This window comes from Pseudophryne corroboree, chromosome 2 (assembly GCF_028390025.1).
Source record: "Pseudophryne corroboree isolate aPseCor3 chromosome 2, aPseCor3.hap2, whole genome shotgun sequence".
NCBI classification, from domain to species: domain Eukaryota; kingdom Metazoa; phylum Chordata; class Amphibia; order Anura; family Myobatrachidae; genus Pseudophryne; species Pseudophryne corroboree.
This window is the reverse complement of record NC_086445.1, coordinates 747,748,238-747,820,326: the sequence shown is the minus strand read 5'-3', so window position 1 is coordinate 747,820,326 and position 72,089 is coordinate 747,748,238. Positions and strand designations below refer to the sequence as shown.

Sequence of the window (72,089 nt, the reverse complement as noted above, 5' to 3'; positions counted from 1 at the left end):
TTTTGGAATTTACATGCCCTCTACTAACACATTGGGCATCGACCTTGGCAGACGACGATGGCATTTCATCATCTATGTCATGGCTAGTGGCAGCAGCTTCAGCACTAGAAGGAAGTGGTTCTTGATCTTTCCCTATTTTATCCACCAAATTTTTGTTCTCCATTATTTTTCCGGAGTTATATAACACAATATGCGGCACAGGAATGACTGATGGCTGATGCACAGGACACTACCACTGGTCTGATGCAGGAGAACACAGCAACACTGTAAGGGACTTGTTGTTATTATAATTTATTATTATATGGCAGCAGTGGACATATGACTGCAGAGTATACCACTGTGACTGCCTGGTCACTGGAATGACTGATGGCTGATGCACAGGACACTACCACTGGTCTGATGCAGGACAACACTGTAAGGGACTTGTTGTTGTTATTATTATTATTATACGGCAGCAGTGGACATATGGCAGTAGAGTATACCACTGTGACTGCCTGGTCACTGTAATGACTGATGGCTGATACACAGGACACTACCACTGGTCTGATGCAGGACAACACAGCAACATTGTAAGGACTTGCTCTTATTATAATTTATTATTATATGGCAGTAGTGGACATATGACTGCAGAGTATACCACTGTGACTGCCTGGACACTGGAATGACTGATGGCTGATGCACAGGACACTACCACTGGACTGATGCAGCACAATACACCACCACTGAACTGATGCAGCACAACACAGCAGCAATGGACATATGGCAGCAAGAGGACACAACTACTGTGACTGGACAAATACAGCACAAGACATGGACACTGAGAGAACGGAGACACGTCCTCTCTCTAAACTCCCCAATGCCGAAGTGAAAAAGGAGGGGACGCGCGGCTTCTTATATGGAATCCAAACCCCGCGAGAATCCGACAGCGGGATGATGACATTTTGCCTCGTTCTGGTTTCCAAGTCAGGCGGGAAAATCCAAGCTTGACTCGGATCCGGACTCGAATGGTGAAGTTCGGTAGGGTTCGGTTCTCTGAGAACCGAACCCGCTCATCTCTAATATACACATATATAAAATCTCTCTCTATACAGTATATGCATAGATATGTTATATATACACACACTATTACACACCCTTGAAACTAGTATTTTTTTAGCTAACAACTAATTGTACTGGCATAATACACAAATTGTGTTGTTATTTTTTACTATTAATTACTTTTTAAACTACTGTATTTTAGCACAGTGATTATTTTACACACTCTGGTTTGATGTATTTGTATAGAAGGAACTATACTATTTAAAACACTATTTAAGTCACCACTGTTAATTTATTTGAATTAAAACTGACACCCTATGAACTAAAGGGAGTGTCAAATCATTACTGTTGCACAATTCACATATGGGGGCATATATAATATGGTCCTAGTTTGTCTGAGGTTTTTTTAAAGCGGCAGTCATTCACAAGGCATGGTTTTGCCTTGTAAATGATTGGCTCTTTAATTAAAACCTTGGAGATCAGACAGCATCCCGCACCGCAGGCAAACTCGGACCCTATTACTCTATTACACATGCCACGTGGTTACACTTGTTAGATTTTTTTTCACAAATTTAAGTTTATATATATAACCAAATCACCCGGCACTCGCTGGTAAAAGCCTTCTTTACTTGCACGGGGTGCCCTCCATAAGAGTGTTTCTCTAATATATGTTGCGTAGTGGCGGCACTCCCTGACTTTCTTTCAAACAGAAATAAAGCATCTTGTTTGAAAGAAAGTCTGGGAGTGCCGCCACTACGCAACATATATATATATATATATATATATATATATATATATATACAAACAGAGAACCCAGCACTCACCAAAGCAAACTCACTTATCCTCAACAATTCAATAAATAAATGATGGGGGTTTAGTTGGTGGATTGGCCAATGCACGGAAGCCTGTACACTGATTCAAGGTACCCCACCTTCATACAGGTCCTACACTATCACAGAGTCTTAAAACCTGACTACCACACTGCTGCATCATCTGCCTGCTAGATGTAATGTGTACCTGCCACAGACTTTATGGCTTTTAAAGGCACACTAGTCACCTATTGCTCTGGCTCAAAGATGATTGCTAAAAAACAGCTGAGACAGGTTCAGGATAATAAAGTCCACACAGGGGTGCATGAGAAAGCTAGTGGCCACAGTTAATAAGAGCTAACCATAGATTAACCCCTTCATATACACACAGAGTAAAAACCACAGCACTCACCGCACCAGAAGCGGGGCACAGCTATGCACTTACCACTCACAGGGTGGGGTGCATGTAACACTGCACTCTCCACCACAGAAGCGGGGTACACAGCTGTACTTACCACTCACAGGGCGGGGTGCATGTAGCCCATGACCACATCGCTCTAATAAATACAAACAGAGAACCCAGCACTCACCAAAGCAAACTCACTTATCCTCAACAATTCAATAAATAAATGATGGGGGTTTAGTTGGTGGATTGGCCAATGCACGGAAGCCTGTACACCGATTCAAGGTACCCAGGTACAGTGTTACATGCACCCCACCCTGTGAGTGGTAAGTGCATAGCTGTGCCCCGCTTCTGGTGCGGTGAGTGCTGTGGTTTTTACTCTGTGTGTATATGAAGGGGTTAATCTATGGTTAGCTCTTATTAACCGTGGCCACTAGCTTTCTCATGCACCCCTGTGTGGACTTTATTATCCTGAACCTGTCTCAGCTGTTTTTTAGCAATCATCTTTGAGCCAGTGCAATAGGTGACTAGTGTGCCTTTAAAAGCCATAAAGTCTGTGGCAGGTACACATTACATCTAGCAGGCAGATGATGCAGCAGTGTGGTAGTCAGGTTTTAAGACTCTGTGATAGTGTAGGACCTGTATGAAGGTGGGGTACCTTGAATCGGTGTACAGGCTTCCGTGCATTGGCCAATCCACCAACTAAACCCCCATCATTTATTTATTGAATTGTTGAGGATAAGTGAGTTTGCTTTGGTGAGTGCTGGGTTCTCTGTTTGTATTTATTAGAGCGATGTGGCCATGGGCTACATGCACCCCGCCCTGTGAGTGGTAAGTACAGCTGTGTACCCCGCTTCTGTGGTGGAGAGTGCAGTGTTACATGCACCCCACCCTGTGAGTGGTAAGTGCATAGCTGTGCCCCGCTTCTGGTGCGGTGAGTGCTGTGGTTTTTACTCTGTGTGTATATGAAGGGGTTAATCTATGGTTAGCTCTTATTAACCGTGGCCACTAGCTTTCTCATGCACCCCTGTGTGGACTTTATTATCCTGAACCTGTCTCAGCTGTTTTTTAGCAATCATCTTTGAGCCAGTGCAATAGGTGACTAGTGTGCCTTTAAAAGCCATAAAGTCTGTGGCAGGTACACATTACATCTAGCAGGCAGATGATGCAGCAGTGTGGTAGTCAGGTTTTAAGACTCTGTGATAGTGTAGGACCTGTATGAAGGTGGGGTACCTTGAATCGGTGTACAGGCTTCCGTGCATTGGCCAATCCACCAACTAAACCCCCATCATTTATTTATTGAATTGTTGAGGATAAGTGAGTTTGCTTTGGTGAGTGCTGGGTTCTCTGTTTGTATTTATTAGAGCGATGTGGTCATGGGCTACATGCACCCCGCCCTGTGAGTGGTAAGTACAGCTGTGTACCCCGCTTCTGTGGTGGAGAGTGCAGTGTTACATGCACCCCACCCTGTGAGTGGTAAGTGCATAGCTGTGCCCCGCTTCTGGTGCGGTGAGTGCTGTGGTTTTTACTCTGTGTGTATATATATATATATATATATATATATATATATATATACACTGCTCAAAAAAATAGAGGGAACACTAAAGTAACACATCCTAGATCTGAATGAATGAAATATTCTTATTAAATACTTTGTTCTTTACATAGTTGAATGTGCTGACAACAAAATCACACAAAAATTATCAATGGAAAGCAAATTTATTAACCCATGGAGGTCTGGATTTGGAGTCACACTCAAAATTAAAGTGGAAAAACACACTACAGGCTGATCCAACTTTGATGTAATGTCCTTAAAACAAGTCAAAATGAGGCTCACTAGTGTGTGTGGCCTCCACGTGCCTGTATGACCTCCCTACAATGCCTGGGCATGCTCCTGATGAGGTGGCAGATGGTCTCCTGAGGGATCTCCTCCCAGACCTGGACTAAAGCATCCGCCAACTCCTGGACAGTCTGTGGTGCAATGTGGCGTTGGTGGATGGAGGGAGACAGGATGTCCCAGATGTGCTCAATTGGATTCAGGTCTGGGGAACGGGCGGGCCAGTCCATAGCATCAATTCCTTCGTCTTGCAGGAACTGCTGACACACTCCAGCCACATGAGGTCTAGCATTGTCTTGCATTAGGAGGAACCCAGGGCCAACCGCACCAGCATATGGTCTGAGGATCTCATCTCGGTACCTAATGGCAGTCAGGCTACCTCTGGCGAGCACATGGAGGGCTGTGCGGCCCCCCAAAGAAATGCCACCCCACACCATTAGTGACCCACTGCCAAACTGGTCATGCTGGAGGATGTTGCAGGCAGCAGAACGTTCTCCTAGGCGTCTCCAGACTCTGTCACGTCTGTCACATGTGCTCAGTGAGAACCTGCTTTCATCTGTGAAGAGCACAGGGCGCCATTGGCGAATTTGCCAATCTTGGTGTTCTCTGGCAAATGCCAAATGTCCTGCACGGTGTTGGGCTGTATACACAACCCCCACCTGTGGACGTCGGGCCCTCATACCACTCTCATGGAGTCTGTTTCTGATCGTTTGAGTAGACACATGCACATTTGTGGCTTGCTGGAGGTCATTTTGCAGGGCTCTGGCAGTGCTCCTCCTGTTCCTCCTTGCACAAAGGTGGAGGTAGCGGTCCTGCTGCTGGGTTGTTGCCCTCCTACGGCCTCCTCGACATCTCCTGATGTACTGGCCTGTCTCCTGGTAGTTTATCCTTAAAAGAAACATTGATGAGTTTTGATGAGTTTTGAGAATACATTTATCTATGTAAGCCAGGTATATCCACCAATATACATAGTTTGGGAGGAAGTAGACTGTATCTCCCAATAGTATCTTCTGAGAAATTAGATACACCAGTGGTTAACCTACAGTCATCTTTTATTTTTTACATTGGTAAACTCATTGGAAGAACACCAGGATAAGAAAAACTAAAGGAGAATAAGAAAAATACCTGTACGACTGACATACTCCGACATTTATGATAAGTACTGATTTTAATTTTCTCAGCGCCAATTCTCCTCACCACCATTTGTTACTTTATCTTTAGTTTTCTTGGATCATCTGGGATAGATCCAGGGTGTAGGTGGAGGGCAGCAGAGCTTTGAACAGGAGCGCCATTAAACTTCTCAATAAAATGTATTTTTCACATGTCTCCTGGTAGCGCCTCCATGCTCTGGACACTACGCTGACAGACACAGCAAACCTTCTTGCCACAGCTCGCATTGATGTGCCCTCCTGGATGAGCAGCACTACCTGAGCCACTTGTGTGGGTTGTTGGGAGGTCATACAGGCACGTGGAGGCCACACACACTACTGAGCCTCATGTTGACTTGTTTCAAGGACATTACATCAAAGTTGGATCAGCCTGTAGTGTGTTTTTCCACTTTAATTTTGAGTGTGACTCCAAATCCAGACCTCCATGGGTTAATAAATTTGCTTTCCATTGATAATTTTTGTGTGATTTTGTTGTCAGCACATTCAACTATGTAAAGAACAAAGGGGGTAATTCCAAGTTAATCGCAGCAGGATTTTTCTTAGCAATTGGGCAAAACCATGTGCACTGCAGGGGAGGCAGATATAACATGTGCAGAAAGAGTTAGATTTGGGTGGGGTGTGTTCAATCTGCAATCTAATTTGCAGTGTAAAAATAAAGCAGCCAGTATTTACCCTGCACAGAAATAAAATAACCCACCCAAATCTAACTCTTTCTGCACATGTTATATCTGCCTCCCCTGCAGTGCACATGGTTTTGCCCAATTGCTATCAAAAATCCTGCTGCGATCAACTTGGAATTACCCCCAAAGTATTTAATAAGAATATTTGATTCATTCAGATCTAGGATGTGTTATTTTAGTGTTCCCTTTATTTTTTTGAGCAGTATATATATATATATATATATATATATATATATATATATATATATATATTCAATAGACAGATGAGGCGGCACTCGGAGACTTGAAATCACAGCAAAAGTGTATTAAGTGTGGATCAACGTTTCGGGGTCTTCCCCTTCGTCGGGAGACCCCGAAGCATTGATCCACACTTAATATACTTTTGCTGTGATTTCAAGTCTCCGAGTGCCGTCTCATCTGTCTATTGAATATATACCAGGGCTTGGTCCCCAGGGGAAGGCAGCCGAGCAAGTCAGTCCCGTTCTGGGACAGTTCCTAGTGCCGGATACTAGAGATGTGCACCGGAAATTTTTCGGGTTTTGTGTTTTGGTTTTGGGTTCGGTACCGCGGCCGTGTTTTGGGTTCGAGCGCGTTTTGGCAAAACCTCACCGAATTTTTTTTGTCGGATTCGGGTGTGTTTTGGATTCGGGTGTTTTTTTCAAAAAACCCTAAAAAACAGCTTAAATCATAGAATTTGGGGGTCATTTTGATCCCAAAGTATTATTAACCTCAATAACCATAATTTCCACTCATTTTCAGTCTATTCTGAACACCTCACACCTCACAATATTATTTTTAGTCCTAAAATTTGCACCGAGGTCGCTGGATGACTAAGCTCAGCGACCCAAGTGGCCGACACAAACACCTGGCCCATCTAGGAGTGGCACTGCAGTGTCACGCAGGATGGCCCTTCCAAAAAACACTCCCCAAACAGCACATGACGCAAAGAAAAAAAGAGGCGCAATGAGGTAGCTGTGTGACTAAGCTCAGCGACCCAAGTGGCCGACACAAACACCTGGCCCATCTAGGAGTGGCACTGCAGTGTCAGGCAGGATGGCCCTTCCAAAAAATACTCCCCAAACAGCACATGATGCAAAGAAGAAAAAAAAGAGGCGCAATGAGGTAGCTGTGTGACTAAGCTCAGCGACCCTAGTGGCCGACACAAACACCTGGCCCATCTAGGAGTGGCACTGCAGTGTCGGGCAGGATGGTCCTTCCAAAAAACACTCCCCAAACAGCACATGACGCAAAGAAAAAAAGAGGCGCAATGAGGTAGCTGTGTGAGTAAGCTCAGCGACCCTAGTGGCCGACACAAACACCTGGCCCATCTAGGAGTGGCACTGCAGTGTCACGCAGGCTGGCCCTTCCAAAAAACACTCCCCAAACAGCACATGACGCAAAGAAAAATGAAAGAAAAAAGAGGTGCAAGATGGAATTGTCCTTGGGCCCTCCCACCCACCCTTATGTTGTATAAACAGGACATGCACACTTTAACCAACCCATCATTTCAGTGACAGGGTCTGCCACGACTGTGACTGAAATGACGGGTTGGTTTGGACCCCCACCAAAAAAGAAGCAATTAATCTCTCCTTGCACAAACTGGCTCTACAGAGGCAAGATGTCCACCTCATCATCATCCTCCGATTCATCACCGTGTACATCCCCCTCCTCACAGATTATCAATTCGTCCCCACTGGAATCCACCATCACAGCTCCCTGTGTACTTTGTGGAGGCAATTGCTGCTGGTGAATGTCTCCATGGAGGAATTGATTATAATTCATTTTAATGAACATCATCTTCTCCACATTTTCTGGAAGTAACCTCGTACGCCGATTGCTGACAAGGTGAGCGGCGGCACTAAACACTCTTTCGGAGTACACACTGGTGGGAGGGCAACTTAGGTAGAATAAAGCCAGTTTGTGCAAGGGCCTCCAAATTGCCTCTTTTTCCTGCCAGTATACGTACGGACTGTCTGACGTGCCTACTTGGATGCGGTCACTCATATAATCCTCCACCATTCTTTCAATGGGGAGAGAATCATATGCAGTGACAGTAGACGACATGTCCGTAATCGTTGTCAGGTCCTTCAGTCCGGACCAGATGTCAGCATCAGCAGTCGCTCCAGACTGCCCTGCATCACCGCCAGCGGGTGGGCTCGGAATTCTGAGCCTTTTCCTCGCACCCCCAGTTGCGGGAGAATGTGAAGGAGGAGATGTTGACAGGTCGCGTTCCGCTGGACTTGACAATTTTCTCACCAGCAGTTCTTTGAACCCCTGCAGACTTGTGTCTGCCGGAAAGAGAGATCCAAGGTAGGTTTTAAATCTAGGATCGAGCACGGTGGCCAAAATGTAGTGCTCTGATTTCAACAGATTGACCACCCGTGAATCCTTGTTAAGCGAATTAAGGGCTCCATCCACAAGTCCCACATGCCTAGCGGAATCGCTCTGTGTTAGCTCCTCCTTCAATGTCTCCAGCTTCTTCTGCAAAAGCCTGAGGAGGGGAATGACCTGACTCAGGCTGGCAGTGTCTGAACTGACTTCACGTGTGGCAAGTTCAAAAGGTTGCAGAACCTTGCACAACGTTGAAATCATTCTCCACTGCGCTTGAGACAGGTGCATTCCACCTCCTATATCGTGCTCAGTTGTATAGGCTTGAATGGCCTTTTGCTTCTCCTCCAACCTCTGAAGCATATAGAGGGTTGTATTCCACCTCGTTACCACTTCTTGCTTCAGATGATGGCAGGGCAGGTTCAGGCGTTTTTGGTGTTGCTCCAGTCTTCTGTACGTGGTGCCTGTACGCCGAAAGTGTCCCGCAATTCTTCTGGCCACCGACAGCATCTCTTGCACGCCCCTCTCGTTTTTTAAATAATTCTGCACCACCAAATTCAAGGTATGTGCAAAACATGGGACGTGCTGGAATTTGCCCATATTTAATGTAGAGATGAGCGGGTTCGGTTCCTCGGAATCCGAACCCGCCCGAACTTCAGCTTTTTTTACACGGATCCGAGCGACTCGGATCTTCCCGCCTTGCTCGGTTAACCCGAGCGCGCCCGAACGTCATCATGACGCTGTCGGATTCTCGCGAGGCTCGGATTCTATCGCGAGACTCGGATTCTATATAAGGAGCCGCGCGTCGCCGCCATTTTCACACGTGCATTGAGATTGATAGGGAGAGGACGTGGCTGGCGTCCTCTCCATTTAGATTAGAAGAGAGAGAGTGAGATTGAGACAGAGACACTTGATTTACTGGAGCTTAGGAGTACTAGAGAGTGCAGAGTTTACTAGTGACTGACCACTGACCAGTGACCACCAGTGCAGTTTTATTTAATATAATCCGTTCTCTGCCTGAAAAAAACGATACACAGTGACTCAGTCACATACCATATCTGTGCTCAGCCCAGTGTGCTGCATCATCTATGTATAATATCTGACTGTGCTCACACAGCTTAATTGTGGGGGAGACTGGGGAGCGGTTATAGGTTATAGCAGGAGCCAGGAGTACATATTATTAAAATTAAACAGTGCACACTTTTGCTGCAGGAGTGCCACTGCCAGTGTGACTGACCAGTGACCTGACCACACTGACCACCAGTATAGTATACTATATTGTGATTGCCTGAAAAAGTTAAACACTCGTCGTGTGACTTGTGTGGTGTTTTTTTATTCTATAAAAAACTCATTCTGCTGACAGACAGTGTCCAGCAGGTCCGTCATTATATAATATATACCTGTCCGGCTGCAGTAGTGATATATATATATTTTTTATATCATTATTTATCATCCAGTCGCAGCAGACACAGTACGGTAGTTCACGGCTGTAGCTACCTCTGTGTCGGCACTCAGCAGTCCATCCATAATTGTATACCACCTACCCGTGGTTTTTTTTTTCTTTCTTCTTTATACATACTACATCTCATTATCATCCAGTCTATATTAGCAGCAGACACAGTACAGTATGGTAGTCCACGGCTGTAGCTACCTCTGTGTCGGCACTCGGCAGTCCATCCATAATTGTATACCACCTACCCGTGGTTTTTTTTTTCTTCTTTATACATACTACATCTCATTATCATCCAGTCTATATTAGCAGCAGACACAGTACAGTACGGTAGTCCACGGCTGTAGCTACCTCTGTGTCGGCACTCGGCAGTCCATCCATAATTGTATACCACCTACCCGTGGTTTTTTTTTCTTTCTTCTTTATACATACTATATCTCATTATCAACCAGTCTATATTAGCAGCAGACACAGTACAGTACGGTAGTCCACGGCTGTAGCTACCTCTGTGTCGGCACTCGGCAGTCCGTCCATAATTGTATACCACCTACCCGTGGTTTTTTTTTCTTTCTTCTTTATACATACTACATCTCATTATCATCCAGTCTATATTAGCAGCAGACACAGTACAGTACGGTAGTCCACGGCTGTAGCTACCTCTGTGTCGGCACTCGGCAGTCCATCCATAATTGTATACCACCTACCCGTGGTTTTTTTTTTCTTCTTTATACATACTACATCTCATTATCATCCAGTCTATATTAGCAGCAGACACAGTACAGTACGGTAGTCCACGGCTGTAGCTACCTCTGTGTCGGCACTCGGCAGTCCATCCATAATTGTATACCACCTACCCGTGTTTTTTTTTTCTTTCTTCTTTATACATACTACATCTCATTATCATCCAGTCTATATTAGCAGCAGACACAGTACAGTACGGTAGTCCATGGCTGTAGCTACCTCTGTGTCGGCACTCGGCAGTCCGTCCATAATTGTATACCACCTACCCGTGGTTTTTTTTCTTTCTTCTTTATACATACTACATCTCATTATCATCCAGTCTATATTAGCAGCAGACACAGTACAGTACGGTAGTCCACGGCTGTAGCTACCTCTGTGTCGGCACTCGGCAGTCCATCCATAATTGTATACCACCTACCCGTGGGTTTTTTTTTCTTCTTTATACATACTACATCTCATTATCATCCAGTCTATATTAGCAGCAGACACAGTACAGTACGGTAGTCCACGGCTGTAGCTACCTCTGTGTCGGCACTCGGCAGTCTATCCATAATTGTATACCACCTACCCGTGGTTTTTTTTTCTTTCTTATTTATACATACTACATCTCATTATCATCCAGTCTATATTAGCAGCAGACACAGTACAGTACGGTAGTCCACGGCTGTAGCTACCTCTGTGTCGGCACTCGGCAGTCCGTCCATAATTGTATACCACCTACCCGTGTTTTTTTTTTCTTTCTTCTTTATACATACTACATCTCATTATCATCCAGTCTATATTAGCAGCAGACACAGTACAGTACGGTAGTCCACGGCTGTAGCTACCTCTGTGTCGGCACTCGGCAGTCCGTCCATAATTGTATACCACCTACCCGTGGTTTTTTTTCTTTCTTCTTTATACATACATACTACATCTCATTATCAACCAGTCTATATTAGCAGCAGACACAGTACAGTACGGTAGTCCACGGCTGTAGCTACCTCTGTGTCGGCACTCGGCAGTCCATCCATAATTGTATACCACCTACCCGTGGTTTTTTTTTTCTTCTTTATACATACTACATCTCATTATCATCCAGTCTATATTAGCAGCAGACACAGTACAGTATGGTAGTCCACGGCTGTAGCTACCTCTGTGTCGGCACTCGGCAGTCCGTCCATAATTGTATACCACCTACCCGTGGTTTTTTTTCTTTCTTCTTTATACATACATACTACATCTCATTATCATCCAGTCTATATTAGCAGCAGACACAGTACAGTACGGTAGTCCACGGCTGTAGCTACCTCTGTGTCGGCACTCGGCAGTCCGTCCATAATTGTATACCACCTACCCGTGGTTTTTTTTTCTTTCTTCTTTATACATACTACATCTCATTATCATCCAGTCTATATTAGCAGCAGACACAGTACAGTACGGTAGTCCACGGCTGTAGCTACCTCTGTGTCGGCACTCGGCAGTCCATCCATAATTGTATACCACCTACCCGTGGGTTTTTTTTTCTTCTTTATACATACTACATCTCATTATCATCCAGTCTATTATAGCAGCAGACACAGTACAGTACGGTAGTCCACGGCTGTAGCTACCTCTGTGTCGGCACTCGGCAGTCTATCCATAATTGTATACCACCTACCCGTGGTTTTTTTTTCTTTCTTATTTATACATACTACATCTCATTATCATCCAGTCTATATTAGCAGCAGACACAGTACAGTACGGTAGTCCACGGCTGTAGCTACCTCTGTGTCGGCACTCGGCAGTCCGTCCATAATTGTATACCACCTACCCGTGGTTTTTTTTTCTTTCTTCTTTATACATACTACATCTCATTATCATCCAGTCTATATTAGCAGCAGACACAGTACAGTACGGTAGTCCACGGCTGTAGCTATCTCTGTGTCGGCACTCGGCAGTCCGTCCATAATTGTATACCACCTACCCGTGGTTTTTTTTTCTTTCTTCTTTATACATACATACTACATCTCATTATCAACCAGTCTATATTAGCAGCAGACACAGTACAGTACGGTAGTCCACGGCTGTAGCTACCTCTGTGTCGGCACTCGGCAGTCCATCCATAATTGTATACCACCTACCCGTGGTTTTTTTTTTCTTCTTTATACATACTACATCTCATTATCATCCAGTCTATATTAGCAGCAGACACAGTACAGTATGGTAGTCCACGGCTGTAGCTACCTCTGTGTCGGCACTCGGCAGTCCGTCCATAATTGTATACCACCTACCCGTGGTTTTTTTTTTCTTTCTTCTTTATACATACATACTACATCTCATTATCAACCAGTCTATATTAGCAGCAGACACAGTACAGTACGGTAGTCCACGGCTGTAGCTACCTCTGTGTCGGCACTCGGCAGTCCATCCATAATTGTATTCTAGTATCCATCCATCTCCATTGTTTACCTGAGGTGCCTTTTAGTTGTGCCTATTAAAATATGGAGAACAAAAATGTTGAGGTTCCAAAATTAGGGAAAGATCAAGATCCACTTCCACCTCGTGCTGAAGCTGCTGCCACTAGTCATGGCCGAGACGATGAAATGCCAGCAACGTCGTCTGCCAAGGCCGATGCCCAATGTCATAGTACAGAGCATGTCAAATCCAAAACACCAAATATCAGTAAAAAAAGGACTCAAAAACCTAAAATAAAATTGTCGGAGGAGAAGCGTAAACTTGCCAATATGCCATTTACCACACGGAGTGGCAAGGAACGGCTGAGGCCCTGGCCTATGTTCATGGCTAGTGGTTCAGCTTCACATGAGGATGGAAGCACTCAGCCTCTCGCTAGAAAAATGAAAAGACTCAAGCTGGAAAAAGCACAGCAAAGAATTGTGCGTTCTTCGAAATCCCAAATCCACAAGGAGAGTCCAATTGTGTCGGTTGCGATGCCTGACCTTCCCAACACTGGACGTGAAGAGCATGCGCCTTCCACCATTTGCACGCCCCCTGCAAGTGCTGGAAGGAGCACCCGCAGTCCAGTTCCTGATAGTCAGATTGAAGATGTCAGTGTTGAAGTACACCAGGATGAGGAGGATATGGGTGTTGCTGGCGCTGGGGAGGAAATTGACCAGGAGGATTCTGATGGTGAGGTGGTTTGTTTAAGTCAGGCACCCGGGGAGACACCTGTTGTCCGTGGGAGGAATATGGCCGTTGACATGCCTGGTGAAAATACCAAAAAAATCAGCTCTTCGGTGTGGAAGTATTTCACCAGAAATGCGGACAACATTTGTCAAGCCGTGTGTTCCCTTTGTCAAGCTGTAATAAGTAGGGGTAAGGACGTTAACCACCTCGGAACATCCTCCCTTATACGTCACCTGCAGCGCATTCATAATAAGTCAGTGACAAGTTCAAAAACTTTGGCCGACAGCGGAAGCAGTCCACTGACCAGTAAATCCCTTCCTCTTGTAACCAAGCTCACGCAAACCACCCCACCAACTCCCTCAGTGTCAATTTCCTCCTTCCCCAGGAATGCCAATAGTCCTGCAGGCCATGTCACTGGCAATTCTGATGATTCCTCTCCTGCCTGGGATTCCTCCGATGCATCCTTGCGTGTAACGCCTACTGCTGCTGGCGCTGCTGTTGTTGCTGCTGGGAGTCGATGGTCATCCCAGAGGGGAAGTCGTAAGCCCACTTGTACTACTTCCAGTAAGCAATTGACTGTTCAACAGTCCTTTGCGAGGAAGATGAAATATCACAGCAGTCATCCTGCTGCAAAGCGGATAACTGAGGCCTTGACAACTATGTTGGTGTTAGACGTGCGTCCGGTATCCGCCGTTAGTTCACAGGGAACTAGACAATTTATTGAGGCAGTGTGCCCCCGTTACCAAATACCATCTAGGTTCCACTTCTCTAGGCAGGCGATACCGAGAATGTACACGGACGTCAGAAAAAGACTCACCAGTGTCCTAAAAAATGCAGTTGTACCCAATGTCCACTTAACCACGGACATGTGGACAAGTGGAGCAGGGCAGGGTCAGGACTATATGACTGTGACAGCCCACTGGGTAGATGTATGGACTCCCGCCGCAAGAACAGCAGCGGCGGCACCAGTAGCAGCATCTCGCAAACGCCAACTCTTTCCTAGGCAGGCTACGCTTTGTATCACCGCTTTCCAGAATACGCACACAGCTGAAAACCTCTTACGGCAACTGAGGAAGATCATCGCGGAATGGCTTACCCCAATTGGACTCTCCTGTGGATTTGTGGCATCGGACAACGCCAGCAATATTGTGTGTGCATTAAATATGGGCAAATTCCAGCACGTCCCATGTTTTGCACATACCTTGAATTTGGTGGTGCAGAATTTTTTAAAAAACGACAGGGGCGTGCAAGAGATGCTGTCGGTGGCCAGAAGAATTGCGGGACACTTTCGGCGTACAGGCACCACGTACAGAAGACTGGAGCACCACCAAAAACTACTGAACCTGCCCTGCCATCATCTGAAGCAAGAAGTGGTAACAAGGTGGAATTCAACCCTCTATATGCTTCAGAGGTTGGAGGAGCAGCAAAAGGCCATTCAAGCCTATACAATTGAGCACGATATAGGAGGTGGAATGCACCTGTCTCAAGCGCAGTGGAGAATGATTTCAACGTTGTGCAAGGTTCTGATGCCCTTTGAACTTGCCACACGTGAAGTCAGTTCAGACACTGCCAGCCTGAGTCAGGTCATTCCCCTCATCAGGCTTTTGCAGAAGAAGCTGGAGACATTGAAGGAGGAGCTAACACGGAGCGATTCCGCTAGGCATGTGGGACTTGTGGATGGAGCCCTTAATTCGCTTAACAAGGATTCACGGGTGGTCAATCTGTTGAAATCAGAGCACTACATTTTGGCCACCGTGCTCGATCCTAGATTTAAAGCCTACCTTGGATCTCTCTTTCCGGCAGACACAAGTCTGCTGGGGTTGAAAGACCTGCTGGTGAGAAAATTGTCAAGTCAAGCGGAACGCGACCTGTCAACATCTCCTCCTTCACATTCTCCCGCAACTGGGGGTGCGAGGAAAAGGCTCAGAATTCCGAGCCCACCCGCTGGCGGTGATGCAGGGCAGTCTGGAGCGACTGCTGATGCTGACATCTGGTCCGGACTGAAGGACCTGACAACGATTACGGATACGGACATGTCGTCTACTGGCACTGCATATGATTCTCTCCCCATTGAAAGAATGGTGGAGGATTATATGAGTGACCGCATCCAAGTAGGCACGTCACACAGTCCGTACTTATACTGGCAGGAAAAAGAGGCAATTTGGAGGCCCTTGCACAAACTGGCTTTATTCTACCTAAGTTGCCCTCCCACAAGTGTGTACTCCGAAAGAGTGTTTAGTGCCGCCGCTCACCTTGTCAGCAATCGGCGTACGAGGTTACATCCAGAAAATGTGGAGAAGATGATGTTCATTAAAATTAATTATAATCAATTCCTCCGCGGAGACATTGACCAGCAGCAATTGCCTCCACAAAGTACACAAGGAGCTGAGAAGGTGGATTCCAGTGGGGACGAATTGATAATCTGTGAGGAGGGGGATGTACACGGTGATATATCGGAGGATGATGATGAGGTGGACATCTTGCCTCTGTAGAGCCAGTTTGTGCAAGGAGAGATTAATTGCTTCTTTTTTGGGGGGGGTCCAAACCAACCCGTCATATCAGTCACAGTCGTGTGGCAGACCCTGTCACTGAAATGATGGGTTGGTTAAAGCGTGCATGTCCTGTTTTGTTTATACAACATAAGGGTGGGTGGGAGGGCCCAAGGACAATTCCATCTTGCACCTCTTTTTTCTTTTCTTTTTCTTTGCGTCATGTGCTGTTTGGGGAGGGTTTTTTGGAAGGGCCATCCTGCGTGACACTGCAGTGACACTCCTAGATGGGCCCGGTGTTTGTGTCGGCCACTAGGGTCGCTTATCTTACTCACACAGTCAGCTACCTCATTGCGCCTCTTTTTTTCTTTGCGTCATGTGCTGTTTGGGGAGGGTTTTTTGGAAGGGACATCCTGCGTGACACTGCAGTGCCACTCCTAGATGGGCCCGGTGTTTGTGTCGGCCACTAGGGTCGCTTATCTTACTCACACAGTCAGCTACCTCATTGCGCCTCTTTTTTTCTTTGCGTCATGTGCTGTTTGGGGAGGGTTTTTTGGAAGGGACATCCTGCGTGACACTGCAGTGCCACTCCTAGATGGGCCCGGTGTTTGTGTCGGCCACTAGGGTCGCTTATCTTACTCACACAGTCAGCTACCTCATTGCGCCTCTTTTTTTCTTTGCGTCATGTGCTGTTTGGGGAGGGTTTTTTGGAAGGGACATCCTGCGTGACACTGCAGTGCCACTCCTAGATGGGCCCGGTGTTTGTGTCGGCCACTAGGGTCGCTTATCTTACTCACACAGTCAGCTACCTCATTGCGCCTCTTTTTTTCTTTGCGTCATGTGCTGTTTGGGGAGGGTTTTTTGGAAGGGACATCCTGCGTGACACTGCAGTGCCACTCCTAGATGGGCCCGGTGTTTGTGTCGGCCACTAGGGTCGCTTATCTTACTCACACAGTCAGCTACCTCATTGCGCCTCTTTTTTTCTTTGCGTCATGTGCTGTTTGGGGAGGGTTTTTTGGAAGGGACATCCTGCGTGACACTGCAGTGCCACTCCTAGATGGGCCCGGTGTTTGTGTCGGCCACTAGGGTCGCTTATCTTACTCACACAGTCAGCTACCTCATTGCGCCTCTTTTTTTCTTTGCGTCATGTGCTGTTTGGGGAGGGTTTTTTGGAAGGGACATCCTGCGTGACACTGCAGTGCCACTCCTAGATGGGCCCGGTGTTTGTGTCGGCCACTAGGGTCGCTTATCTTACTCACACAGTCAGCTACCTCATTGCGCCTCTTTTTTTCTTTGCGTCATGTGCTGTTTGGGGAGAGTTTTTTGGAAGGGACATCCTGCGTGACACTGCAGTGCCACTCCTAGATGGGCCCGGTGTTTGTGTCGGCCACTAGGGTCGCTTATCTTACTCACACAGCTACCTCATTGCGCCTCTTTTTTTCTTTGCGTCATGTGCTGTTTGGGGAGGGTTTTTTGGAAGGGACATCCTGCGTGACACTGCAGTGCCACTCCTAGATGGGCCCGGTGTTTGTGTCGGCCACTAGGGTCGCTTATCTTACTCACACAGCGACCTCGGTGCAAATTTTAGGACTAAAAATAATATTGTGAGGTGTGAGGTATTCAGAATAGACTGAAAATGAGTGGAAATTATGGTTTTTGAGGTTAATAATACTTTGGGATCAAAATGACCCCCAAATTCTATGATTTAAGCTGTTTTTTAGGGTTTTTTGAAAAAAACACCCGAATCCAAAACACACCCGAATCCGACAAAAAAAATTCGGTGAGGTTTTGCCAAAACGCGGTCGAACCCAAAACACGGCCGCGGAACCGAACCCAAAACCAAAACACAAAACCCGAAAAATTTCCGGCGCTCATCTCTAATTTAATGCACACACAATATTGCTGGCGTTGTCCGATGCCACAAATCCACAGGAGAGTCCAATTGGGGTAAGCCATTCTGCGATGATCTTCCTCTGTTGCCGTAAGAGGTTTTTAGCTGTGTGCGTATTCTGGAAAGCGGTGATACAAAGCGTAGCCTGCCTAGGAAAGAGTTGGCGTTTGCGAGATGCTGCTACTGGTGCCGCCGCTGCTGTTCTTGCGGCGGGAGTCCATACATCTACCCAGTGGGCTGTCACAGTCATATAGTCCTCAGTCTGCCCTGCTCCACTTGTCCACATGTCCGTGGTTAAGTGGACATTGGGTACAACTGCATTTTTTAGGACACTGGTGAGTCTTTTTCTGAGGTCTGTGTACATTTTCGGTATCGCCTGCCTAGAGAAATGGAACCTAGATGGCATTTGGTACCGGGGACACAGTACCTCAAACAAGTCTATAGTTGGCTCTGCAGTAATGATGGATACCGGAACCACGGTTCTCACCGCCCAGGATGCCAAGGCCTCAGTTATCCGCTTTGCAGCAGGATGACTGCTGTGATATTTCATCTTCCTCGCAAAGGACTGTTGGACAGTCAATTGCTTGGTGGAAGTAGTAAAAGTGGTCTTACGACTTCCCCTCTGGGATGACCATCGACTCCCAGCAGCAACAACAGCAGCGCCAGCAGCAGTAGGCGTTACATGCAAGGATGCATCGGAGGAATCCCAGGCAGGAGAGGACTCGTCAGAATTGCCAGTGACATGGCCTGCAGGACTATTGGCATTCCTGGGGAAGGAGGAAATTGACACTGAGGGAGTTGGTGGGGTGGTTTGCGTGAGCTTGGTTACAAGAGGAAGGGATTTACTGGTCAGTGGACTGCTTCCGCTGTCGCCCAAAGTTTTTGAACTTGTCACTGACTTATGATGAATGCGCTGCAGGTGACGTATAAGGGAGGATGTTCCGAGGTGGTTAACGTCCTTACCCCTACTTATTACAGCTTGACAAAGGCAACACACGGCTTGACAAATGTTGTCCGCATTTCTGTTGAAATACTTCCACATCGAAGAGCTGATTTTTTTGGTATTTTCACCAGGCATGTCAATGGCCATATTCCTCCCACGGACAACCGGTGTCTCCCCGGGTGCCTGACTTAAACAAACCACCTCACCATCAGAATCCTCCTGGTCAATTTCCTCCCCAGCGCCAGCAACACCCATATCCTCCTCATCCTGGTGTACTTCAACACTGACATCTTCAATCTGACTATCAGGAACTGGACTGCGGGTGCTCCTTCCAGCACTTGCAGGGGGCGTGCAAATGGTGGAAGGCGCATGCTCTTCACGTCCAGTGTTGGGAAGGTCAGGCATCGCAACCGACACAATTGGACTCTCCTTGTGGATTTGTGATTTCGAAGAACGCACAGTTCTTTGCTGTGCTTTTGCCATCTTGAGTCTTTTCATTTTTCTAGTGAGAGGCTGAGTGCTTCCATCCTCATGTGAAGCTGAACCACTAGCCATGAACATAGGCCAGGGCCTCAGCCGTTCCTTGCCACTCCGTGTGGTAAATGGCATATTGGCAAGTTTACGCTTCTCCGACGATTTTATTTTAGATTTTTGAGTCCTTTTTTTACTGATATTTGGTGTTTTGGATTTTACATGCTCTGTACTATAACATTGGGCATCGGCCTTGGCAGACGGCGTTGATGGCATTTCATCGTCTCGGCCATGACTAGTGGCAGCAGCTTCAGCACGAGGTGGAAGTCGATCTTGATCTTTCCCTATTTTTGGAACCTCAACATTTTTGTTCTCCATATTTTAATAGGCACAACTAAAAGGCACCTCAGGTAAACAATGGAGATGGATGGATACTAGTATACTTATGGATGACGAGTGACTGCCGACACAGAGGTAGCTACAGCCGTGGACTACTGTACTGCGTCTGCTAGTATAGACTGGATGATAATGATATAAAAAATATATATATATCACTACTGCAGGACAGGTATATATTATATAATGACGGACCTGCTGGACACTGTCAGCAGCAGACTCCTAAACTACTAGTATGAAGAAGATAGAAAAAAAAAACCCACCACAGGTAGGTATACAATTATGGACGAGCACTGCCGACACAGAGGTAGCTACAGCCGTGGACTACCGTACTGCATCTGCTAGTATAGACTGGATGATAATGATATAAAAAATATATATATATCACTACTGCAGGACAGGTATATATTATATAATGACGGACCTGCTGGACACTGTCAGCAGCAGACTCCTAAACTACTAGTATGAAGAAGATAGAAAAAAAAAACCCACCACAGGTAGGTATACAATTATGGACGAGCACTGCCGACACAGAGGTAGCTAAAGCCGTGGACTACCGTACTGCGTCTGCTAGTATAGACTGGATGATAATGATATAAAAAATATATATATATCACTACTGCAGGACAGGTATATATTATATAATGACGGACCTGCTGGACACTGTCAGCAGCAGACTCCTAAACTACTAGTATGAAGAAGATAGAAAAAAAAACCCACCACAGGTAGGTATACAATTATGGACGAGCACTGCCGACACAGAGGTAGCTACAGCCGTGGACTACCGTACTGCGTCTGCTAGTATAGACTGGATGATAATGATATAAAAAATATATATATATCACTACTGCAGGACAGGTATATATTATATAATGACGGACCTGCTGGACACTGTCAGCAGCAGACTCCTAAACTACTAGTATGAAGAAGATAGAAAAAAAAAAAACCACCACAGGTAGGTATACAATTATGGACGAGCACTGCCGGCACAGAGGTAGCTACAGCCGTGGACTACCGTACTGCGTCTGCTAGTATAGACTGGCTGATAATGATATAAAAAATATATATATATCACTACTGCAGGTATATATTATAATATAATGAATGACGGACCTGCTGGACACTGTCTGTCAGCAGAATGCGTTTATAGAATTAAAAAAAAAACACCACACGAGTGTTTAACTTTTTCAGGCAGACAATATACTGGTGGTCACTGGTCAGTCACACTGGCAGCAAAAGTGTGCACTGTTATGTACTCCTGCTATAACTGCTCCCCAGTCTCCCCCACAATTAAGCTGTGCGAGCAGTGAGCACTCAGCACAGTCAGATATACATAGATGATATTATCATGCAGCACACTGAGGCTGAGCACAGATATGGTATGTGACTGTGTATCGTTTTTTTTCAGGCAGAGAACGGATTTTAAATAATAAATAAAACTGGTGGTCACTAGTATAACTATCAGCAAAACTCTGCACTCTCTGAGTACTCCTAATGCTCCCCAAAATTACTAAAATTAAATTACTAGTAAATCAAGTGTCTCACTCTCTATCTAAACGGAGAGGACGCCAGCCACGTCCTCTCCCTATCAATCTCAATGCACGTGTGAAAATGGCGGCGACGCGCGGCTCCTTATATAGAATCCGAGTCTCGCGATAGAATACGAGCCTCGCGAGAATCCGACAGCGGGATGATGACGTTCGGGCGCGCTCGGGTTAGCCGAGCAAGGCGGGAAGATCCGAGTCTGCCTCGGACCCGTGTAAAAAGGCTGAAGTTCGGGGGGGTTCGGATTCCGAGGAACCGAACCCGCTCATCTCTACCGGATACTCTGTTTGCTATATATATATATATATATATATATATATATATATATATAGAATTGTTGCATTGGCTGGCACTCCATCTGACAAGTTAGAAATCGCCTTGGTGCCTTCCTTACCACTAAAAGTGGAATATATAGCACAGAAGGTTTAGGCGGCACTCAGAGGACTTAAGATGCTGAAAATAAACCGGCACTATCGCCTACATGTCATCAACGTTTCAGTTTTATTACAAAAACTTTCGTCAGGATACAGAACAGTATAAACCACATACCCAGAGCCGGCCATAGGTATAGGCAAACTAGGCAATTGCCTAGGGCATTTGATATGCCTAGGGGCATCAGCAGCTTCTGCTGATTAAAATGATATGCGGCATGCCTATATTCTGTATGTAGCATTTCATATGCAGATACAGCCACAGTCTCACACAGTATATAGGCATGCTGCATATCAGTTTAATCAGCAGAAGCTGCTTTTGCATCCTAGCCCCATAGCAATGCAAATTAGATGTATTTTCATTAAAAAAAGGTGCCCAACATTAGCATTGATGCAAGATTTGTGAGGACACATCTGTATCCAAGCAGAGGCAGAGGTCACAGTGTTAGTGGCAGTGTGAGTGCTGTGTGCATGTGAGTGGGTTGGTTGTGCAGTAGTGTTCGGAATATGTGTAAGGAGCATTATGTGTGTCATGTAAAAATGCATTAATAATGTGCAACATATGTGTAAAGGGCCACTATGTGTGTCATTATGTGTATAAGGGCATTAATAATGTGCGGCATATGTGTAAGGGACATTATGTGTAAAAGGGCATTAATAAAGGTTGTCATAATGTGTAAGGTGCATTATGTTTATAAGGACATTAATGTGTCTCATATGTGTAAGGGGCATTACTATGTGGAATTGTGTATAAATGCATTACTAATGTGTGGCATTATGTGTATAAGGTGCTCTACTATGTGGCGTTGCATATAGAAAGGGCACTACTGTGTCATCTAATGTGAATAAAGAGCAATAAGGTGTGGTGTAATGTGAATAAGGAGCTATTCAGTGTGATGTAATGTGAATAAGGGGCTCTACTGTGAGGAGTAACATTTATAAGGTAAAGTGATACTACTGTGGGATGTAATATGAATTATGGACACTATCGCAAGATAAAATGTGAATAAAGTTGCAGTACTGTGTGGCGTAATTGGAATTGGGGTTACTATTGTGTGGCTATGCCCCTTCCCAGCAAGAAGATGCCCCTTTTTGGGCTGTGCGTCAAATGTGCGAACTGTTCCTATTTAAAATATAGGGGGTACAAGGACTGCTATGGGTGAGGGGTGATGGTGCTGGGAAAGAGGTGCAAGGTCAGAGGCAGAACCAGCGGTGGTGCTAGGGGGCACCAGCCAATATCTTGCCTAGGGCATCATATTGGTTAGGGCCGGCTCTGCACATACCTTTATAGACAATACACCCATAGTGTTAGGCTCGTGGTCCCGGGGGCCGTGGCCGAGGTAGATGACGTCACACAAGGTGCGACGGGTGCTGCGTTTACACCGAGTCCCGTCAGCCGTAGCCTGGAAACCAACAAACAAATAAAAAAGACTAATTAACCCTCAGAACCCCCAAAGATGTACAGTGAGCAATATTCCATGACTGAGCTTAATAGTAACAATCTGGTGTGACCACTACGTACTGGTTTACCATGAATATAAGAAACAAGCACTTATTTTAAATCAAAAAACTGCTGAGAAGCAGACTGTAAAATAGTATCCCAATAACCCGATTTAAGTGGAGGTTTCTTCCTCCAACACTGTGGTTATGTAGCACAATAATAACTAATAAAGAATAAACAAACAATGAATGTAGCAATGTGCACTAGAGACATGCAATTCTATGGATAAATAGCTACACACACTGCAATTATAGACCTCACAGTACCGTTCACATTAAGTCACCTTCTAATTAAATGAAAATAAACCTTAAGGCGTGTTAAGGTGTGGGCAGCGCCAAATTATAGCACAAGTCCAAAGTCCATAATCCATGCTTCTTCTTACTCCAAATGAGAGTAACATACCACAGCTGGTTAGACGCATAAAGCATTATAAGAAACAGTTCCAAGAAATATATTCATTAAGTCCTGCTGGCGCCACAGTATTGAGTTTGTGGATCCAGCGTGTTTCCAGACGTAAAAGTTGCTTATTTCTATCTCCCCCTCTGATATTAGCAGGAACATGGTCAATAATCTTGTACTTGAGTGTAGAGAGATTGTGCTGGAAGGTTTTAAAATGTCTTGCTACTGGTTGGTCCTGATTGCCTCCATCCAGTGCTTGTCTGATGGCCAGGGCCGGCCTGAGCTTAATTTTTTTGGTAAGCGAGTTTAGACTTTGGCGCCCCTTCATGGGATAAAATTTTAAAAGGGGTGCAGTGATCGCGCTGAGCCAAAAAAAAAAGTGGGTCCCACGGATCCCTCACTTTTAAAAATGGGGGTCCTATCTGTCCTTTTCTGGGTCCCATCGGAATGAAGGTTCATATTAATCTTATTAATTATTCAAATCTAAAAAACAGACTTGATTTGGACACTACAAAAGTATTGCGAGGTGGAGGAGGGGGTGTCAATGCTGCTGGGCTGTGTAGCATACAGGACACTCTGCCCCAGAGCTGTAACTAGACATTTCAGTGCCCCTTGGCAGAAAGTATATTGGTGCTCCCACTGCCATACATTAAGCCAAGGACAGTGCGCGCCGAAGGCGCGCACCCAAAATTTAGGGGCTTCATGTGGAAAGAGCACGGCCACATAACAGTACAAATTCACATTACACCACACAGGTAGAGCACATTATATACACATTGCACCAGGTAGAGCACGTTACACAGATTGCGCCAGGTAGAGCACGTTACACAGATTGCGCCAGGCATGAAGGGTGAGGGGGCATGGGGAGAGGGGCATGGAGAGGGGGGGCATGGGGAGAGAGAGAGGATTGGGGGGAGATAGAGAGAGGGGCATTGGAGGGAGGGGGCATGGGGGGAGATAGAGAGAGGGGCATTGGAGGGAGGGAGTGGGAGAGCAGTTTACCTGGAATTTGAGAGGAGGCTCTGTGGACCTTCCAGTCAGGCGCTTTGGTGGGAAGTAGTCTCCGGTGGGGTCACTGCTGCAGCCGGGAGGAGGGAGGGAAATCAGAGATGCAGGAGCCCCTCCTCCTGCATCTTAAACTCTGTATCGGTAAATCCGCGCTGCCAGTAGCGGATTTACCGGTATGCTTGCTGACCTTGTGGGACGCGCAGCTGGAGGAGCTCTCAGCTCAGGCAGTCTGGGCAGCGGGCTTCTCTCTTACACCGTACTGCATCAACCGCTGCATCTCTGCTTACCCCCCTCAATAACTGCAGAGACGCGGCGGCAGCTGATGCAGTACAGTGTAAGAGAGAAGCCCGCTGCCCAGACTGCCTGAGGTGAGAGCTCCTCCAGCTGCGCGTCCTGCTACTGGCAGCGCGGGATAGGTGTCAGGAAGGACTGAGCAGCAGTATGGGGGTGCTGGACATTAGGGCATGCCTGTGCCCCCGTGCGTACGCCTATGCTTGCAACTATGCCCGGCTGCATGGGGACCCAACCGGCCTATCACTCACCGTCACACAGTCCCCCTCACCAGCTGGCACTACTCACGCTGGTCTCTGCCAGGAGCCACCACTGGAAAGCTATGTGTGCAGTGGCGGAACTTACGATTTATGGGCCCAGGTGCTAATATATGCTCTGGGCCCCCCTCCTCTGCCCTACAGGGAGAAGCAGCGGGGTGACTGGGGAGAAGCAATGGGTGACAGCAGCAGGGGCTGTGGGTGACAGTATGGGGGCCATGGATGATGGAGATGCAGATGGTGACTGTCGCGTTAGTGCATACCTCCCAACATGACCCTCTCCAGGAGGGACAGAATGCTCTGCTCCTGGACTTCCCTCTTCATTTATGATTGTCATCACCTGTGCTGAAACACCTTTCTTCTCCATTAACCTGTTCAAAACAGGTGTCGGCAATCATGCATTAAGAGAAAAGTCCAGGAGCAGAGCATTGTGTCCCTCCTGGAGAGGGTCATGTTGGGAGGTATGTTAGTGGGTGACAGGTAGAGGTGTCTAGAAGTGATAGAGGGTGACAGAGAGGTGATTGAGGAGGCAATGTGTAATGGGGAGGCAGAGGGTGGTAGGTGGTGACTGGGGAGTCAGTGGGAGACAGAGAGATGGTGGATGGCAGGGAGAGGTAGTAGGTGATGGGGAAATGCAGGGGGTGATGGGGAAAGGCAGAGACTGGCATGTGGTGAACGGGGAGTCAATGGGTGACAGAGAGATAGAGGGTGATGGGGAGAAGGTGGCAGGGAGAGGCAGTGGGTGAGAGGAAGAGGCAGATGGGTGACAGAGGAAAGCAGAGGGTGATAGTGAGAGACTGTGGGTTACAAGAGAGGGTGTGGGTGATAGCGAGAGAGGCTGTGGGTGACGAAGAGGCAGGTAGTGACAGGTAGAGGTGGCTGGGAGAGGTTAAGGGTAAAAGGAAGAAGCAGTAGGTGACAAGGGGAAGGCAGTTGGTGACAAGGGAAGGCAGAGAGTGACAAGAAGATAGTGGGTGATGGGGAGAGGCATAGGGTGAGTAGGGAAGGCAGAGGGTGAAAGCAGAAGGCAGATAGGCTGTGGGTGACAACAACAGTGTTTTCCAAAGAATTTTGCTGGCCAGCATTATGAGGACGGGGGAAGGGGTGGGGGTGTTAAAGTGAGCACTATGGGGGAGGGGTAGACCTGATGTCTGCGATGGCATCATGTCTCAGGGGTCCCTGGGGGCCATCTTTACCTTTACAACTGTGATTAGGGTCTGAGGGGAGCATCCGCTTGTCTGTTCATTAGCAGCCTTGGTCACAAACTTTGTGTGTTGCTGCATGTGAGAACTGGAATACAGCATGCTTTAGTTGGGACAGAGCAGGACTCCCTCCCGGGGATGCACTGGCAGAGAGGTTACAGAATTATTTACTTACTTCAGGGGCCACTTCTGCTTGCTCTGCAGGCAGAAGCAGAGCTCTTTCTTCTGTCACTCTGGCCGCGATCGTCATCCCGCCGACACCGCATCCTCCTTTGCACTCACAAAGTCTGTGTCACTCATGAGGCAGAGAGGAGCCAGGGAGAGATGACACTCGGAAGTCCTCATTGCCCCTCCTCCTGGACTCCGCTGGCCGGAACGCATCCCCACTCCTCTACATCACAGGTAGCACACGGAGCAGCGCGGTGGCTTAATGAGTCTGTGTGGCTCATTATACACCTGCCGGCTGTGGGCCCCTAAATAGCGGCGGGCCTCGGTGCAATGACTGGTTGCACTGCCGCAAGTTCCGCCGCTGTATGTGTGTATGCAGCTTGAGCTTCCGCTTCTGGGTAGCCATAATCCACTCCAAGATGCCGGCGGCGCCGCCCTGCTCACTGTGGCGCCTTACTCGGCCGCGTAACCCGCGTAACGGGCGGGCCGGCCCTGCTGATGGCCATCCTATGTGTGGCCATTCTTTCTTTGAACATGCAGCTGGTCTTGCCCACATAGAGTAGACCACAGGGGCATCTAATATAGTAGACTACAAATCTAGTGCTGCAGGTTACAATATGTTTAATGGGAATACGGACCCCAGTGTGTGGATGACAAAAGTCTTTTCCAGATTCCATATAGCTGCAAGTTATGCAGTCTGTACATTTGTAGCAGCCTGGCTTGCATGTTAAGAAATGGGTCTGTCCAGTCGGGGTAATACCAGTAATGTCGTTTCTGACTAGCAAGTCCTTCAAATTCTTGTTCCTAGTAAAGCTAGGAAGGATGCGAGATTTCTTGGCAAATTTAAGGTCTGGATCTAATGCTACAATCGGCCAAAGTTCTTTAGCTCTGTTAGAGATAATGGTGCTAGATGGATGGTACTCTTGCACAAACACATGTTTATTGTGTAGTGTATGCTTTGATTCTGTGGGCATGAGAAGCTTGGCTCTGGGCATGGCTAATACTTTCTTTTTGGCGTGCTGTAAGTCATCGTAATTATAACCGCGTTGTAAGAATTGTGTAATCATGGTATCAATGTCTGTCACAGTTTTTTCACGTGAGTCTGAAACTCTACAGACTCGAAGAAACTGTGAGTAGGGCAAACCTCTAATGCAAGCAGGCGGGTGTTGGCTCTGCGCATGTAGGTAAGTATTTCTGTCTGTAGGTTTTTGTAAAGACATGTATGTATAAGGCCCTGGTCCAGAGAGATATTCACATCTAAATAATGGACTAGTGTCTCACTTATGTCCCATGTAAATTTAATGGTGGGATCTAGTGTATTGAGATTAAACAACTGTAACTCAAGCTGCTGCTTAGAGCCTGTCCAGACCAGTAACAGATCATCTATATAATGAGTAATCCATAATAGATCACCCAATATAGAGCTGTTGGAGAGAATCAGATCTTGTTTAATTTTCAACATGTAGATGTTGGCGAACGACGGAGCTACGCAAGAACCCATTGCGCAGCCCCGCCGCTGCCGGTACCATCTACCGTCAAAGAGAAAATAATTGTGTTTCATAGTGAGATTAAGCAATGTCAGAAAAAAAGTTAAATCAGGGCCCATATAACTGGAATTGTCAGAGAGAAATACTTTCACTGCCTCAATGCCCTCGTCGTGTGGTATGTTGGTATAAAGGGAAACCACATCCAACGTACAGAGTAGACTATTGTCAGGTACTGGTGAGATGGTGTATAACTTATTGATTAAAGTGGTGGTGTCTTTCAGAAACATAGGGGTATATTTACTAAAAATCGTATTTTCCCGTTTGAGGTCAAAGTTCAATCACGAATGACATCGAAAGTGTAAATATGCAACTTTTTGAATTTAGTACGACTAATTTACTAAGCTGCCGTATTCTGCATTTTCGGTTTTACCAATGTCGATGTCATTCGTTTTTTTAGGCAGTGTTTTACGTGAGTGACTTGTAAAACACTGCCGACTTTAATACAATGAATCTCGGCCGGATCTGAGAGATCCGTGCTGGGCTTCATTGTGCACCTTTATTAAAAAAAAAAACAGTGTTAAAATAAAAAAAAAATTGCGTGGGGTCCCCCCTCCTAAGCCAAACCAGCCTCGGGCTCTTTGAGCCGATCCTGGTTGCAAAAATATGGGGGGAAAAATGATAGAGGTTCCCCCATATTTAAACAACCAGCACTGGGCTCTGCGCCTGGTCCTGGTTCCAAAAATACGGGGGACAAAAAGCGTAGGGGTCCCCCGTATTTCTGAAACCAGCACCGGGCTCCACTAGCCAGATACATAATGCCACAGCCGGGGGACACTTTTATATAGCTCCCGGCGGCCCTGGCATTACATAACCAACTAGTCACCCCTGGCCGGGGTACCCTGGAGAAGTGGGGACCCCTTCAATCAAGGGGTCCCCCCCCCTCCAGCCAACCAAGGACCAGGGGTGAAGCCCGAGGCTGTCCCCCCCATCCAAGGGCTGCGGATGGGAGGCTGATAGCCGTTGTGTAAAAAAATGAATATTGTTTTTAGTAGCAGTACTACAAGTCCCAGCAAGCCTCCCCCGCAAGCTGGTACTTGGAGAACCACAAGTACCAGCATGCGGAGGAAAACCGGGCCCGCTGGTACCTGTAGTACTACTACTAAAAAAAAAAAAACATAAGACACACACCTTGAAAGTATAACTTTAATGCATACATACACACCTCCATATACACATTCTTACCTATGTTCACACGAGGGTCGGTCCTCTTCATGTAGAATCCATGGTGTACCTGTGGAAAAAATTATACTCACAAAATCCAGGGTAGAAGGCTCTTCTTCTTGTAATCCATTTGTAATCCAGGTACTTGTCAAAATAAAAAAACGGACACCCGACCTCGCACTGAAAGGGGCCCCATGTTTTCACATGGGACCCCTTTCCCTGAATGCCAGAAACCCCCTCTGACTTATGTCTAAGAGGGTTCCATCAGCCAATCAGGGAGCGCCACATTGTGGCACCCTCCTGATTGGCTGTGTGCTCCTGTACTGTATGACAGGCGGCACACGGCAGTGTTACAATGTAGCGCCTATGCGCTCCATTGTAACCAATGGTGGGAACTTTGTGGTCAGCGGTTGACCGAAAGTAACCTCACCGCTGACCACAAAGTTCCCACCATTGGTTATAATGGAGCGCATAGGCGCTACATTGTAACACTGCCGTGTGCCGCCTGTCATACAGTGTGAACATAAGGTAAGTATGTGTATATGGAGGTGTGTATGTATGCATTAAAGTTATACTTTCAAGGTGTGTGTCTTATGTTTTTATTGGGGTATTTTTTTAGTAGTAGTACTACAGGTACCAGCGGGCCCGGTTTTCCTCCGCATGCTGGTACTTGTGGTTCTCCAAGTACCATCTTGCGGGGGAGGCTTGCTGGGACTTGTAGTACTGCTACTAAAAACAATATTCATTTTTTTACACAACGGCTATCAGCCTCCCATCCGCAGCCCTTGGATGGGGGGGACAGCCTCGGGCTTCACCCCTGGTCCTTGGGTGGCTGGAGGGGGGGACCCCTTGATTGAAGGGGTCCCCACTCCTCCAGGGTACCCCGGCCAGGGGTGACTAGTTGGTTATGTAATGCCAGGGCCGCCGGGAGCTATATAAAAGTGTCCCCCGGCTGTGGCATTATGTATCTGGCTAGTGGAGCTCGGTGCTTGTTTCAGAAATACGGGGGACCCCTACGCTTTTTGTCCCCCGTATTTTTGGAACCAGGACCAGGCGCAGAGCCCGGTGCTGGTTGTTTAAATATGGGGGAACCTCTATCATTTTTTCCCCCATATTTTTGCAACCAGGACCGGCTCAAAGAGCCCGAGGCTGGTTTGGCTTAGGAGGGGGGACCCCACGCAATTTAAAAAAAAAAAAAAACACTTTACCATCCCCTTCCCACTGATAAACATGCACGGATCTCATGGATCCCTGCATGCCTATCCAAACACGGGATAAAAAAGCAGGTCTGTTTTTTTTTAGCACTTTTTCACGAATTGTATTTCTGCACGGCAGTGTTTGGCTATTGTCGGCAGTGTTTGTGTTTTGCACTTTTTAGTAAATTACCGATTTCTACCAAATTGCAGGCGTATTTGACCGATGGTGTATTGATTCGTGATTTTTTCCTAGGACTTCCAAAATATTACGAATGCCCTCATCACTGCCGAGATTTTTGCTTAGTAAATTCCCGAAATGACACTTTGAAGAAAAAACGGCATCTCGGTCAAAATCGGGACCTTAGTAAATATACCCCATACTGTGTGATTGTATCAGTGGCTGTAAGTATGTATCAATCCATAGAATTGCATGTCTCTAGTGCACATTGCTACATTCATTGTTTGCTTATTCTTTATTAGTTATTATTGTGCTACATAACCCCAGTGTTGGAGGAAGAAACCTCCACTTAAATCGGGTTATTGGGATACTATTTTACAGTCTGCTTCTCAGCAGTTTTTTGATTTAAAATAAGTGCTTGTTTCTTATATTCATGGTAAACCAGTACGTAGTGGTCACACCAGATTGTTACTATTAAGCTCAGTCATGGAATATTGCTCACTGTACATCTTTGGGGGTTCTGAGGGTTAATTAGTCTTTTTTATTTGTTTGTTGGTTTCCAGGCTACGGCTGACGGGACTCGGTGTAAACGCAGCACCCGTCGCACCTTGTGTGACGTCATCTACCTCGGCCACGGCCCCGGGACCACGAGCCTAACACTGTGGGTGTATTGTCTATAAAGGTATGTGGCTTATACTGTTCTGTATCCTGACGAAAGTTTTTGTAATAAAACTGAAACGTTGATGACATGTAGGCGATAGTGCCGGTTTATTTTCAGCATCTTAAGTCCTCTGAGTGCCGCCTAAACCTTCTGTGCTATATATTCCACTTTTAGTGGTAAGGAAGGCACCAAGGCGATTTCTAACTTGTCAGACGGAGTGCCAGCCAACGCAACAATTCTATATTTGTTCCTGTATCTGGACCGGATTGGACCGTTACTGATTTCAGGAACACGGCAAGGCACCCTCCATCTGTTTAACTACAGTCAAGGCTCCTTCAGACGGACCTGTCTGGCAGACATTGTTTTTCTTCACACGACTGGTGTGATGTCACAGGAGAACATTATTCCACAAGTGAGTGGGTTTAGAAATATAGTTTTACCACATGGGGAAACCCTAAGTTTCTCAGATGCAGAAGCCGACTCCATCTACTTTAAAGAAAATTTCCAGACCTCCGGTGGTGACATTTCTACAGAACAACTTTACCATGAACTGTTACGTCTAAAGAAAAAGGAGGTAGATTACCTCATGCATGGTATTACGCTAACGGATTATCACCGTGCAAAACAAATACCTAGAGGATTCCGGGTTAAAAATACTCCCACCATAGGAAAGCATAATCCTGAATTCTGCAGGAGGTGGGTGGCTGTACTGAATAAGTGCAGTTACGATTTGATGTTACTTGTGATCGAGGAATCCTCAAAATAATTAAATTCTATTAAATCTAAGATTACTGCATTCGAGACTTTACATAAGGATAATCTAATAAAGGACTCTGATACAGATTGGTTTACCAAACTGAGTGAACAAATTGAAACATACAAACGGAATCTGGTCAAATACAAAAGGGACAAGCTCACCAAGGCACAACGTGATTACCAAGAAAATAACGTTTACTTGTGGACACAAAATCCAGGTTGCAATCCCCGGACACGATTTCGCCCTTCACAGAGACGATTTCGTCCTCTCAATACTGACTCTTCTAGTGTGGAATATAGCTCCCACAGTAAAGTTGAGGATAACAGAGCTACTTCATCTGGCAAACCCCCTTTAGGGGTTCGTACACGCGCACAGCGCGTAGACACCACAGGACCAGTACGAGGCGCGGCGGGCAGAGGCAGAGGGGCCAAATCAAAGCAGCAAAAGAGTCGCAAGTGACAGCGGTCTTTAATCTATCGGATCGCAACCTGAGTTCAGCAGAAATGTCTGTCCTCAGTAAAGGCCTCTCATTTGTTCCCACAACACCGTTTAATCATCTTCAATGGAAAATAGATTCCTATAAGTTTGCCAGATCTTTATGCATCAAAGAATTTTTTGAAAAAACTCCTCCCGCTATTCCCTCCACAGGTCCTGAAGTGCCTGCTTGTATTAAAACCAAGTCTAGATTCGACCCCACCTCCAGCAACACATCCATCAAGTGCTTTACCAAAACCTTGAACAGAGCAGTGACAGCTCACATACAAAAGAAATTACCTTTGATCAACAATTTATCACATGCAGAGCGTCAGGCACTGCGTGACCTTAGGATGGATAAAAACTTGATTATACGAACTGCCGACAAGGGAGGTGGCATCGTTCTACAAAACCTGACAGATTACAAGCAAGAGATTTATTCTCAATTACAAGATGTGAACGTGTATGAAGAGCTGCATGATGACCCTACTCAGCTATACAAAGGTGAATTAGAATCCATCTTGAAACAAGCCGTCTCTAACGGTATCATCTCAGAAGAAGTAAGTCGCAATTTGATTCAAGATAATCCTGTTTCACCTATATTATATACTATTCCCAAAATGCACAAAAATCCACAACGTCCCCCTGGACGTCCAATTATTTCGGCCAGAGATTCGATATATTACAAAATCTCTCAATATCTTGATACATACTTACAGCCACTGATACAATCACACAGTATGTTTCTGAAAGACACCACCACTTTAATCAATAAGTTATCCACCATCTCACCAGTACCTGACAATAGTCTACTCTGTACGTTGGATGTGGTTTCCCTTTATACCAACATACCACACGACGAGGGCATTGAGGCAGTGAAAGTATTTCTCTCTGACAATTCCAGTTATATGGGCCCTGATTTAACTTTTTTCTGACATTGCTTAATCTCACTATGAAACGCAATTATTTTGTCTTTGACGGTAGATGGTACCGGCAGCGGCGGGGCTGCGCAATGGGTTCTTGTGTAGCTCCGTCGTTCGCCAACATCTACATGTTCAAAATTGAACAAGATCTAATTCTCTCCAACAGCTCTATATCGGGTGATCTATTATGGATCACTCGTTATATAGATGATCTGTTACTGGTCTGGACAGGCTCTAAGCAGCAGCTTGAGGTACAGTTGTTTAATCTCAATACACTAGATCCCACCATTAAATTTACATGGGACATAAGTGAGAAACTAGTCCATTATTTAGATGTGAATATCTCTCTGGACCAGGGCCTTATACATACATGTCTTTACAAAAAACCTACAGACAGAAATATATTTGTTCCTGTATCTGGACCGGATTTTTGTAATAAAACTGAAACGTTGATGACATGTAGGCGATAGTGCCGGTTTATTTTCAGCATCTTAAGTCCTCTGAGTGCCGCCTAAACCTTCTGTGCTATATATATATATATATAAAACTTCACACAGTAAACTAGTTATTTATACCTGTAGTCAAAAAAAGAAAATATGTGGTCTGGACAGTTCACAAAAAGGTTGTTATCGCACAAGGCGTTTGTTTTTTTGGTTTAACTGAAACCACATGGAACAGTACTTTGAAGATTAAAATGCTTCCAAATTATGGAGTGATGTTTCCATCTGTGATACACATGGACCAGAACAGAACCTGATGTGAACATTTTTGCAATATACAAGAGCAAGCTAAACATTCATAAATGCATAAAGAGTACATTTACAAACTAAATTGTGTGAATCCTCAAGACTTCTTATATGCCCACATGTACCTACATCAATAGTAATACGCACAAAGGCAGCCTAACAAATTTATAAATGGGCAATCACTCTAAATATATTTACTAAAGATCAGTTTTAGATGTAGATTTAAAAGGACAATAGCAATACAAGCAAAACACCATGAACGTTATTCAAAGCGTCAAAATATTCTGCCTGGATTGATTAATTACAAGGTTGAGCATAGCACTAAGCCACACAGAATCAGCGGCTAGTGCCTCCATCCTGCCCCAGTCTACTGAGACTCAAGCATTGACAGGGTCAAGCACAGCACAGCGCAGCACAGCTGAATGGAAAGCTGTCATGCATTGTCTCCTGCATAACCATCTCCTGCAATTTGCATGTTACCACTCTCTGCATCACCCAAAAGTGATCTATTATTTGCAAAGCACCATCTTGGAGCACCAGAACACCACTATTTGATATTACCGCACTTCATAGCACTGACTCACCGCTATCAGAGGGGGTTGTTCAGAGTTGTTAGCAAACAAAAAAGTTAGCATTTGGGTATAACCATTTTTCACTGCAGGGCAAAAATTTACTAAAAAATCGAGTTTTCATCAACACGGGAATTCACTAAGCACAAATCTCGGCAGTGTTTGGACTATTCGTAATGGTTTGAATGACAAAGTTCAGAAATACGAATGAATAGACCATCGGTCAAACGCGGCTGTTATTTCCTACAACACGGGTATTCACTATTCATTCGTATTTGGGTGTTAGTCTCTGAGTGCTCAAGTCCGGGTGTATTTTTTTGCGAATCGTTAAAAAAAGCAGCAAAAAAATAGACCTGCTTTTTCCAGGCGAGTTTGGATAATCATGCACGGATCAGTGAGATCTGTGCATGGTTATCTATGGGAAAGGGTCTGTTTACTGTAAAAACTTGGAAAAAAAATTGCGTGGGATCCCCCCTCCTAAGCCAAACCAGCCTCAGGCTCTTTGAGCCGGTCCTGGTTGCAAAAATATGGAGAAAAAATTGACAGGGGTTCCCCCATATTTGAACGACCAGCACCGGGCTCTGCGCCTGGTCCGGGCTCCACTAGCCAGAGATAATGCCACAGCCGGGGGACACTTTTATATAGGTCCCTGCGGCCCTGGCATTAAATCACTAACTAGTCACCCCTGGCCGGGGTACCCTGGAGGAGTGGGGACCCCTTAAATCAAGCCCCCCCCCCTCCAGCCACCCAAGGGCCAGGGGTGAAGCCAGAGGCTGTCCCCCCCCCCCATCCAAGGGCTGCGGTTGGGGGGCTGATAGCCATGTGTAAAAAAAAGAATATTGTTTTTTGTAGCAGTACTACAAGTCCCAGCAAGCCTCCCCCGCAAGCTGGTACTTGGAAAACTACAAGTACCAGCATGCGGGGGGGGGGGGGGGAACGGGCCCGCTGGTACCTGTAGTAAGTAATACTACAAAAAAAATACCCAAATAAAAACAGAACTCACACACCTTGAAAGTAAAACTTTATTACATACATGCACACCTACATTCACACATACTTACCTATGTTCACACGAGGGTCGGTCCACTTCTCCAAGTAGAATCCATGGGGTACCTGTGAATAAAATTATACTCACAAAAATCCAGTGTAGATCGGTCCTCTTCTGAGCTTGTAATCCACGTACTTGGCAAAAAAACAAACCAAAAAACCCGAACCACGCACTGAAAAGTGTCCCATGTTTACACATGGGACCCCTTTCCCCGACTGCCGAGACCCCCCTGTGACTCCTGTCACAGAGGGTCCCTTCAGCCAATCAGGGAGCGCCACGTCGTGGCACTCTCCTGATTGCCTGTGCGCACCTGAGCTGTCAGTCAGGCTGCGCACGGCAGAGATACAATGTAGCGCGTAGGCGCTACATTGTATCCAATGGTGGGAACTATGCGGTCAGCGGTGAGGTTACTCGCGGTCAACCGTTGACCCAAATCTAACTCTCTCTGCACATGTTACATCTGCCCATAATTGCCTGCCTATCTGCACCATCCTCCGGGAGGCTGCAACGTGGTAGGCTAATGGGGGCGTGTCCGGTGGCGATGTGGGTGGTCCGGGGGTGTGACCAACAGGGAAAGTGAGCAGGTGTGGCACCATAGTCGCGTCATCGTAGCCCCGCCCCCGCTAGACAGTGCAGAGAAAACAGGCACTGTACAGCGGGGGGCAGAGCTACAATGATGCAAATTGCGTCATCGTATCCCCCTCGGACCGTCCACTTGTTCTCTGCTGTGGGTGGCCGAGGGGGAGTGGGACACTTGCCCACCTTTCCGGTGGGGGCGGGAGGGCCACCCTATTTTCGGGAGCCTTTCCGGGAGGGTAGGCAAGTATGCATCTGCCCCACCTCAAGTGCAACATGGTTTTGCCCATTAGTGTGTTTTTTTGGTTTGCTAACAACTCTGAATAACCCCAGAATCAATAACATATATACTGGATCGGAGTGATTACCAGATGGACTTCCCTATATAGTATTAGAGAGTTTGATACTGTAATTCAATAATGTAATTGATGTTTTTATTGTGAAACATTGTTTTAGTAATACATACCTCCCAACATGACCCTCTCCAGAAAGGACAGAATGTTCTGCTCCTGGACTTCCCTTTTAATTTATGATTGCCATCACCTGTGGGGAAACGCCTTTCTTATCCATTAACCTGTTCAACACAGGTGATGGCAATCTTAAATTAAGGGAAAAGTCCAGAAGCAGAGCATTCTGTCCTTCCTGGAGAGGGTCATGTTGGGAGGTATGTTAATATGATCCGTGTCTATGTATAGTGAATAAATAGAAATTTTGTATAGATGCACCCATTAGGTGTATTTGAGTGTATTTGTTCACGTTCCAGAAAGTCCTAGTAAATATCGGACAAAATCAAGTCCTTTCTGTAGGAACAGAAAATAGTGAAAGCTGTAGAAAAACAGGAAATGTTTCCTATTCTACCTCTTATCATTTTTAATGAACCTAATACAGCAAAGCAAATCCTCATTTATATACTTATGTGCATACTCCGTGTTTGACTCCTATTTGTCCAACTGCTGTGTTTGCCCTGTGCAAACTTTTGCACCCCAGCATCAACCACTTCTCAACCTGAAAATCCATGTGCTTGCTTACCCACAAAACAGAATGCAGTCACTAAAAGTAGGAACCTGAAACACAAAACAGCACTTGTGCTTCAGTTTTGCAATTTTGCATACTTCCCAACTTTAGGGCTGGAGAAAGAGGGACTTGCCTCAGCAAATGGGGGCGTGTATTCCCGGCAGTGCCGCTATCACGAGCCACGCCCCCGTTTTCATCACTGAGGAGGCAAGTGCCCAGCCATCTGTGAGCTGCTGGCATGCCCCCTCTCCCTCTGTCTCCCGTGAATAGACGAGTGGGCAGTCCTGGTAGCCGATGACTCGATTCTTGCAGAATCGCATCATCGTAGCCACACCCCCTGCTGTATAATGGCAGTAATCTCGGCATTGTATTGCAGGAGGCATGGCTATGATGATGTGATCATGGACACCACACCGCGTAGAGCCTCATTTGCATATCCATTCTCCCCCCTGCCCCCTGTGATGCAACATGCGCCCAGTGCACGCACTGTTCTCCTGCTGTGCCTACCTGGCTGCTCTCTCCCAGAGAGAGCAGCCAGGAGGTCAGCAACAATGACCATACCATGTACTGCTTATTCTAGTCATTGTGTGACAAACTACATGGTCGAGTCACATTATTATGACCACCAGCTGATAGCCAGAGTAACCACTGTGTACAGCACAGACAGCAGCTAGATGTTCAATGAACTGTCATTTTAGACGCACGTCTCGTAGCCCCCAGGTTCATTATGACGGTGAGCTGCTCCACTGTAGCGTGTCGGTTGGCCCTCATGCACCTTTGTGGCCGACATTCACCTCTCACATCAATGGAATGTGGTGCTCCGCAGTTTCCATGGCAGTTATTTGCAATGGTGCCATTTGTCCAGTCACGATACACCTTCACCACAGCAGCACGCAAACAGTTCACAAACTGCGCTGTTTCAGAAGTACTGGCGCCCGAAAGCCGATAATCATCCCATTTTGCAACTCGGATAAATTGCCCCTTTTACCCATAACAGCAATGAGTTATATGTGTGCAAATGGCCTACCACGCACCTTACATATCCAACAAGGCAGCACACATCACAAGACGTACTTCATGGGCTATGTGCTGCAGACGTCAAATGTAGAAGATGGTTATAATAATGTGACTTGACCATGTAAATTGGTCATGTGTCCTGAACAGTAAACATACATTACTTGTATTATTTGCACTTACACATGTAGCTATTCTCTCTGTACACTACATCAGGGGAAGATTGTAAATTTAAAAAGTTGCACTGGAAAATATTCCCAATTTGTGCTTATGTTTTAGGTTAAACCAAATTGTCTGGGGGGTAGGATGAGAAATTGTTGTGGATATTAATTTGGGATGCAGTTATGTGACCGTCGGTCACAATACTGACACCGTGATCCCTCAAGCTCAGTCACACAAACCCAACCCACTCATTTAGCCTTCCACCAAAACTGTCTCTTTCAAACACACTGGAAATGTTATGTGCACCACTGGTAGGTACACACAGCTTCACCGATTTCAAGTATAGTAGGGTGAAGATGCACATTCCTTTAATATCAGGACTGACTGTCCCACCAGCCCTTTCCTTTCTTACCTGTTCTTGAAGCTTTCACGTCTAATGTTTTGAAAGGTGGTATGCACATGAAATATAAAAAGCTGACCAAAGAGTGAAGAATTTATACCTCTCCGATCCCAGACAGCTCTGACATTAAAGTAATAAGATTCAGATTTAATAAATTGGCCTATATCTCCCAACCTGCCACAATATCAATAAAAACATTTGCCCAGTGTAAATTACTATTGAATACAGTAAATCAGATCCAAGGCCTGTTTGTGTCACAAACACCGAATACTGGGGGTCATTCCGAGTTGATCGCTCGCTAGCAGATTTTAGCAGCATTGCATACGCTAGGTGGCCGCCCTCTGGGAGTGTATCTTAGCTTAGCAGAATAGCGAACGATAGATTAGCAGAATTGCGAATAGAAAATTCTTAGCAGTTTCTGAGTAGCTCCAGACCTACTCACTGATTGCGATCAGCTCCGGCCGTTTCGTTCCTGGTTTGACGTCACAAACACGCCCTGCCTTCGGCCAGCCACTCCCCCATTTCTCCAGACACTCCCGCGTTTTATCCTGACACGCCTGCGTTTTTCCGCACACTCCCAGAAAACGGCCAGTTTCCGCCCAGAAACACCCACTTCCTGTCAATCACACTCCGATCACTACAACGATGAAAATTCTTCGTTCGGACATGAGTAAATCTACTAAGTTTTGTGTTAAAATACTTAGCGCATGCGCACTGCGTACCATGCGCATGCGCATTTTAGCCTTAATCGCTCCGTTGCGAAAATCGGCAACGAGCGATCAACTCGGAATGACCCCCACTGTACCAGCCTCCACTAACCCCTCAGTTGCTAATTGTCACAGCTCATTCCTGTTATCCAAGTGTGTATCCAGCATTCACTCCAAAGGACAATTATGTCCTGATCAGAGGGACGATCAGGACTAACTTGCTTAAATCAGGACATTTAGGAGGCATATGTGCAGCTGGCCACACATACCAAGTCCACAGTTTTTAAAATGATTCATAATAGCATTTAATCAATGTATTCATAACTCACAGAAAGAAATCCAGCAAAGAATAGGGTAAATAGTTGGTATTGTAAGCAATGTACTGTATATTCAGAATTTTTTATTAGATTCAGGCTGCAAATACATATTTGAAGGCCTGGACTGCAGAGTTATCATTTAGCAGCATAACTACATTCACGTAACACACAGACCTGTACGTCACAGCTTGGATAGGTCATAACAGAAGTAACCCTACTATTAGGAGTGATGTCAGCGGTTAAAAGATGAAGGTCATCAGTGCATAGAAAGTAATGGTGGTGCAGAAGCACAGCTTATTAACTGAAAAAAGTATCCAATGCTATAGCATTTAAGATATTGACAATAACTATCTGGGCGTGGTAAGAATCATAGTTATTAATTGGTACTAAACCATTATTTCAGCAGGCACATTATAAGGTGCACAACTTAACTCAGAATACGGGTTGAACCCGATGGGCATTTTGCCTCTTTATCAACCTCATTAACTATGTTACTAAGTATGTGGTAATATAGGGCCTGAGTTAAAGATGGATATAAATTCAATGCCGCTTGTAAGCAGCTTTGAATTTCCATCCAATTTTAAGAAGGAACATGCAGGAGATATATCAGTAGATGAGATGCCTTCTGCATGTCGCTGCGATCCCAGCACTGCAACTGACATCGCAAGCGGGGATCCAACAATACAATCATCGGTTGCGATGTTCACGTAGACAGCCAGCTGGGTAAGCCTTAGCCAGGGCCGTAACTAGGGGGGGGCTAAGGGGTCACGTACCCCGGGCGCCGGAAGAAGGGGGGCGCTGAGAACTCTGCCCAGCGATTCGGCCAGACGCTCCTCCATCCCCGCTGTCCCCACCGTCACTGTGTGCTGCCCCTCCCACGTTAATAGGTGGAGTGGGCGGGCAGCGATTGGACGGTGTCTCCCATAGCCCACCTCCTCAAGTCCCCCTCCGACGTTGACCGCGGTGGCGGGAATGACACAACGCAGTGCCATCACCGTCTCGCCTGCACCGTTAAGAGGAGGAACTGCCAGCCAGAGCCCATAGACAGGATGACCCACGGTGAGTTACAAGTAGAAAGATGTAAATGAGGGTGGGTAATGTGCGCTGTGTCAGGGATTAAATGTGTTGGGGAGGGGGAGAGCTGTGTGTGGGATTATTTGTGCTCGGGGGGAGCTATGTCAGGGATTATATGTACTTGGGGGGGAGATCTGTGTCAGGGATTATATGTGTTGTGGGGGAGATCTGTGTAAAAGATTATATGTGCTGGGGGGGAGATCTGTGTCAGGGATTAAATGTGTTGTGGGGGAGATCTGTGTCAGGGATTATATGTGTTATGGGGGAGATTTGTGTAAAAGATTATATGTGCTGCGGGGGAGAGTTTTGTTGTGGTTTATATGTGCTGCTGGGGGAAGAGCTGTGTCATGGATCAAATGTTACAATGTGCTGGGGGAGGGCTGTGTGTGGAATACCCCCCTATACCTGCCTGGCACCACACACCTTGTTGCAGGGTTATGTAGGAGTGCATGCCCCCCCTCTCTCCCCACCCCCCCATCTCTCCCTCACCCCTCTCTCTCTCTCCCATCTCTCTCTCTCCTCCGTGGGACTGCGTAATGAGAGGTACTACTGTGCAGTGTTTTTTACTTTAAATTTTTAATTACGGATTTTTTAATTTTATTTATTTATTTTTAATTTTGTTAATTATTCAGTTTGGGGCGGGGGGGGGGGGGGGGGGACCAAATGACTGCCTTGCCCCGGGTGCCGAAAATCCTAGTTTCGGCCCTGCCTTAGCTTACACAGGTGACCAACAGAAGTGGGGTTTGCGAGGCAAGGAAGTTTGCATGGTGACACGCAGACCCTTGGCTCTCCCCTCCCAGACTATGGGGTGACACCCCCCCATTTCCAGGAATACAGGCGTCCCACCGCCCCTTCCCTACCCGCCATTACTGGTCATTTAGGCAGCGGCAGAGGGGAACTACAGGCAACACCACAAGGCCTGTGCAGGACGGATCTTGCACAGCCGCAGATTGCCGATAGTTGGGAATCTACGTGCTGCAGCAATCCTGCGTCCATTTCTGAATCAGGCCCATAATTAGCAGATGCTGAGGTGTAAAAAGTCTGCTGGAGGACAATGTATTGGCAGTTTGTCTAGAAGTGAAAAAATGCTGTAAAATACTAAACACACTCTAAGTCAATTTAAGTTTGAAAAAATACATGGTGTATCACTTCAGTTTGGTAAGGGTTATAGCATAGGGTTATATAGTTATAGCATAGGGATATATAGTATTTCTTATTAATCAGTACTTTTTTCTATGACTAAAAGTGGCAGGATTCACCTGAAATTACAAGTTGACACAAGATATATAGTAGCTTCCATACACTAGACAAGTCTTCAGATGCTTATATTATTAATTTATGAAATGATATCCAGAACTAGTTAGAAGAAATTAAAAACATACAAAAAGTGCCGGTACTGTGTACCATTGAGTACTAGCATGAATAAAGCACTGGTTTCAATGTTTCTGGTTTTCTCTATAAAATAATATAAGTATATAGCTGTGAAGTTTTCATCTAGCTCTTGACTAAACCACGCTGATACTTGGTGTACCTATATAAGGTAACAAGCCACAACACAAGGGAATGAGAACGGTATTTAAAGAAACACACAAGACAGAAAAAAAAAATCTCTCCACCCTAGTCATTAACAGCATTTTTTTCATGTTTTATATGGATACATTTTGGGGAAAAAAAGTAAATTGTGCCTACCTGTCATCTTTAGGGTCAGTTATGTGATGGTAAATATTTGTGCTTCTGGTTTGGAATTGCGTGACCGGCACTCAGGAGACCGCCGGACAGCATTCCGACGGCGGGATCCCGGCAGGGGGGCGAGTACAGCAAGCCTCTTGCAGACTCTGTGGCAACCTACGGTCACCACAGGTTTAGTTCTCACTCTACGGGTGTCGTGGACACACACGAGTGGGAATAATCCCGTGCTTCTGATTACTCACATATTTTATATCTTCCAATCAATTTCTTTCCCGCAGATGTTCTGTGTACACGCGGGGTAAAAAGATGGAAAGGATAGCGTAGTGTAACATCTTCAAACTGGAGCACCCAGAAAATGTGGTTGAGACCTTTAATTTCTTTCCAGAGTGTGGGAGATACAATATCAGCCTTCCATTGCTATTGAATTCCAAGGGAAAAAGAAAGTCCTCTTAAGGCCCGTACACACTGGTCGATATATCGGCCGTTCTCTTGAACGGCCGATATATTGCGGGACCGTCGGCCAGTGTGTACGGCCGATACGTCTGTGAATTCCGTCGTTCACAGACGTATCGCGTCGGCCGCGCAGCACAGCCGACGGACAATATATCTACCGATATATTGGCGCGTCGCTGTGTGTGTACGGGGCGGTCGGCCGACCGCCCGTACACATGCTGCGGCGGCCGGCGGTGATTGACATGTGAACTGAGCGGGCGTGTGTACACGCCCACCCAGTTCATGACGTCAGTCCCCGATGGATCGAGCAGTGTGTATGCTGAACACACTGCTCGATCCGTCCATAGATATATCTGCAGATCAATTGATCTGCAGATATATCTATTAGTGTGTACCCACCTTTATACTTACTATAAAACAACTGAAAGATGGCATATACATATACAGTACCAAGATCTTTCCAACACCGCTCCAAGTGGCTATGCAGTAAGAATTAGATGGTAAATCCTGTACTTTATGATTCTCATCAAAGGTAAGGAAAATAAAGAGAATAAATAACTCCTTTCGTACATTTCTTCTATAATAGCGACAGGGAGGTGTTAAATGTCTCAACCTCCTATTTTTGCTTGTTTTACCACCTTGATGTTCCAGCTTGAAGTTGTTAAGTTGTGTCCTTTTCCTTTGTTTTTTTTTCCACATGCATACACGGAACATCTTAGGCAAAGAAATTAATTGGAAGACTAAGGAGGAATATTCTCTAATCAGTTTTGAACTTCAAACAAACTGTGTTGGACACTTACAGTGTTTAGTTTTGTACCCTTTTCTTTTCTGTAAAGTATATATATCTCTAGTAGGTGTGTAATAACATATGAGCAATGCAATAAGAAATCAAACTTTTAAACTGGAAAGTATAGTGGACTTTTTATGAAAAACAATTGTAGCAATTACACATCAGATGGAAATGACACTGACCATACATATTGATATCAGTACTAGAAGTCTGGCAACAAACAGAATGCTTCGTGTAATACTGGGCACTGTTAATTTTAGTATAAGACATCATTAAAAAGGAATTTATCACACAGTAATCATTCAGATCTAATTATTCCTCATCAATCCTACAGTATATACTTGATTACTTAGACCACAAATTAGTAGTTCTTATTTTTTCTGTTACACAGGATCTTTAAAACAATGGCCCTCATTTCGAGTTGTTCGCTCGCAAGCTGCTTTTAGCAGCATTGCACACGCTAAGCCGCCGCCTACTGGGAGTGAATCTTAGCTTATCAAAATTGCGAACGAAAGATTAGCAAAATTGCGAATAGACACTTCTTAGCAGTTTCTGAGCAGCTCCACACTTACTCGGCAACTGCGATCAGTTCAGTCAGTTTCGTTCCTGGTTTGACGTCACAAACACACCCAGCGTTCGCCCAGACACTCCTCTGTTTCTCCAGCCACTCCCACGTTTTTCCCAGAAACGGTAGCGTTTTTTCGCACACACCCATAAAACGGCCAGTTTCCGCCCAGAAACACCCACTTCCTGTCAATCACATTACGATCACCAGAACGAAGAAAAAACCTTGTAATGCCGTGAGTAAAATACCTAACTGCATAGCAAATTTACTTGGCGCAGTCGCACTGCGGACATTGCGCATGCGCATTAGCGACTAATCGCTCCGTTGCGAGAAAAAAATAACGAGCGAACAACGCGGAATGACCCCCAATGTACTGTGGCTAATCTGAAGATTACATGACAACTCTTTCTTGCATATAAGATTTATGTTCTCTTTGTGGAAGGCGTTTAAAACAATGAAAATATCTGCCCCAGCTAAGCAGCCCTGGAAAGCCCGTAAGGTGTGTGGCTCTCATTGCTGTATATTGGCAGTATCACTTTCATTTCAAGGGTTTCATCTAAAAAGATATTTAATAAAATTACATTTCAATATTTTTGTTTATGATATTATCTAACTTTTTAGTGAGTTTGTGCAGATCTACTGGACACATTTGAAATTACTGACAATTTACTACTTTTCAGGACTCCTCTCTGAGAGGCCCCAAAGGGCTGGTCCAAGTGTAGAGGAGTGTCTATGCACTTCACATGATCACAGCCTTGCCCACTGCCAAATACCGTGGTTTGCAGCATTGCACAGTGTCGGTGGGGAGGGAGGGAGTCACAATGGAGCAAAATACATCATCATAGACCCACCCACTTCGCTACAGCGGTTGGTAGGATCTGAGGGGGCGATCTCAATCCCGGGAGTTCAGGAGAACTCTGACATTCAGGAGTCTCCTGGAAATTTCAGGAGATTAGGAAAGTATGCTTTGTCTAAAGATTTCTTATGGTAATGACTATAATGAGTGTTAAGTTATAATATCTCGTTCCTTTTTACTAAACCACATAAAAAAATCCTCTGTCCTTAGGATAATCTATGCAAATTTAACGGTATATGGATTAATGCACTCTATAATGCTCTCCATACTGTCAATTATAAGGATATTAGAATTCACCAAAGGAGATCTGTGATTGCTTGAAAGTTCAAAGTTACATACTGAGGGGGAGATTTATCAACTGTTTAAAAGAAATAAAGTGGAGAAGTTGCTCATAGCAACCAATAAGTTTCTGTCATTTTTCTAGCACAGCTTGTAAAATGACAGTTGAATGATGGTTGGTTGGTACTTTTTCTCTCTCCAAGACTATCTCCCTCTAAGTACTTTTATACAGGTCTGAGGTGGCATAATTTCTATCATTTACATTAGAGGACAGTATTCCTCATACATCATAATTACTTCATAACTATGACGATAAACGCTAACTTTAGAAATCCCTGTACAGATATTATTTACAGAAGTTTATACATCTAATAATATCACTTGTGTATTATATAATAATTAAATATTGCTTTATTAGCGTGTTTCCAAAGTGGGTAGATAATTTCACAGTAGATTTGTTGTAAAACTATAATTCTATGCAAAGTAAGTATGTTACTGTGTAGTGACCATAATAATTTTATTATTACTTTAATAAAGTGATAATTAAATCATTATGTTGTGAAAATCAAATGCACTGTTTAAAACCTGCTGAGTTAACTTAAATCACTTAAGACCACCAAACCAAAATTACAAGTTTTCTTTTATAAACACGTTACTAATTACATTCATTGATATATACTGTAGGTAAAAGTTTCCATCCTATGATGGAACACGGTAGTGCTGTCAGACAGTTTCTCTGAAAGGGAGCTAAAAGAGAAATGCTGTACTGCAATGTACTTCATAGGGGTTATTGCTGGGGGATGGGGGGGTCTACAGTGGACAGGAAAGTAGCTGGAGATTGATCTCAAGTATCTTCCAGCTATTTTATTACAAGCTAATTGATTTAGGTTTAGTAGTTCTTTAATCTTAAAAAGCATTTCTTGATAAATATGAGTGTATATGTATGTATGTGTATATATATATATATATATATATATATACATACATATATATATATATATATATATTTCAACACTATAATCATTGGCTTCTGCAACTGGGAATCTTAGTTACATCACATACACAGCAGCATTGATGTTTATAGGAATGCAGTACTACCTAAATTAGGTTTTATAATGCTACATATATAGCAATGTTTGTAGTACCCAACACCAATTTATAAAACATGTTAGCATCATTTAAAATGATAGTGGATACATGAAATGAACATGAGAGGAACATCCTTAAGCTCTTTCTAATACAGTTCTTCTTTAGGCTTCATGCTCAGTTTATATAAGATCTGATAGCCATCATCCCAAGCATAGATTTGCTTGTCCTTGGGGTTGTACTTCATGCTGGAATGAGAGCCATACCTTTTAGGAAAGTAAACGACTGGGACATTTTCACTGGATATAGTGCCACTGACATCAAAGACACATTGGATGCGAGAGCGACTTGGGAGCTTGGTGTTGTACACTACATAGAGGGAGCCACAAACCACAAAAGCACTTTCAGCATTTTCTATCGGACATGGGGTATCCCACATCTGCTCAATGCCAAGACTACTTGAATCTAGCTTGGCTAAGCAGATGTTCTTTTCATTCTCCTTTGTAGCATAGATGACCCACAGGCCTTCCTCATCTGCTGCGATATCTATGTAGTTGAATTTGGATAGACCATATACTGGTACTTGATCTTCTATTGGCAAAACAGCACTGTCAACCACTGTTTTGTTCGCCAAGTTGAATTTGATGACCTGGAATTCATCACCCTGACGGATGTAATACAGATTGCCTCCATAAATTATATGGCCAGTTCCAATCCATGGGAAGGGCAGCTTGATCCGAGCTGCTTTACGTGTCGAAGAAGAAAGAGTGAATTCCTTCATGCGGGAAAACACAAATACAGTATCATTACCAGCTCCATCAAAGACATAGACCTTTTCTGAATTTCCAACAGGGTCCTTGGTCCAAAGGCCAGCGTTGCCCCCATAGCGCTTCAGTATTTTCATGGCATTGACTTGGGAAATGGTGTCAGTGCAGTCTACATAAGTAAAAGGATTATAAGATAACAAGTCACCATATATCATCAATAAGTACTATACCAAGGTATTCAAACGCAGTCATAAGCCAGACTGTATTATTAATTGTGATATTATAAAAACATTGGTATGTGCTGAATAAGTAACGCAGATAAAAATACTACAGAAAACAGTACACTACAGAAACAAGAAGTTAGGGGTAGTGTACGAGCTATTGTTTTATTAGATTTTACTCATGTACTGTAGTTACTGTAACTTAGCTACAAGGAGCGTGAAGCATTATGCTAGTATTTCACAAATACTTACAGTTCCCATCGTTTTGATATATTTATATAGTGTATGTGTCTGACAAAGTTATATCATGTTATAAATACCACACTATACTACTTCTTTTGGTTCCTATACGCAATAAACTAGTTATAAGATCACGTGCTCACTAATCCTGAATACTGTATGTCAGTGTCAGTCAGGGGCATAGCCAAAACTTTTTTGGCCACATAGCAACAAATTTGAAAGTGCCATGCCCTAATGCTTCTAAAGAAACAAATTTCTCTGCTGCAGTTAATTATTTTATGCACCATTGTAATGCTCTATTTTTTTTTTATAGCCCATAGTAGGGCCATAGTTCACAATATGCTAAATTATAGTGCTGCCAGTACACATTACTGTATTTCATACAATGCTCCTAATTCACATAATGTGATACATTGTCCCCAGTACATATAATCAGGGCAATAGAGAGCCTGGCAGGGCCCAGGGGTACTTTTTGGTGGGCGTAGCCTAATCATGGGAGGCATGGCCCTGCACACTTCGAAATAAATACAGAAAAAAAGTACTTTAAGTGCCTCCGTGGCCACACTGTAGCCCAGTAAACAGCAGTGTGTGCTGGGCTGGGAGACTTTTGCCCCCTCTGGGCCTCTTCATCAGGCCTGAGCACAGGTAAATAGTACCTGCACCCCCTCTCGTTACCACTGCATATAATGTCACATTGAAGTGTCCTTAGGTCACAATGCCACATTGTAGGGCCCTCATTTCATATTGTGCCACACTATAGTGTCCACAGTGCATAAGGTGCAACATTTCAGTGCCCCGATTTATATTTTACCCCATAACAGTGCAACTTCATGATGACATGCGTTCAGGGTGTGGGGGCAGCACAGGGCTCACTGCTGACCTGTTACAGGGCTGTTTAGCTTTGCTGCTATATTATACCAAGACGTGGCAGTCTTTTTGCTTTACTTAATTCTGATTCTATTAAATTCTATATAAATTTTGCAACTTTTGCTCTTTTATTCACTGTCAAGACAATATTCTCTCTTGTGTATGTGGAACTTTATTATGTCATATTGTATGCAATAGTATGTGACTTTAGCATTTATTGATAGGACAAAGATGGAGCCTAACAGTGTTAGGAGTAAGCATTCACATTGATGTACTCCTAATGTCTGGTAAAAAAAATACCACCATTGCAACTTGAGATATGTCCGACATGTAAATATATTTTTTATTTCTTCGTTCATCTTTTTATTTATAAGTTGCATTCAATTGTAAACGAGTCCCAATATATGAATCCATATTTTAATATGATATATAAAGTTAGAAAGAAAGGTTTTATAGTAGGTCAAATGGGGTTAATGGAACCCACTTACATGACTTCCGGATGATAGGAGGACGCAGCATCGCATCTGGCTCCACAGGGATCTCAGCAGTGGGGCAACCTATTATAACATGAGAGGTAGGTTCCACTAACCCCTGTGAACTTACAGTATTATACACATGCAGTAATTTCTAGAAATTATCAGCAAAAGCTAATGTGTGTAAGGGGGACAAACCATGTCAAAGTTTATAACATGAAAAAGAAAAAAAAAGTTCTTTGGGTTCTATTTACTAAGCCTTGGAGAGGGATAAATTGGAGAGAGATAAAGTACCAGTCAATCAGCTACTAACTACCATGTTAAAGGCTGTGTTTGAAAAATGACAGGATCTGTCTGGTTGGTACTTTATCTCTCTCTCTACTTTCTCTCTCTCTCTCTCTCTCTCTCTCTCTCTCTCTCTCTCTCTCTCTCTCTCTGCTGTATCTCTCTGCAAGGCTTATTAAATAGGCCGCTTTGGGGTCTATTTACTAAGCCTTGGAGAGAGATTAAGTGGACAGAGATAAAGTACCAACCAATCAGCTCCTAGCTGCCAATTAGGAGCTGGATGGTACTTAATCTCTGGCCACTTTATCTCTCTCCAGGGCTTGGTACATATACCCCTTTATTTGAATTGAGAATCAATCAAGCAAATGCAGGTCACTAAAATGTTGATGAAAGTGCAAGTTGGAGTTTGTGAATAATAACATTATTAAGGGTGTGTTTGGCTTGACAAGGGTTAGTTTGTTGGTCAGTGGAGGGTACTGTGTTGTAATTGTTACAACATGTTTCACTAAGTCAGCCAAGATATTCACTCCTGCTGAGTAAGAGGTTGCTAAACCATTAAATTATTTTTTACTGATAATTCTACAGTATGAAAGCTTACTGATGGCCACTAATTTTTACTAGCACACTACAAACATGCAAAACATACTGCCATGGAATATGCTATTTTCACCTGTTTTGCAGGCAAGGGAGGCAGTAATCAGGATACCGACGCTGGCATCCAGACACCAGCTGAAATACCGGCGGTCAGAATCCTGACCGCCTGCTGGTTACCCCTCTTGGGTGGCGGTCCACGCCACCACCCGGAGGGGAATAGAACCCTGTGGCAACCGAAGGTCGTCACCGGGCCCGAAGCATGGCTAGCGCAGCGAGCCTACAAGGGGACACGCTGTGCTCACCGTCGGGATCCTGACAGTCGGGCTCCTGGCGTCGGTCTCCTGACCGCCAGGATCTCGTACTGATCCCGCAGGCAAGCTACTGTTTTAACAGGGAAGTACCAGGATTTGTGCGGCAAGATGGGAGTATCTGCGGGGAGCATTCATTGCCGAGTATGTATAGGGTCATCTAATACTTGTTTGCTAAATCCATATTTATCTTATGGGGCAACATTACCTAAGTAAGATTGCAATGGATGGAGAAGAGGGCATGTATAAAAAAAAAAATTTCACAAAACAACTTACAATTTACAAGTTTGCATAGATGGCTTCAGAGGGATCGGGTGTGGCTTCATGGTAATGTCGCGATTGCGAACCACACCCCTCGTTTTCCATCACAGTGGGGGCATGCATGGGAAGCGCTCTGTCAGCTGCTGGCATGCTCCCAGTCCCTATGTTTCCATGAATAGACGCTGTGTGCGCTTGCTGTCTATCCACCGCTGCTCTATACACCGCTGCTCTACAGCAAAGCAGCGAGTGCAGGAGCCTCCCAACTGCCTTCAGCCCCCTCCCGCCCCCACCACGGGACACTGCTGCCTGCGGGCGAGACAGTGGGACAGTCCCAATAAAACTGGACTGTTGGGAGCTATGCATACACACCTTAGGGAGCCTTTGTGCATTTCTCTAGTTCCATGTAATACCTGGGTGGCCAGCATGTGAATGCATGTAAGATATCCATTTCATGGGAGTGTCATGTGAATGTCATGGAGGTGTAGCCAGATTTCTGCACTATTCTCAGGAATGCGTACGACAAAGAGACGTCTGTTTTCTTAACTGTCAACCTTTTTTTTTTACATTAATCTACTGTATAAACTATTGGTTATTTTACTGTCGAGCTATTTATACCTTTGGACTTTACATTGTCAAACTATTCATTGTCTGTCTCAGCACTATCGACCATTATGGTATGTTTATTATATATTCAATCATTTACATGTCGTATCTTGTTAGGGGTAAATTTACTAAAGCTTCTAAAAGTGAAACAAGGTGATGTTGCCCATAGTAACTAATCATATTCTGATAAAATCTGATTGGTGGCTATGGGCAACATCACCTCTTTTCACTTTCAGAAGCTTCAGAAAATGTACCCCTTATAATCAACAATATTGATGCCGATCAAATTATACTGTCAAACTGAAGACCCTACTAAACTAACGGGGTCAACCTAATTACTGTCTACCAAGACAGTGTTGATTCATTAAACCACATCGTTTTGCATCCAACATGGAGGCGGTTTAAGTGTTTTTACTAACTCAGTGGTGGATTTTACCTATGGGCTGAAGGACTGCAGCCCCAACCCAGATAAAACCTGCCATCCGTCTCAGTGTCGGTGAGCCAGACGCAGTCAGTGACTGCACTGGCTTCAGCGTGACTGGTAATGACTTCCTACAGGAAGTCCTACCTGTCAGACACAGACACACAAGGCAGTCCCATTGGGAGGTGTTTCCTCCCTCTGGGACTGCCAGACTGGGCTGTGATAAGCGGAGAGCTGGCTTCCTGTAGGAAGCTACTCCCTGCTTTTGGCGCAGCCCAATCCCTCCTATGGGCTGCATCTGATGCAGTCCATAAAAGCTGGGGGTTTGCACATGCACACCGCGGCACCTGCTGGCTGTCTCCTCTCTGGTTATGTGAGTAGCGGCAGCCCCACTTCTAAATGTAAGTAGGAGCCGCCACTGCTAGTGATGACTGCAGCTGAGGATGCAAAAAAAAAACTGCTGTGTGATTATTCACATGAAGCCACATGGAAACTTGCATTAGCATAAAGTAGAAAGGGGGACATTTCTCAAAGCTTGGAGAAAGATAAAGTATTAACCAGTCAGCTCCTAACTGCCATATTACAGGCTGTGTTTGAAAAATGATATGAGCTGGTTGGTACTTTGGGCCTAATTCAGACCTGATCGCTCGCTAACGGTTTTTGTAGCACTGCGATCAGGTCAGAACTGTGCATGCGTATGCACCGCAGTGCGCAGGTGCCTCATATAGGTACAAAGCGGATCATTGCTGTGCGATGGGTTTTACGAAGAATTCATTCGCACAGCCAATCGCAAGGTGATTGACAGGAAGAAGGCATTTATGGTGGCAACTAACTGTTTTCAGGGAGTGGTTGGAAAAAACGCAGGCATGTCCAAGCGTTTGCAGGGCAGGGGTCTGACATCAATTCCGGCCTCGAACAGGCTGAAGTGATCGCAGTGGCTGAGTAAGTCCTGAGCTACTCAGAAACTGCACAAACTGTTTTTGTAGTGCTCGGCTGCACAAGCATTCGCACACTTGCAAAGCTAAAATACACTCCCCTATAGGCGGCGACTATCTAATCGCTGCACTGCAAAAAAATAGCGAGCAATCAGGTCTAAATTAGGCCCCTTATCTCTCTCCAAGCTTTGATAAATCTCCCCCTAAATCTGGCTGCTGAGTCTGTACTTGCAGCCACTTTGCATCCAACTCAGAATCAGGCTGTGTATGTACAGTGCAGGTCAGCCTAATCTGTTCTTGAATTTTCTCACTTTCTCCACCTATTACCTGTGTGAGCCTCCTTAGTACTGCATAGAAAGAATGGAGGAAGGTAAGTGTGTCAGGGCTTTTATTGGTAATGTGATGGATTACATATTACTTTCAAGGGCATATTTGAATATTTACATTGGGTGCAAAAAAAAGGTTTCAAAGAAACACATACCTGTCAGCTTCTCATATTTTTCATTTTTCTTCTTCTTGTTGGTGTGTAGCTCTGTCAGTTTCTCATCTATGTCTACACATGACGGTGCTGGATTCTGAGTCTCCAGGTAGTCCACCTCCCTCTCTAACCGGTCAACTCGAATGTTTGTGTTCTCCATCTCATTCCTCACTGAGTCGCGCTCCTTTTCTATGTTTTCCAGCATTTTCAACACTTGGTTCTTGAAATCCCGAAGTTCTGTACTATAGCGATTGCTGTGATCATGCCATTGTGCAATTCTTTCCTGCAGACAAACTTTGTATTAGTCAATTCTAATACTGTATATTTAACACAACCCTTATTACTGCTATGGGGGGGAATTCAATTTGGTTTGTGGTTTGCCATGTGGGGAAAAGCTCCAGGTTTCACACCTGGAATTATTCACTTTTTCTTCATTTTCTACGAACAGTAAACCCTGGATTCACACTCACGAACCCATGGATTCTGCACAAATTGATAGAATCTGTGTGTTTTGCCGCATGTTAAATGCAGGGCCTGCATTTTGATACAGACTTTTCCTTGCAGTTCCTGAGGCTGCGCAGAAAAATCCATCCACTGGGAACAGGTGGTTCCCACATCGGGTGAAGTATGAGTGGCCGGCGGCCGGGATCCCGGGGGCCAGCATACCAGCGCCGGGATCCCGACCGCCAGCATACCGACAGCTGGGCAAGCGCTAATGAGCCCCTTGCGGGCTCGCTGCGCTCGCCACACTGTGGGTACGGTGGCACGCCACGCTATTTATTCTCCCTCGAGGGCGGTCATGGACCCCCAAGAGGGAGAACAGAGCCGGCTCCAGGCCTACTAGCACCCTGAGCGAGAAAATGTAAAAGCGCCCCCCCCCCCCCCCCATGCGCGCGCCGATGGCGCGCGCTCCCGGAAAAGTGGGTGTGGCCTCTGGAAAAGTGGGCGTGGCCTCATAACTTCATATCATCAAACTATAAACATATTTTCACACAATTAGCAGCCTTACACATAGCCACAGTAGTGTTCCTTACACACAATGTCTCCAGTATAGTGCCAGATACACATAATGTGCAGTGCCAGATAGACATGACATGCCCCCCAGCAGTGCCAGCTACACATGACATGCCCCGCAGCAGTGCCAGCTACACATGACATGCCCCGCAGCTGTGCCAGCTACACATGACATGCCCCGCAGCAGTGCCAGCTACACATGACATGCCCCGCAGCAGTGCCAGCTAGCCAGCTACACATGACATGCCCCGCAGCAGTGCCAGCTACACATGACATGCCCCCCAGCAGTGCCAGCTACACATGATAGTGTTCACTTTTTAGGGCATGGTGCTGATCACAGGTAGGGCACATTTTTAAGTTAGGAGGGCAAAATGATGTTCATACTGCTTGTTGTTCCCATACCTATATGTCAAAGAATGGACAGTGCTCGCCGAAGGCGCGCAGCAATAATTAAGGGGAGTTACTTCATGGGGAAGGTACGTGGCCACATAATAGTGGCAATTTGCATTAAACCACACAGTAGTGCAGCTAATACACACTGCACCAGGTAGAACCTCCTATACACTTTGCGCCAGGCACAGCACTGAGACGCATTGCACCAGGGAGAGCACTGAGACACATTGCCTAGCCACAGACGCCTAGCGGGAACACTACATGACATGCTCCCCAGCAGTGCCAGCTACACGCGACATGCCCCCCAGCAGTGCCAGCTACACGTGACATGCCCCCCAGCAGTGCCAGCTACACGTGACATGCCCCCCAGCAGTGCCAGCTACACGTGACATGCCCCCCAGCAGTGCCAGCTACACGCGACATGCTCCCCAGCAGTGCCAGCTACACGCGACATGCCCCCCCCAGCAGTGCCAGCTACACGTGACATGCCCCCAAGGCAGTGCCAGCTACATAAATGGCCACACAGTGCCAGATATGCACCCACAGTTCAGATACATAAATGCCCACACAGTGCCAGATACATAAATACCCCCACAGTGCCGATATGCCCCCCCCCAGTGCCAGATACAGAAATGCCCCCACAGTGCCAGATACATACATGCCCCCACTGTGCAGATACATAAATGCCCCCACAGCGCAGATATGCCCCCACAGTGCCAGAAATGCCCCCACAGTGCCAGATACATTAATGCCCCCTCACAGTGCACAGATAAATGTGTCCCCCCCGCAGTGCCAGATAAATGAATGCCCCCCACAGTGCCAGATAAATGAATGCCCCCCACAGTGCCAGATAAATGCCCCCGACAGTGCCAGAAATGCCCCCGACAGTGCCAGAAATGCCCCCAGTGTGCCAGATATGCCCCCCAGTGTGCCAGAAATGCCCCCAGTGTGCCAGAAATGCCCCCACGGTGCCAGAAATGCCCCCACAGTGTCAGATAAATGCCCCCACAGTGCCAGATATGCCTCCACAGAGCCAGATATGCCCCCAGTGAGCCAGATATGCCCCCAGTGAGCCAGATATGCCCCCAGTGTGCCAGATATGCCCCCCACAGTGCCAGATATGCCCCCCACAGTGCCAGAAATGCCCCCCACAGTGTCAGAAATGCCCCCACAGAGCCAGATATGCCCCCAGTGTGCCAGATATGCCCCCAGTGTTCCAGATATGCCCCCACGGTGCCAGAAATGCCCCCACATTGCCAGATAAATGCCCCCACAGTGCCAGATAAATGCCCCCACAGTGCCAGATATGCCTCCACAGAGCCAGATATGCCCCCAGTGAGCCAGATATGCCCCCAGTGAGCCAGATATGCCCCCCACAGTGCCAGAAATGCCCCCACAGAGCCAGATATGCCCCCAGTGTGCCAGATATGCCCCTAGTGTGCCAGATATGCCTCCAGTGTGCCAGAAATGCCCCCCACAGTGCCAGATAAATGCCCCCACAGTGCGATCTATAAATGTGCGACCCCCCCCACCAAATACCTGAGGCGCTGAGAGGGGGAGGAGGAGTGCTGGCGGGAGTGCTGGCGGGCGGGAGAGTGAGGCCACTTGTGTGCGCTATGCGCGGCGCCGGCGTCTGACGTTAGACATCGGCGCAGCGCGCATAGCGCACACACGGACGGGACAACGCTGCACACACAGGGCCGGCTCCAGCTTCGAATATGGCGGCACCAGCGCGCGGTGCCCATTAAGGGTGGCGCCCTGCGCGGCCGCTCTATTCGAACATGCCTAGAGCCGGCCCTGAGGGAGAATATGTGTCAGCATGCCCGCGGTCAGGATCCCGGCGCTGGTGTGCTGGTCGCCGGGATCCCAGCCGGTGGTATACTGAAGACCACCCCCCATATCTTATTAAATTGGGTAGTGCATTCAATTAGCTGTGGGGTAAATCCCACGCCTAATTGAATCTCCTCCTAGGCCTTTTTATACTAGCTTCTTTACATTCTTGCTTGAAGATGAAGTGTAAAAATAGAGAGTTCTTTTTCAGCTATAATGTGTATATGAATAATTACGGAGTCTCTTAGGAATCTGACTTATAGATACATAAATTTAGCTCTCTAAAGCTACTGTAGTTAACAGCTGTGTGGACGTTGGCTTTGGAGAACTTGTGTGATGAACATAATGAACTTTGATGTGGCTGCAAACATATTGTGTCTTTGAAATGCATAAAAGGGAAGATAAAGGACTAGAAAAGGTCATGCACTCAGCCTGCAGAGCAGAATGCTACGATTAACATACTGTAAGTAACTTCTTGAACAAAAGAGTAACAATCAGAATATATTTCCTGTGGTCCTTAGAAAGTGAAATAAACTATGAAAATGAATAGCAAGGTAAAACTTTGAAGAATCTTTGAATGCTTTTCTTTATTATTATTTACATATATTTACAAACCTGTACAGATAAATATTGCAAACTATTTCAACTGCCTTTACTGAAGTATTGCTTGGAAAACCAATTCAGATCAATACTGCAGACTATTTGCAACTTATAGTGGTTGAGTGTGGTTTACTGACCTTACATTTGTGAGATTTTATTAAAGGCCCATACACACTGGGCGATTTTGAGCTGAAAGCAGCTCAATTTTGGTGTTTTGAGGTGCTTTCAGCTCAAAGCCGCCCAGTGTGTATGCCCAAACGATGAGCGGTGAGCGCTGATGCGCACTCCCGCTTTATCGCCAGTGGCCGCCGTTCATCTACTGGTATTACCAGTAGATGAACGGCGGGGTGAGCGGCTGTCCAGAGCGTCCTGCTATGGAAAGCCGCTCACCCCCGCTGACATCGCTGGGCAGGGGGGAAAAGCACTCAGTGTGTATACACTGAGCGCTTTTCAGCCCAGCGATGTCAGCAATTATCGCTGTGCATACACGCTGGGCAAGAACGCCCAGTGTGTATGTACCTTAACACCTTTTGCTAGAGGTGGAGGGTTGCTGTCTGGGTGTGGGAGTTGTAATCAGGATGAACACATGTGTCTATAGACTTATTTATTCAGTATAGGTTAAGACGTTACAGTGCCTATTACAAAGTGCCAGCTTAAAATCAATAGCAGTGTTATACCTGTGTTAAACCGAAGTAAAACAGAAGGCAAACAACCGACAATATAACACAGAAGGACTGCGATACAACCACAAAACTCAGGATCATTATGTGGCCTCTCTCACCTCGTAGTGCACCAAATAAGGGTCTGTCTCATCTGGTACGCTTGTGGATGGGATGAAAAATACATGAACTTGGTGGTTTTGTTGGGACCCTACTCTGAGCAATTGGATGCTACAATTGCCCCATTTTGTGTTATCTCTTTTATGGGTTGACTATACCACCCACGGCAATTCTACACAGTACGGACGTGTGGTGAACTAAATGGCTCAGGAGGCACTGGCTAGCACCAGAGCCAAATTTACATGCAATATATGAGCCAAAGGGTACATCTGGGCAGTATACACAGGTGCAGCAGCATAAACTCCTGGAAATTTGTTGAGTTTTGATCAGAGATGCGCAGAAAATATAGGCAGAGTTTTGATTATAAAAATGATTAGAATAATGCAAAGAAGATATTTCAAACAGATTCTTTCTATTTTTCATATACTTATACAGAAAAAACTCTGGCACAAATGTTAGTATTACAGGAAAAGCTCTGCCTCACCCCACAGCACATCACTGCTACGCAGGCCCACCATCAGGGGGGTGCTGCGGGCACAGTTGTCCCGGACTCTTTAACAGTGAGGGTAGGGCCCGGGCCAGTCATGCCGCTGCCCACTATCCATCCTCTGTCCGCCGTCCGTCCTCCTGCCGCCGCCACTTCCGCCCGTTGTTTGCCCGGCTCCTGCAGGCTATTGAAAATGTCCCTCTCAAGATGGCAGCCACCTCTGAGGAGACAGTTATTAAAGATACTAGAGGAGGCTCTAGTATCTTTAATAACTGTCTCCTTCGAGGCGGCGGACATTTTGGAAGGGACATTTTCAACAGTTTTACTTGAAGCAGGCCGCCAAACAGTCTGCTGTGGCTCCAGCAGCGGCAACAGCTGCAGGGGGGTGGGAAGACAAGCAGAACCCCTGACAACAAGCAGCTCCCCAGTGTGCAGGTACTGGGGCAATACCGTGTGGGGCGTAATATGGTGCTGGGGGCAAAACTCTGGAGACATTGAAATTTTGTTTTCTTTAAAAAAAAGAAAAATATTATATATATATATATATATATATATATATATACAGGTACACCACCGATTTTCCGGCAACCGATGATCCGGAACCTCTTTTAATCCGGACAATTTTGATTTGTCCAGATTAAATGGGGTAAGGGACATCCTTTAATCCGGAACATTTTCTGCGCATGGGCGTAACACGCAATACGCGCAAGTGTCAGTGGGTACAGCTTCCACGGACACTGCAGGTGACACAGCAAGCATCAGTGGGGCTGTTATGGCGTCCAAGGTCACAGCAAGTACCGCACATGGGCGGAAGACACAGTGCGCACAAGTGTCAGTGAGTACAGCTTCTGAGGGCACTGCAGGTGACACAGCAAGCATCAGTGGGGCTGTTATGGCTTATAAACAGTTTTGCATACACTACTGTGTTTATTCATTCATTAATATTATACTGTAGCATATATTTTACTATTTATTGCTTTAGAAATGTTCTGAAGGTGCAAAATTAGTTTCCACCGTTAATCCGGCAAAATCGATAATCCGGCACGGCACTGGAACCGAGGATGCCGGAAAATCGGTGGTGTACCTGTGTATATATATATATATATATATATATAATTTTTTTTTATTTTATTTTTTGGGGGGGGGGGGGGGGCCTGCCTATTTTGCCAGTCCCGGGCCCCATAATTTCTGCTACGCAGTGTGCCAAAGATGGTTGCCCCACATGGTACCTTGTGAGGGTGGAATACACATCCGTTGGAAGTTATTACCCAGAATGCCTACACCAATCCTGCATTATGCTTAAGGGGGGTACTCACGGAGCGATATTCTAAGCAATCTGACTAGAGTGCTTAGAATTTAAGCAGGATCGCTCCGTGTGTACCCCCTACAGCGATAGCGATGCGCAGGCCAATCTAGCGGGTCGCTCATTTCACCCGCTGGGTGAAATGAGTGGCCCCCCCGTCTCCCCCCGCACGCTCAGCACAGATCGTGCTGTGCTGAGCTGCGGGAGAGATGTGTGCTGAGCGGTTCGCTCAGCACACATCTCTCCCACATCGGCCCGTGGGTACTGGGCTTTAGGTTGTGTCTATGTTACCTTCGTGCTCAGGACCTGGAAGTGACAAAACGAGAGGGCAGGAGAGAACTTCCGCCCTTACAGCTCCTAAATGTTTGCTTCATTCTCCATTCGTTTGGGGTCATTTTTTTTTTCCATGCAGCATTGGACCCTCGCAGGCTCACTTCGCTCGCCACGCTTCGGGCTCGGTGTCTCGGTCCGCTCCGCTTCGCTCGCCACACTTTACTATTCCAAATAGATTGTGACATGGACCCGGGGGGGTTATGGGAAAGGTCCTCTCCACGAAGGTAAACTATACGCTACCATTATGCTTACTGTTTGCTCAAGGTTTTCTTTTATGTCTGTGTGGCTTGTCTATTGCTGTATTACTTAAATCTTCTGTGTTATGTGCATTGTTTTTGATATCTGTAAAGCGCCTTGAGTCCTGTTGAAGATAGAGTGCTATATAAGTAAAATTATTATAATGATTATTATTATTATTATTATTATTATTATTATTACTACATTTGTTTAATGCTAAAATTACATATAGTGGCTGATGCATATGCCGGTTTGAATATTCCCGCATTACGCATTCTCCAGAAGTATGGCAAGTCATATCTCCATATGAAGTGGTATAACTGTGCTGATAAGTGGCAATTGTCAGACAGGGCATTTTAGTGAAACTGCGGGCTATGCAGAGCTGAACAGCAGCATAAATACATTTGTTTCAGACATATCGTTTGCACCTACTGTAGTATAGGCTGTGTAAGAGTGCACTGATACTGTTAATAAATAAATGATTATGGCAGCTACCAAACCAAGAGTACGGATAGGCGGAGTTGGCCCACAAACATGCGTACAGCTCTGCATATAGCCGAATACATACATTTAGTTACATGAACACAATGCAGGAGTAATTACAGCTGCTTTGCATGCAACTCTGCATTAGCCCCATAGTTTGTATAGTCTGCTTCCATAGATCAGCACTCTGTAGAGGCAGTGTCGGACTGGCCCACAGGTCACTGGTGTATCTATAACTGGTGCAAGGTGTGCGGTGCAAACGGGCGCCTGTGTCCAAGGGGGCCCACACACCGCACCCATTTAATTATACTCATCTCTCCGTCAGCCTGGCACTGACTGCAAAGCAGCAAATATCACTCTGAAAATGGCCGCCCCAGCTTTTTCTGGTGTTTCGAGATATGTAATAGAAATGTTCCCAGAGACCTGCACTGCACGGCCAAGGAGGAGGGGGTCCAATCAGAGACTGCATACGGGCCACCTCCTCTCTTAAAGTGCCTCTGTCACAGGGGTACAGAGGAAATCCTTGGTGGGCCCACTTCTAGGTGAGCCCACCTCCTGCTCTAGGGATCAGGTTTCAGACTGTGGCATTGAATTATACATTATACTTACTGTATGTTACTTTATACTGCACAGGACTATGTTGTTTTTACTATAGTATATATATGTATATATATATATGTATACCGCTTTGTAGCCCTTCATGTCCCAGTTTGACAATGTATAGAGGTGTCGCTGATTCTCTTCTCTCTCAATAATCCTCTTAACCACTCACCTTTGAGAATAGTATTGAGGTGAGATAATAATCTCTAACAAAAAAAAAAGACAGGGGCATCGCCTGCTAGCAAGTGATACAGTATATTTGATTTTGTAGGTGAATGAATTTGTCATAACAGAAACATAGTTTCCAGTATAATTTTCTCAGCGGTGTCATTAATAGGTTTTAGACATTTGGATCAATTCAATTAGGGGTAAAGGGGCTAGTTGCCGTAGTAATATATCCATATTAATATATAGGTATCTAATAAAGTGGCTTGCATAATTTCTCAGAATCAACATATTTGTCTACTGGTTCACAATAAATATACCGTTTGCAACACAGATTATTGTAGACAGTATATTTACTGTGACCCAGTAGGCAGTTAAAGTATTTTTTGACTGCAGACTTTTTTTTTTTTAATTGTAAACTGAAAAATGCTGGATACATAAGTAACCAATCCCTGCAGACTAAACCTTATCCCACATTTTACAGTAGCTGGATCCATCTGATGTTTTCTGGTAAACTCCAGACGTGATTTTATGTGGTTTTTCTTCAGTAATGACTTATTTCTAGCGGTGTACTATGGGCCTCATTCCGAGTTGATTGCATGCTGCAATTTTTTGCAGCCTGTGCGATCAGATAGTCGCTGCCTATGGAGGAAAGTATTTTAGCTTAGCAAGTTTGCGAAGGCATGTGCAGGGGAGCTGTGCCAAAAAGTTTAGTGCAGTTTCTGAGTAGCTCTGAACTTACTCATGCGCTGTGATCACTTCAGCCTGTCAGGTCCCGGAATTGACGTCAGACAACCTCCCTCCCAACGCCTGGACACGCCTGCGTTTTCCTCGACACTCCCAGAAAACGGTGAGTTGCCACCCAGGAATGCCTTCCTGCTGTCAATCACCGTGTGTTTGGTGCTGCGATCCCGATCTTCGTTAGTTTCATCGCTGCCCGGCGTCCCCCGTCGCCGGGCCACGATGCTCCTGCACATTGCGGCCGCAGCGCATGCGCAGTTCGGACCCGATCGCACGGCTGCAAAAAACTGCAGCGTGCAATTGGGTCGGAATGACCCCCTATGTTTGGCCGGCGGTCGGGATCCCGCCGCCCAGCATACCGGCGCCGGGATCCCCGACCGCTGGAATGCTGGCAGCGGGGAGAATGCAAAAGAGCCCCTTGCGGGATCACTGCGCTCGCCATGCTATTTATTCTCCCTCCAGGGGTGTCGTGGAACCCCAAGAGAGAGAATAGTTGTTGGTATATAAGCGGTCGGGATCCCGGCACCGGTATGCTGAGCGCTGGGATCCCGACAGCCAGTATATTGAGTGCCACCCCTTTCTAGACACCCTCCTATACAGGCAGTTGCATGCAGAGCTCTTGATGCTATTGACTGGACACCTTCACTCCAATCTCAGCCAATGACTAATAATTACTACTTCTTCTGTGGCTTCTCTCACAAGCCTCCTTCTTGCTCTGAGGCTGAATTTTAGTGACGCCTTGTCTAAGCAGTGCCTGGGTGGGGTGGCACTTGATATGCTGGCTGTCGGGATCCCGGCATTTAGCATACCGGCGCCGGAATCCCGTCAGCTGGCAAACCAACACCTATTTTCCCTCGTGGGGTGTCCACGATACCCCTGGAGGCGTGCGCCACTGTGCCCGCAGTGTGGTGAGCACAACGTGGCGAGCACAGCGTGGCAAATGCAGCATGGTGAATGCAGTGTGGCAAGTGCAGCGAGCTTGCAAGGGGCTTTTTTGCACTCGCCCTGCTGCCGGTATACCAGCGGTCGGGATCCCGGCGCCGGTATGCTGGGAGCCATACTGTAGTAGACCCCCTGGGTGGTATGAAGCAGCTTCCATTTTTTCTTACAATTGGGCCAACAGAGCTCACTGGGATATTACCAAGCATTTGGATAGTATTATTACATACCCTTCTCCTATCTTGCGCATGTCTAAAACTCTACCTTTCATTTTCTTAGAATGCTATTTGTTCTTCATTTTGACAGTATGGTCAATGTCCTTTGAATGTTATCCGTAAAAGGTCAACTCACAGATAGAGCTAATTACAAACCAATTATTAAGGAAATATCTTTCATCTGTGTAAACTTGTAACTTCCACAGCACAGGGGTTGCAAACTTATATGATCAGCATTTAATAGTTTTGTTGTGTTTTTAAATCTGCAGACAAATAATGAAGTACGCGATTAAATATTTACTTTTAGAGCATACTGGTCAGCAAAACAAATACTGTCTGGAACAATATGTGTACCATTTATAATACAGGTAAATCTGATTACTTTTGAGGGGTCTGAATACGTTTACAGGACACTGTAAGTTACTTATACAGCACAGAGAGGTCATCATTTTTTAAGTAAAAATTACATCACCCATGTAACCTGAAGTGCTGGTAAAAAATAACTATTATGTGCACAACCCAGAATAACCCAGACATTTAATTAGGTCTGAGAGGTCTACGTAAATGTCTGTTGAAAGTCCAGCAACAGATGGCATCCTCATAAGGATTCTATGGTTGACTACAACTATGCAGGACACAGTAGTGCTCCAGGATCTCCAGTATAATAGCATATAGACTAGGAAATTCCTAGTAGGAATGCTCAATTTACTATTATTGCCCATAAAAGAATCTATTGAATGGCACTCTACTAACGCCCCTTCCCCCACCTAACCACAAGTGCAAGTGCCACTTTGTAATCACAGTTGACAAACGCTGTCAGTGTCATTTAACACAATGTCAGCAGGAAACTTGCCTAAGAAAGTAGAGAAGTACAATAGAGCACATGAGCATAAAGCTAGCAATATAGCAATGTCATGGATAATGAAAATTAACTGAATTCAATAAATGGATGGAATCAAACAACTGGATACATACGATAATATAGTAAATTTAAAGCAAATTGCTCTGTTATATTATTTGTATTGTTTTTGATGTACCTATTTCACTGTTTACATTGTCTGATAATCTGATGGAACTGAATTCTAGAGGATAGATAGATAGATAGATAGATAGATAGATAGATAGATAGATAGATAGATAGATAGATAGATAGATAGATAGATAGATAGATAGATAGGGTTTAGTTGTCCTTTTAAAACAGAACTTTTATTTGTTATTTTCCCTGGGATTCTTCTATAACAGTGGGACTGTAGTCACTTTTCATACAGCTATTTCTAGAATGTTTTCTTAAATGTTCTAGACTTGATACATAAGTTGCATCTCTTTTGGAATTCTTTTTCCCCCTCTTTTTCTATTTAATGGAGCTTTACCCCTTACACATTGCTATGACTGAGAAAATTGAAGCTGGATTTTTTGGATGTTCGTTTTCTTTTAATTAGCTTAACAGGATTAGATTGCAAACTCATAATACTACATTACTCTCTACATTGCATAGTATTTCTAATCAAAAGGCTTACATACAGTAACCTTGCATTCTAAGCTCAAGAAGAGTTTGTTTCCTTTGAGTAATATATTCATGGTAAGCTATACATATAAAAAGTGTTTAGGAAGTTTTCAAGTTCAACCTTTATTCCATGTATAATATGAGATTTCCATCAATATTGTTCTAGAATAGACTCACTTACCTCTAAAACTCCCATCCTTGATTGCATGTACTCCACAAATGCTGTCTGAGCTTGAGAATGAACTACGGTGACAAAGGAAAGGAGGATGCAGGCCACAATACCAGCCATCTTTGGCTCCCTTCGTGGCTGATTTGTAAGAGATTCTTATTCCAACAGACTGTTTTCTTACCAATTGTAAAAAGACTTTGGGCAGAGTTTTGTTCTCTTGCACTGTGTCCAGCTCACGGCTGTGGAATGCCTGGCTACTTTTCCTTGTGGGAGGGATTTCCACACAGCTTCATCTACCGAGTTTATTAAATCCAGATGTAAGACAATGCCAAGTACTCTCAGCAACCCCTTCATTACCATCGATGGCTTTTAATTTAATAAGGTTCCAAAGATAAAAATTGCCATTATTTAGTTGCTTTGTACATATGGACGGATTCAGATATCAATACATGTATTTATTTGCATAATTGTTAATCATTCTCTATGGTATAAAATGAAACAATAATTAAATATATCCATACTACATATAGTTCAAATAGCAGGGATCTTACTTTTTACATATGTATCAGACATTGGTGGTCATTCCGAGTTGTTCGCTCGCTGCCGATTTTCGCAGTGCAGCGATCAAGTGAAAAAATGGCAAAAATGTGCATGCGCTAAGTACTTTCACACAAAACTTTGCAGATTTACACAAGCTTGAGCGACGTTTTTTCATCGCTCGAGTGATCGTAGTGTCATTGACAGGAAGTGGGTGTTTCTGGGAGGTAACTGGCCGTTTTCAGGGAGTGTGCTAAAAAACGCAAGCGTGCCAGGTAAAAATGCAGGAGTGGCTGGAGAAACGGGGGAGTGGCTGGCCGAATGCAGGGCGTGTTTGTGACGTCAAACCAGGAACTAAACGGACTGAGGTGATCGCAATCTAGGAGTAGGTCTGGAGCTACTCAGAAACTGCAAGAAATTATTTAGTAGCAGTTCTGCTAATCTTTCGTTTGCACTTCTGCTAAGCTAAGATACACTCCCAGAGGGCGGCGGCCTAGCGTGTGCAATGCTGCTAAAAGCAGCTAGCGAGCGAACAACTCAGAATGAGGGCCATTGTTGTGCTTTTACTATAATATTGAATTGTTCCACTCGTACATAACTCCCGGCTTCACAGTTTTTTTTTTTGGTTTTTTTTTAATCAGTCGGTCAAGTGTGTCAGACATTTTAAATGATGTCAGTCCTGAGTTGCATGACATAATAGGGATCAATCAGGTGTGGTTGTTAGAGCGATATCATGCACAAGGTACAGATGATCGGTACTTTGCGCATGTGCATGACCCATTGTGCGTGTGCGGAAATGGATACTGCAAAGTCGGAAGCAGGACAGCAGCAGACTGTCAGTGATTGACAGTCTGCTGCCGTTCGGTTGGTGGGTAAGGGGCGGTCTCCATTTGGGAAAACGGAGGAGTGTCACCGCCATTTAGGGGTGGAAAGAGGTCAGGGATCTCCGTTGTAGGACAAATATTTCCTGGCCTCTGCAACGAGCTGCTTGTGTGGCTGTAGCCGCCCGATGGTGTCTGAGTGATCCGCTGCTGCATCGTAAAACGCAGTTGGGATCACTACTGCAGCAGGAGGCGTCTGCTTGTGGCTAGTCCTCTCTCCCCACCCAACGTCACATGCGGCCTGGGCCCAGGTAAAGAGTACACGCTCCCCCCGCCTCTCGGCACCACTGCTAACAACTAGACTTCCACTTAAGGGGAAAAACATTGAGCACCACCATGCTAGAGCTACTTTTAATAACTATATATTCCCTGATGTACTGTAGCCAGATGGCAGTACTTGCGTTCTTCTGGCTGTTAAATGGAAGAAATCTGCAATGTTATCCACCGGAATCAGCACAAAACAAGGAAGCAACTGGCACATAGAGACGGCATCAAATAGTCCATGCCTCAGGTACTGGTATAATTATTTGTTATTTCAGTTTGTTTGGCCACCAGGCAGAATGCCTTTGGTACATGTGTATTGATCACAATCACAAGGCATTGACCAATCAAAGAACTGGAAAGTGTAACATCAATCATGCTTTCGTGTTTATGCACAATATCTTGATTTTATTGCGAGCTCTCCCATGCAGCGCTGTCCCTGCTGGGGTGATGGGGCAATGACTCCTGCAGCTGTCGAAATCGATAGCTGCAGATGTCAGAATGGTCACTACCACTGACTGCTGAAGCTCTTCCTGCTTCACCTTTTTACCAAGATGAAGCAGGAAGCAGTAGTGCCCAGGGAGAGAAGTAAAAACTCTCCGCTCTGATACCAGTTCTCCACCAATTATTAAATTTCTTACATCTTCCCCATTGCCCAGCATAACGGAATGTTATCTTGTAGATAGCAGCACCGATAATGACGGGTGTATAGTACCCCTGTCATATAACACACATCACCGCAGTAGTATATGAAGGAGAAGATGTATCACATTCCACATTTAGCTTCAAAACTGTTCACTTTGCAATGATAGAACTGGTCTTATGCAACAGCTCATATTGTGCATTTATCAGCTAGCAGGGCCGGTTCTAGACCTTGTGGCGCCAACGGTGAAGTTTTCTTTAGCATTTCCCCCATCGCACGTAAAAATAGGGGCGTGGCTTCACAGTGGAGGGGCGTGGCCACAGAATAATACCAATTCACATTACACTTTAAAGTAGTGTCCGTCAGTCACATTACACCACACAGTAGTGCCCCTTATACACATTATGCCATGTAGAGCACCTTGTACAACACAGGAAAAACAAACACAGGAAGAAGAAAAAACCTGATTCATGCCTTTTACATTATTTGTAATTTTTCCTCCTTATAGTAATGCCCATTCCACGTTATGCCACACACCATAATGCCCATTACACATTATGCGACACACCGTAATGCCCATTAAACATTATGCCACACACCGTAATGCCCATTACACGTTATGCCACACACCATAATGCCCATTACATGTTATGCCACACACCATAATGCCTATTACAACCTATGCCACACACCGTAATGCCCATTTCCTATTATGCCACACATCATATTACCCATTACACGTTATGCCACACATTATGCCATACACTGTAATGCCCGTTACACATTATGCCACATACAGTTATGCCTCTGACCAGGGGCGTAGCCAGAACTTTGTGGGCCCCATAGCAACATTTTGAAGGGGCCCCCATCCCAATGCTTCTAGAGAGACACTTCTCTGCAGCATTTGTTAATTTTATGCCCTATAATAGTGCCCTAGTTCATTTTCTGAACCATAGTAGAGAGTCTTATTTAATGTTATGCCCCATAGTAGTGCCCTAGTTTCTTTTATGAATCGCAGTAGTGTTTAAGTACACCCTATGGAGGTAATTCAGATCAGATTGCAGCAGCAAATTTGTTAGCAGTTGGGCAAAACCATGTGCACTGTAGGTGTGGCAGATATAACACGTGCAGAGAGAGTTAGATATAGGTGGGTTATATTGTTTCTGTGCAGGGTAAATACTGACTGCTTTATTTTTACACTGCAATTTAGATTTCAGATTGAACACACCCCACCCATATCTAACTCTCTCTGCACATGTTATATCTGCCCTCCCTGCAGTGCACATGGCTTTGCCCATTTGCTAACAAATTTGCTGCTGCAATCAGGTCTGAATTAGGCCCTATGTCACATTTCAGAGCTGCTAGTACACATTATGCCGCACAGTACCCCCAATTCACATTATGATATATAGTGCTCCCCGTTCATATTGTGCCTCATTACAGTCCCCCTGTTCATATTATATAACATTAAAATGCCCTCCACATTTTATACCACACTACAATGTGAAGGTCCAGGGGCATACCTAGATATATTGCAGGCCCCAAGGAAATAGCACATGTAACTTTGACAAGGAAGGTGGGCCGTTCTCGGCTCTGGGCCCCATAGCAGCTGCACTACCTGCACCTATGGTAGCTACGCCCTTGCCGCTGACACCATTTTATGCTCCACACACAATAATGCCCCTTACAAATTATGCCCCACAGTAAGGCTTCTAATCTAGTGATGAGCGGATTCGGTTTTACTCGGTTCTCAAAACCGAATCTTATTGACTCACTGATGTCACGTGTTTTGGATAGCCAATAAGATTCGGTTTTGAGAACCGAGTAAAACCGAGTAAAACCGAATCCGCTCATCTAATTACACTTAAATTACCTGCTTATTGCCAGGGGTCTCATGCTCATTGCCAAGGATTTCCTGCTCTGGGTTCCATACTTATTGCCAGGGGTTTAATGTTCATTGCCAGGGGTCTCATGCTAATTGCCACGGGGTTCATGCTCATTGCCATGGAGTTTACATGGGAGAAAATGCAGTTCTGCATCTTCTTCCACTGCCCGCTGCGCACCGCCCACGCCTCGCAAGAAGACAGACGCTAGAAGTCAAGTGGGACCTCTAGAATCTGACTGTCTCTTTCAATGGTGTTGGCTGCAGTGGGTGTCTGCAGCCGTGCCCTCAGGCCATCCTGTTTGCCCAAACCTAAAACTGCTCCTGTCAGCCAGTTGTGGTAGGCTGACTGAACAGAATCAGCCTTGCATGCTATAATGGCTTCTATGGTGAATAGAATTGACCACTGGGGGGGAGATGTACTAAGCCTTGGAAAGTGATAAAGTGGAGAGAGATAAAGTACCAGCCAATCAGCTCCTAACTGCCATATTACAGGCTGTGTTTGAAAAAAGACAGTAGGTGATTGGTTGGTATTTTATCTCTCTCCACTTTATCTCTCTCCAAGACTTATTACATCTGCTCCATTGAATCGGTCTTATCTCAACCACACCACCATACTAGGACCCTTGTCATCCAATTTGTATTCAGCAAACTCAAATTTACAAACACTGAGCAATATACATTTTGAAACGTTACAGAAGTGAAAGAACATGAAGAGTGTATCACCTGGATTTCTGCAAAACAGAAAATGTTCTTATTTCTAACATTGCTTTCTACTTAGTTCTATATAGGCATCCTTATGGCACTAACTCCACAAACTCCACACTGTGTTAGCAATACAAGAGCTACAGGAACATTTATTTTTACGCACAAGTGCAAATTGCATGCATTTGGTTGCATAAATTAAATGCCCCTATCCCCTGCAGTAACTCAGTGGCTAAACCGATATTCATGAGAATGCAGCCAATCAGTGTACTGTACTGGAAATACTGGCCACTGAAGCACTTTGATCAGGCCTGTAACTATGGGTGTGCGAGCAGAGTCCTGTAGGTGACACTGCCACTCACCCACGGGCCCTGCATCTGGCTAGCAGAGTGCCTAGAATGGTGCCCTGCAGCCAGAATCCCTACTGGAGTGCCAGCATCGTTTAGATGCTCCAGACGTGCACACTGCAGCTTTTACAGCCCCCAGACATCCTGAAGATGCGTCTGGCAGTGCTGTATTCCTGGCGCTGGCAGCCTGGTTCCCCCACATAAGCTTATGACATCATGCGCTCAGTGGCAAGGCCAGCACAGGGCGCTTTGACACCTACTATACTTTAGTGAGGTCATTAAAAACTTATTGATGAATATTGCTACATCACACAATATATCATCCCTGACTGTGTTCATATCATTAGTCTGAGTCCAATGAATCAATCAAAATACATGAACTTAGTCAAATGAATAATAGTTACATTTATAAGGAGCACCAAAATTATTGAACCAGTCTCTCACATGTTAAAAAAAAATCATAAGAAATATGAGGATAATTCCTCTCATCTTCCGCGCTGTGGGTGTTCTGGCTTTGTTCAAAAGAAAAATCAGCATGACCATAAACTTCAGGCATCTTTCCAATCCATAATGCAGATGTGAGGGATTACTGTAAACACTGAAAAGTTGGGACACTGCAAGGTGTCAATAGAAGTTCAAAGAAAAAACACTAGAATACCGAAAATATTTTTGAAATTCATATTCATGCTGATTTCTCATACAGAACCGAGTTTAACAAAGATCAGCAGTGATTTGCTGTGCCCCTTCCATATAGTCAGCCTGCTGTAATGACAGAATATGGACGTGTACACAGTATATATATATAAACAATAAACATATATAGTGATGTACAATATTAATGAGAAATAAATCATTAAACTCTTCAGGGATACTGCCACATATGTGTATGTTTACTTACTAGTTATTTTTAATTGCAAAACTTTAAAAAAAAAATTGTTAACTTAAAATGTATTATCCGTTCAATAAAATATATTTTAAAAAAAATGCTTTTAATTATACAGCGCTAAAATTAAAACTATGTCCCTGAAGAGGTTAAAGAAAAATTCTTCTTTTCATTGTTACCTAACTCTTACAACACATGGGTGGTGCTATTCTTAGGCAAGTATCAGGTAGCATGAAAGATTTTATTATTATTATTATTATTATTATTATTATAAATTTTGTTTTTTGTTTTTTTATTTATTTCATTTTAAACATTACTATTTTATAGAAGTTTACAAGCACAAGTTTCCCCCTTGCCCTGGGAGAAATAAACACAACATAATCATTTTGAGAATGATGTTTGAACCAACAATAAGCGAAATATACATTCTACCAAAAGTAGAGCAATCCAGACAGACCAATGGCTAATTGTTGCTCGTAATGATCAGATCAGGGGAATCTAAGACGCTAAGATCAATTACTCTACTACTAGAGTGCTCAGACCCTATTACGCATGTGCAGATGTGCGGCAGCCATTTTCTCTGTGATTTCTGCAGCCCTGCTGCCATTGGCACGGGAGTCCGGAGGGGTAAGTATTGAAAAAATTGGTGTAGCGTGTGCGGTGTGCCCCCTGGACTCTGGGGCCCGTGTGCATGGCACACACTGCACCCAATATAAATACGCCAGTGCATTGTCAGTCAAAGCATCCCCCTGTGTGAAGAGATCACTGCCAATCCAAGAATCTAATGGAAGGTCTGGTAATAAATTAGCTATGCTAGCCAAAGAAAGAGCAGGGTATGGCAACAAAATATCATAAGTCGCTTGGAGCATCGTCACTTGGAGAGTGATAAAATGGAGAGAGAAAAAGTACCA

General features: G+C 45.2%; 1 protein-coding gene across 2 annotated transcripts; it reads right to left on the bottom strand.

The window, feature by feature from the left end:
- Positions 1-44,127: 44,127 nt before the first annotated feature.
- OLFML3 (olfactomedin like 3) lies at positions 44,128-65,294 on the bottom strand. Of its 2 annotated transcripts, XM_063955423.1 has the most exons (4): positions 65,052-65,294; positions 53,251-53,530; positions 49,378-49,446; positions 44,128-47,730 (listed from the first exon to the last, which is right to left on the bottom strand). In XM_063955423.1, exons 1-4 carry the CDS (start codon positions 65,157-65,159, stop codon positions 46,943-46,945), a joined length of 1,245 nt encoding a protein of 414 aa, XP_063811493.1. In that variant the 5' UTR covers positions 65,160-65,294; the 3' UTR covers positions 44,128-46,942. The 2 variants fall into 2 exon arrangements, with proteins under 2 accessions (XP_063811493.1, XP_063811494.1); XM_063955424.1 differs by lacking the exon at positions 49,378-49,446 and having other exon boundaries at positions 65,052-65,293.
- Between the last annotated feature and the right edge of the window lie 6,795 nt (positions 65,295-72,089).

Coding starts and splice junctions, on each gene's coding strand:
- OLFML3 (XM_063955423.1), bottom strand. CDS start 65,159: ATGGCTGGTATTGTGGCCTGCATCCTCCTTTCCTTTGTCACCGTAGTT. Junction 53,531..65,051: donor CAAGGATGGGAGTTTTAGAG/GTAAGTGAGTCT, acceptor GTTTGTCTGCAG/GAAAGAATTGCACAATGGCA. Junction 49,447..53,250: donor AAAATATGAGAAGCTGACAG/GTATGTGTTTCT, acceptor ATGTTATAATAG/GTTGCCCCACTGCTGAGATC.